Raw genomic sequence first — 72,089 nt, forward strand, 5'->3', positions numbered from 1 at the left:
TCTAGCATAGGTATTATTAACTGAACCAACAGATATATATGGCAAGAATACGAAACATGCATGCATATATATACCATATCAGCATGCTTCAATATATCGCAAAATTTGCTAATCAACCAACATGCATCTATCACAAGATAATGCATATACATATATACATCACAACAACAGTATAACGGGTAGAAAACTTGCCTGAGCGACTTGGGGTGATAAAAGGCTCGGGACGAGTCTGGTAACCTATAAACAACAAGTAAGTTGGAATTAAACCAAAGTCACTTGTAAATCTATACTTTAACTAACTTAGACTCTAACGCTTGTTTTGCGCTTACTGATTCGCTTAAGTCACCCGGGTACCCTCGGCTCCACCATTTTTAATAATTTAACCTTTACGAGTTTTAAGGCGATTCCTTCGCGAGTGTCTTACTAACTGCCTAGCACACTTACCATAAATGTTTCATACAATAATTAACCCTTTTTGGTCTTTAACCTATGTTTCAAAGTAAGGCGAGGGGAAAAGTTTCGTTCGCGAAACGTCGTTACTTGAAACGGTCGTTTCTCCTAAACCGTGCATCGGAATCAAACGAACTACATATCAAAACGAAGCTCGTAACATGAGTTATCTAGACATGGTAATGGTCATAATCTAGCAGTGGGTTCTCGGGTCCTAATGTTATGCACAAAAACAGTCTAAAGAAAATTGGACGTTACGACGGCTATGTTTACGCGATTTCCAATATTTTAAACCATTCAAAACCCTCCCAATTCAACCTCAAATCCAACATACAACCAACATCCATCCTTATCACATCATAACAACCCCAACCAATTCAATTTTAACATTCATACTTATGCCTAAGCTTAACTTTAACCATTCTTAAGTTCTTTTAATCAAAACAACAACATTTACCATTCCAATTCAATACCATTTCAAATCCCAAACTCTAAATCACAACATCAAGCTACAATATCATCCTACTAATCAAAATCATCTTATAATACATAGGAATCTAGGGTTTGGAGATGGTATACCTTCCTTGAAGTGGTGGGAGGAGCTAGGAAGCCTTAAGAAGCTTTGAGAAGTCTTAGGAATGCTTGGATCTTCAAGGAAAACAAGAAAAACTTCAAGTTAAAAACTTGAAAACACTATTCATAGTCTTCTTATTTGATTAAATGAAGAAGATGGAGAAGGAATTGATGGCTTAAACTCATGATATAGCCCTAACTAAGCATGAAGATGATTAGGGAATTAACTCACCAATTTAGGAAGCTTGGATCTTTGATTTTGAATTTCTTGCTCTTTTGAATAGTAAAAAGCCGAGAGCTTCTTCAAGAACAAGCCTTGGTTCTTTTTGATTTTGATGAAAATGATTTTACTTGGCTTGGTTGCTTTGTTTTTGTGTTTGATTTAGTCAATTACCTTGTTGCCCTTGAATTTGTGTGGTTCTCATTCAACCACACCTCCTTCCTTCCCATGTCATGCTTGTGTCATCCTCATGATGTCATCCTCCCCTCCTTGTCCTCTTTCTATTGGTTGGATGACATCATCCCCACTAATCCCCTTGATTAACTTCCTAATCGTTTGCCTAATGACCGCTGATCTGTTATACGGTTCGCTTAACTTTCGTTCTCGTTTATCGTTTGAAGGATCATACCCAGGATCTTATTACTTAGGTTCCCTTAACCTTTCCCAATACATTATATTTCTTTTTATGATCCTCTATCATAATCCTTTAATTTAAATCCTTTTTTTTTATCCTGTTACCTTATACTCAATTCTCTCCGTATCTAGTGGATTTTCGGGAAAAATCCAAGTGTTCGGGAATTGGATTCTGACGATTTTACATACACTTATATCCCATATAAAGTACTAATAAAATCTCAGAATATCCATATCAGAACCCCTACATAGTGTGGCATGAAAAGTTTTCTCATTCAGCAAAAACACTATTCATAAGGGTTTCAAAATTTCCCAAAAATTGGGGTTATTACAAAGTGCTTGACATGCCAGAGAGTGAAGGCTCAGCATCAGTGACCTAGTAGACTATTAGAGCCCCTGGAAATTCCGGAATGGAAATGGGAGCATATAGCCATGGATTTTGTGACAGGCCTACAAAGGACAAAGACCAATCACGATGCCATATGGGTTATCATAGATAGATTGACCAAGTCCGCACACTTCCTACTAATCACCGAAAGGTACACTGTAGACAAGCTGGTGGATATTTACTTGAAAGAAATTGTAGTGAGACACGGCGTTCCTGTAGCCATAGTGTCAGATAGAGACCCAAGGTTTAATTCCTGATTTTGGAGAAGCTTCCAGGAATGTGTAGGCACCAGACTAAACATGAGTACCGCTTACCACCCCCAGACTGATGGACAAAGCAAAAGGACTATACAGACCCTAGAAGATATGCTACGAGTATGTGCCATTAATTTTAAAGGAAATTGGAATGACCACTTACCCCTGATCGAATTTGCTTACGATAACAGCTATCATGCTAACATAGGAATGCCTCCATATGAAGCTCTTTATGGAAGGAGATGTCGCTCTCCCCTATGTTGGGATGAAGTTGGGGAACACAAGATAATAGGACCAGAGCTAGTCCAATATACCAGGGAAATGGTAGGACTCATCAGGAAGAGACTGGTAGCAGCTCAGGACAAACAAAAGAAGTATGCCGACCAGACCAGAAAGGATAGAGAATATGAAGTAGGAGATTTAGTGCTATTGAAGGTATCTCCGTGGAAAGGAGTGATGAGATTTGGAAAGAAAGGGAAGCTGAGTCCCTGATTCATAGGACCCTTTGAAATTTTGAGGAGAATAGGACCTCTAGCTTACGAGCTCGCCTTGCCTCCTAATCTGTAACAAGTGCACAACGTGTTCCATGTGTCCATGTTAAGGAAGTACCATGCAGATGCATGACACGTAATAGAATACGAGCAGGTAGAATTACAACCAGACCTGACCTACATCGAGCAGCCAGTAAGGATAATGGACCAAAAATAACAAGTGCTGAGGAACAAGACCGTGAAGCTGGTTAGAATCTTGTGGAGAAATCAAAATGTTGAAGAGTCAACTTGGGAACTTGAAGACGCAATGAGGAATAGATTACCCCACTTATTTTCTAATTGATTCCGGGACGGAATCCTTGTTAGAGGGGAAGACTATAATAACTCAAATTTTTGAGACCTTGTAAAATGTTTAATGAATAGTAACCCTGACGGACGGGGAAAACTTTTTAGCCCACACTATGTAGTGGATGAGAAAAGGAGTTTCGGAGTTGATATTATAATTATACATACCAAATGAGTGTATATGTAAATGCTATTAGTTTTCGAAGAAAACGAACTTTGAAAAACGACCATATTTACGAATTATCGAGGATTACGGGAATCACAATATAATTAAGAATTTAAAACCCTACGGATTTATATCCAAGTATGGTAATCCAAAAGATAAGAAATAAATACGAAAGGAATTACATCCTGAACCATTTACAAGGAAGTATTACGAAAATGTTTAAGCGACCGAGCGAATGCGTAAACAAGTAAATAAACGTAATGCACTAACTAACCATGGTAAGAAAGTAACCATGGTTACTTTATCAAATAGTGAGCTAAGGTATAGGATGATCAACCAAGGCTAAGAAAATAGTGAGCTAAAGGGGCTAAACAAGTGGCTTAGCTTGTAAACTAGGAAGCCTAGTTAGATTTGTCCCCAAGATTTGCAACAAGAATAAAATCCTAGGATCTAAACTAGAGAATAACAAATCAATATAAGATATCACAAGCTATCACTTGTATCATTCCAAGAAGCAACCAAGAAACAAACACAAAAACTCTCTCCCACTTCTTCATTAAGCTCCATTCGGCTTTTCTTCTTCAAGCCAAGAAATCAAAATCAAACCTTCAAGCTATATCCATGGATAAATCCTCCCATTAACTCTAAAGCTTCCTAAAAACCAAACTATCAAGGTTTGATAGGTGAAATAAAATCAAGAAAGTTCATAATGAATAGTGTGAATAGTAACTCTTCTTTGGTTTCTTGATTTTAATGGTTGTTTTAGGTTCCAAAAACCATACTAAGCACTCCCAAGACTTCACCATCATCAAGAACACATCTCAAGCTCTCAATAAAGGTAAAAATATTTGACCCAACTTTATTTAAGATTTAAGTTCAATATCCTTTTAGTATGTAGTTGTAAACCTAGTTTTAGTGGTGGTATTGTTAAAATCTTGATGTTTAGCTAAGTAGATTTAAGGTTGATTGTTGTTGCCTCAAGAACATGATGTTCTTGAGAGGAGTTAGTGTGTTGATGATGATATGTTGATTGTTGGTGGTAGTATAAAGATTTAAGGCATAAACAAAACTCTGATCGTAACCGTAATCTCATTAAAATGAACAAAACATAACTTTAAGTTTCTGCAGAAAGTAACGAGTATATAAACTGTAGTTTCTTGAAAAATAATCTTGATTATGATAGAAAATGTTATAAGGATCGTTTAGGCGCTTGAATTGCTTGACTCCGATTTACGTATCAAAAGTTATGGTCGTTTTACTAAAAGTGATTTATGTGACAAAAACTGCTACGAATTACGAACTTTGAAAATATAAAGGACCAACTTAAGAAAGTTCTTAAATCATGAAAATTTTACAGAGAGTAGTATATTGAGTTTTCTAACTGCTATAAAAATTTCAAGTGAAAATAATGATTTTTAAATTTTATAAAAATATCGGAGCCGAGATCGCGCGATTAGAAACGGCAGAATCCATAATCGGAGCCGACCATAATAAGGGTAATATAATGGACTTAAGATACATTGAAAAAGGAAGCGACCATAATGTGAATAAGGAAATAAAGAAATAATAAGGGTAATATAAGTTGAGAGGGTGCATAATAATTAGCGCATGAGTGCGGGTAACCGTAAATTAGAACGGGACCCAACGAGACGACGTGTGTTTATGATTATAGATTTCCGAGCGGAACCTAGAGCATCCTCCACCTTGAGATACCCAGGCAAGTTTACCAACCCAATTCCATTTACTGTTGTATTGTGAAAGGATTGTTTTATTTCATGGCATAAATACCATGCTTGCCATGACAGATAGTTATTGAATTTTTCGTATAATGTAGCAATGTTGTACGATAAGTATATATCGTGAAATGTTTAATTCCGCTATAAGCGTGACGTATTATAATCAGACCGAGAGTCGGTCGGGATATCAAGATAAAAACCCGGGAATCATTCTGGTGATATTATAGGACGCTTACAAGTCCATAGTACTATGTTTTAAAGGGACGCAACGTCCACTTATAAAATATTAAACACCTCGAACTTTTATTAAAACGATTTCCAAAATCGTATTCCCTCAACTATAATTTATCATTTGGACAAGAAACATTTAATTACTATTCATTTATTAGGGAGAAGTATTCTCCAGTAAATATTTACTTCAGTCTCGATTAAATATTAAAGTTTATTAAATTATTAAACATAAATTAGTTGAGGAATAATATTTTTATTCTTTTAAAAGTAAACTCCTTCGAGGTTTAATTATTTATCGATTATCATTTAAATATTTATTATTTATTAAAGGGTTTATTTATGAATTAAAAATCATAGAACCGGATTTAAAATACGTTCTATTTTCAAAAATCATTGGAATAATTTCAGATCGTTGGAGAATTTTATCCCAACTTATTTTAATATTTTGAATATAGTTTTAAGGAGAAACTTTTCCCCCTTATTTAATTATCTGTTGACAACGGTCAAATCACATCCTTAGTACTTCCTCCGAAAATTTCGGAAGTACGTATATATATATATATATATATCCTAGTAAGATAAGTTATTTCTATCAACAAGCAAAACGCTTAGGGAACTTCGATGTGGTTCGAGTTCTCGAGATATGATAGAATTTTTTTAAAAGGACAAGGGATGGCTACACTCTGGTACTATGTGTGCTAGATGGACTACCAAAGGTACCGCAGGCGAAGGTACTCTGTGTACTCAGGAACTTGTGAAGTATGTGTATACCCAAAAATGGGACACGTAGCCCGAATGCGGCAAGGGTGATAACCGGGATATGAAGGTGTCATCCTTCTACTAGTAGAAAAGGTTACTATTATCGTATTACGACTGATCATCATATGCGGTGGCTCCAACGAGTGTCTTATTCTTCCAATTGGAATTGTGATGCAATACTGTCACCGAAGCCTAGGTGCTGGGTTTACTATTAAGGTATTTACAGGGTAAAAAAATCCACTAAAGGATTGTTTTCATAAAAGGTGTGTATCACCAAGGAAAACTATTTTTGAATAAAATATAATTATCATATATGATGTTTTACGTAAGTTTATGATACAGTCTTTTCATACTGCACATTATTATGCTGGGTATTATAGCTCACACTTCTTTGTTTTTAATTGACATAACAGAACAGTGAATCAAGATGCCTACCATGAGAACCACTACCAGGAAACGGGTAGGAAATGGCCAGCTGTTCCGTAGGTTGTTTGGCGCTGTACCGCAGGTAGTCCGAATAAGTTGGATTGGTTTTTAGTTGTTTTTAGTTCGCCTTATTTATAAGTATGACTTATGTAAGGTAATAAACAAGAAACGTATATTTGGCCGACGGACTATCCTTACTTTAAGGTTACTCCCCGGTAAGACTTAATTACTTTTGGGTTGTAATAATTATCACTTTGTGGTTTGAATTACTCTAGTTATGAATGGTTCATTTCCCAGACAATAACCTGTAAGTTGTGTGTGTGATAAGTGTGGGGTCATAAAGTATGAGTACTTATATATTGTGGTGTGAGGTAGGTGGTTTGTAGTGGTTTAGATGGCGTGGACTCCGAGATTCCTGACCCCGGATTTTGGGGCGCCACATACATATTCCACACTTCTTGCTAGGAATGTCGGCAACATAGTTCAGATTGTTGCTTTTGTTTTTCCCAATTCTTCCACTTCTATTTTTCTTCTTCTTACTTGCATCTTCAATCTTGGTTTCTTTGACAGGAGTCTTGGCACATTGGTTGTCCATGAGATTTTCTTCAACCTTGGAAGATTGAATTGAATCTGCATTCTTCTTTTCATTGTCCTCATCTCCAATTTCTTGCTCGATAATCAATTCTTCTTTACTGAATTTTACCTCACTTGTCTTAAATACGGGTGACCCAACATTTTTCAGCATTGCGGGAACATTTTCACTCTTTGTTGTTTTTTTCTATCACCAGTATTTTTCTTCTTGCTTTTTAAGGTGTTATAATCAAGATCAATGACAATGTTTGTACATGGTTTGTTTTTCTCAAGGTACTGACCAACCAATTCAGATGCATCCTTGAAGGACTTCAACTTTACTTCACTTTTCTCCAATTTTTCTCTTAGCACACTCTCAATCTCATTTGCACACTTGAGCTTGTTTTTCAGATAGCCATTTTCTTGTTTCAAGGCTTCAAGGTCCACTATCAACAATTCAGTTTCTTGTTTTTCACTTTCAAGCTTCTCATTTAACTTTGTTAATCTGCTAACTTCTTCATTAGCACCAACCATGCTTGTATGAATGTGAAACATTTCTGTGCTCATTTTTTCAACAGTTTCCTTATATTGATTTTCATTTAAATCAGTGGAGGTAATGTTAGAGAATTTTCTAGCCAGATAAGCCATTGACTGATCTAGCTCATCCAGTTCTTCAAGAGTGTAGAACTCATCCTTTTCCAATTCTAGTATGACTTGCTCCTGTGAATAAATTGTTCTCTGCTCATTTGTTGAGATAACTGACGTATGAGATCTGAGTTCATCATTGGATGTTTGGCCTTCATTTACTATTAAAGCACTTGAACCATCTATAACATGTCCTTGGCCAGATCTCAATGATTGCTTTTGAATCATCTCTAGTTCATAGGTTTTGAGAATTCCATATAGAACGTCCAGAGTTATCCTGCCCAAGTCTCTCCCTTCCCTTATTGCTGAGATTTTCTGTTCCAAATGACTAGGAAGAGTAAGCAAAAACGTTAGATTCACCTCTTTAGCTTCTTAGTACTTGTCATGAAGCTGCAAGTCATTTATCAGCTTATTAAATCTTTCACACACTTCAGTAATGCTTTTCTTGGGCTTAGCCATAAAACCCTCATACTGTGAAATCAGTATTCTTCTTTGATTAAATCTAACTTCCTCAGTTCTTTCACAGAGTATTTCAATTTTCTCCCACATTTGCTTAGCAGTGTCATAATTGACAATGTTGTTGTACATCATATTGTCAAGTGACTCAATCAATATCAATTGTAAGATGTTGTCCAAGAAAACTTTCTCCTTTTCAGGGTCAGAATACTCAGATGGATCTTTAAGAGCATAATGAGCTGGTATGACCATGTCTCCATCTGTAGATTCCTCAACTCTTACCATATGAATGAAGGGTCCATTCTTGAGAATCTGAACAAAGAGTGGATTGGCCATCTTGATAAACAACATCATTTTCTTTTTCAAAAGAGTGTAGTTAGCTTTGTCAAAGGTATGGATTTTGATGCTACTGATTTTCTGTGTATTCATTCTTCCAAAATCTTGAATATGTTTTCTTTCAGATTTTGCTCTCATACCACTTATTAGGTAATGAATCACACACAGAGGGGGGGTTGAATGTGTTTTTCTGATTTTAGGCTTTTCTTGAAAGATAACGGTTGAACAAAGTAAATTAAATCTTGTATAGAAAGGTGTTCATGCATAAATTAAACTTGCATAAAATAAAGAACATAGATCTTCAAAACTCACTTAATTTTTGTATTAAAAATTAAGATGCTTTGCTACAAAATTTCTAAGCTCTTCGAAGTTAAAGAGCTCAGCTTCTTCTCGAGAGTTTTACAAGAATTTTGATCTAAATTGTTACTTCTAACTAGAGGACCAGTGTTAACTTTATAGCTCAGTTAACTGTTGGTTTACACAGTGGATAATAAACATGTTATTAGCTTTTCTAAACTGTCACTTGTCATTTTTATTTATAGAAAACCAAATCTTCCATTTCCAGCTTAGCATATCTTTAGCATCTTGTGTTCACTTTAATCCTCCTCTGTCAGTTAATCTTTTCCATTGATCTTGCACACACTTCAAGCTGCTTTTTGTAGACTTGTCAATCCAGCTATTGGATTGTTTGTTGATTGTTTATCTTGAATATTAAACTGATCTGCAATCCTGTACTTTGACACTGTACTTCGAGATCTCCAGTTTGATTCATTTGAACACTTGATATCTCGATAAGTACAAAGGATTATCGAGATCTCTAGTACTCCATGATGAGTTTGGCTTGTAGAGATCTTCAGCTCATCGAGATCTCTAGTCTTCATAACTTCACTTCACTTATAGATATCTCTGAGTTCTCGAATGGATATAGACTTGTCGATAACTCTGAGTTCTTTAGTGAAGGAATGACTTGTAGATATCTTTTTGAGTTCTCGAGTAGCTTTTCTGACTTCTCTACTCCCGGTGGATATTGCTTATCCGTTGAGTAGATATTGCTTATCATTTGAGTAGATGTATAGCTTATCCGTCGAGTAGATATTGCTCATCCATCGAGTAGATGTTATTCATCCATCGAGTGGATATATAGCTCATCCGTCAAGTAGATATTGCTTATCCGTCGAGTAAATGTTATTCATCCATCGAGTGGATATATAGCTCATCCGTCAAGTAGATATTGCTTATCTGTCGGTACTCTCTGGAGTTTGAATGACTTCCCGATAAGTCATTCTGGAGTTCTTGAATGACTTCTCTATAACATTAAATCTGTGACTTGTAGAGATCTTGACTTAGAACATTTTTCTCCAAACAGATTTATTCAACTCCAAGCTTCTTCAAAATTCTTCTGAGGCATGATCTTCTTGATCTTCTTTCAGATAGAATCCTTAGGCTTGATACTATTTTAGGAAAAAGACTCCAGTCTGCTCCTTTGCATTTTTACAGACTATAAGTGTTATAAGTACAGATTACAAATTTAGATAACAATACAACTTACTTAGGGTTGACTCCAAGCTTAACTGATTGCTAATGACATTGTCAGCTTCAGTAATTTTTGACATCATCTATTATATATTACAATAATCTTAATCAGTATTCCTACTCTCATTACCAACTTATATTTCTAATAAGTTCAATACTTCATAACTTTCATTATTCGACCGACTCGAAATAAGTATCACTCCTTGGTCGAAATGGACGGTCAAAGTGGTCTTCTAGAAATTGACTTTACCGAATATTACTATTACGTGACTCGCACTCTATCATTTTTAATAAATCATAAAATTAATATTTTAAAACGAAACCACCTCGAGGAGCTTCTTGAGTTCTTGCAATATTTATCCTAAAAGTTTAATTTTGATAAAATGAATTTAATTAGGTGAAACGCATTTCAAAAGTTCGGTCAACTATGGAGTTTTACTATTCAAACCGCTTTCACTAAAACGTTGATATCTCTCAAACCGTTAACTCAATTGATGCATCATTTTCGTGTGCGTGATCTAGACAAAATTTAGAACACATATTTTGAAAATGGTTTTCTGGTAACAGGGGTGAAAATCCCGAAGTGGCAGTTTCCTTATAGGGGATTGTTTTTGACATTCGTACTCCGCACGACCTCGACTCTGACATTTTTATAAAATTGAAAAATCAACATTTTTATTTGAAATTTTTGTGGCTCCTAAAAAACTCTATTTATTACTCTCTGTAAAAATTTCATGATTTATAAATATTTTTAAGTCGATCATTTATATTTACAAAGTTCGTATTTTATAGCAGTTTTGTCGCGTAAATCCCTTTTACTAAAACGGTCATAACTTTTGATCCGTAAATTGGAATCAAGCGATTCAAGCGCCTAAACGATCCTCATAAAATTTTGTATCAACCTTAAAACTAATTAACTAAACATCAAGATAATATGAAATTAATCATCAAAACCATACTTATATCCAAGATCCTTACTTTTCTTGAAACTTAAAACTTAAAAAAAGTTTGGATGACTGTTTATACCTTCCTTGAAGATTTTTAATACTTAATAATGTCCTAAGATCCTTGATGAAGCCTTGGTCTAGCTTTGGGAGCATTAAACTTTCATGAAAAATCAAGAAAACCAGTTAGTGATTTTCGGAGTTACTATTCACCCTCAACTTCAAACATTTTTATAAAATTGAGAAATTCATGGATGGGTATTAAATTTGGTGCATAACTTACCCATGATATGAGAGAGGTTTGGTAAAATATTGGTGATTTTTGAAAGAGTAGATCATGAGATATGAATTTTTCTTTTCATGGTGTTCTTGAAAATCAGCATTGAGTTTTTGGGGGGAGAGAGAGATTTTGTTGCTTCTTAAATGCTTCTCTTGGAATATTGTATTATATGACTTGTATATATTATAGTATATATCCTAGAAATAGATAATGTTGGCATATATTAAGACTATTCTTGCAAGCTTCCTAGGTTACAAGCTAATCTATTTAGTCTGAGGTTTTAGCTTTACTATTCCTAACTTTAGGTTATCATATTTCCTAGTTTAGGTTACTATTTGGTAACCTAGACATGGTTAGTTTCTAACCATGGTTAGTTAGTTTAGTTATTTTAGTTCGATACGTTTATTTATTTATTTACGCGTTTGCTCGGTCACTTAATCGTTTTCGTAATAATTTCTCATAAACGGTTCATAGTGTAAATCTTTTCACATACATTCTTTATGTTTTGAAGTATTGTTCTTGGATATAAATCCGTAGAATTTTAAATTAGTAATTATGTTGTGATTCCTGTAATCCTTGATGGTTCGTAGATACGATCATCTTTCAAAGTTCATTTTCTTCGAAAACTAATAGCGTTCACAAACACTTATTTGGTACTTATAATCATGTTATCAACTCTGAACTCAATTTATCATGCAGAACATAGTATGGGCAAAAACATTTTTCCCCTCTATCAGGGTTACTACCCATTAAGCATTTTACAAGGTCTCAAAAATTCGAGTTATTATATTACTATTTATAAAGGTCTTTTACTGGTGTCAAAAATTTGGGTTCTTACAGTCTTCCCCCTTAAAAGGCAGGGATACGCTTCTCACATGACAACCTCGAGTTCTCACGTTGGCTTTGCAGTATTTGATCTCTTCATAAAAGTTTTACTCCTCCGTCAAATATATTTCAGAGTACTTGTTATTGTAGATCTATGATCTCTACACGTTGTTCCATATACGCTAAGAGAGAATGATTCTTTCTTCTGTACAAAGCTTTGTAACCGTTCCAATGCATGCATGATAACTCGTTATTATCGGTAATTCGATTAACGTCAACTGGTCGCTTCATTTCCCTTAAAAATCTATAATATGGACGATTAGTGCATCTTCTAGTATTTAGAATCATCCTTCAACTTATTCGTTTCCCCCTCCATCGCTCCTACTAGTGCTAGAGTGTCGTTCCTTAACGTTTTCCCATTTTGGCGCATCATCTCTGTCGATTATTTTATGTAAAAAGTTCTCGTCACATTTCTACACGCTCGTCTCATGTTACATGCTTAGCGTCATATTTAACATTTCATCCCGTAGTAACGTAAGGCACGTCGGGTCCTGTTGCCATCTTGAAGGAAGCACCATATCATACGCAATTGATTGATACACCTTTAGAGTCGTGGAACGCTCAGCTTCCGTTATTGATCGGACTTCTTTAGTCATTCCCCGTATAATATCTATAGTACTATGATACCTTTTGGGTCGTACTTGTTATTCTCGCTAGCGCCTTAGACGTATTCGCATTTATTGGTACCAGCTACCAGTGGTCTTTATAGGACGTGTACGATCTTTCTTGCCTTCAGTCAGTTCTAACCATAACATTCTTCATTTTTCCACATTGTCCTTCGTGAGGGATATCGGCGTCTATTTTCCGTATGCTCGCATGGTAAGTATATCTATACGAATTTTCTGTCAATGATAGGCGATTCTCCTAACCTTTCCAAATAAAAAGGTAAGCCGCTAGACGTATCTTCAATGGTCAGGATAGTCCTCTCATTCTACTTGTCGATTTGAGAACTCTAAGTCGTGCTTCTGTCCGTCCTTTTTCACAAAATATCTTAGGAAATTGTCCCGTTGTGAAATTAAATCTTGGGTCCTTGTGCGGCGCAGTCGTCACGGGGTCTCTCTATCCCAATTATCTCATCTACGTTCATAACAATGTTGTAGAGTGGACATCTATCGTTTGCATAATAAATAAGTGGTCTTATTTAATCTATCCTTCAAAATCCTCAAATAGCACGACGACTAAATTGGCTCTTGATAATCCTCTTTCAAAATTTATTATAATTAACTTTTACTCCCATTCGGGTCATTTACAGGCTGCAATCGCCAAAATTTTAAACCTCGCCTTTCCGTTTTCACTTTCAACCATGTCCAGTACTTACTTTCCTAATCAATGACATCCCTTTCATATTCGGTCATGACTAATATCCTTTTAAGTTTCTAGGCATCATCAAGTCTTCCGGTTACCTAATAAAGGGTTCAATTCACCTTGTCTCAACTTCAAAATTCATTCATGCGATCGTTTTCATCAGTTTTCCTGAAATTTATTAATCTCAATCTGTCTTTTACTACTCAAAGTGTCGGCCACCATATTGGCCTTTCCTTGATGATAATAGATTTCTCAATCACAACTCTTGATCAATTTGACTATAGCCCCTACCTCGTGTTCAATGTAAAAGAAAAATTCAAAATTTTCTCATAAGTTAAACTCTTTGTCCCTACCAGTGCGAACCTTATCACGATTATTCTAGATTATTATTAGAACACTTATGTACTGGTCATTAAGCCGCATAGATATATCATGATACTTCACATATCCTCTTCTTATCATCAAGTATTACTAACACGGGGTTGTTACTAATCTTACCTTCACTTTTTGAAAATCCAAAACATCAAATTCATACATGCTTGGTCTTTCCCGAATTCATTAGTATCTATCGATAATATTCCATAGAGGTGTATGTCACTAATCACGTTGGTATCTCTATTATCTTTCTTTGTTCGGAAGGCAATTAGCCTTGGAAAATGATTTCCATGATATCGATGAAATTTAGACAATCTTAACAAGATTTCAAAATCTAAATATGAACAAATAATGAGCTCTGAATAAAAGAGTCGCAACACTCAGAAGATTTATAACTTGGAAGGAAGAATACAACAAGGATTATTCTTCCATGTCCTTAAAATTTTATATTGTGATATTATTGAGAATATCCATTGAACGCAATGATTGCTGAATAATAACATCATATGAATGATACTTGTAAGATTTTCCCATTGAAAGAATATTTTTCTTTTCGAATAATAGAAGAAATATCGAATAACATCCTCAATCAAAGGTTAACCATTGAGGTTTTAAAGAGATGCTTTTTTGAAAGAAGGAATTTCATTAAATGATTAACAAATAAGGAAGTATATTGTTATTCAATCACTTTATAATGTTAATTGGATATTCGTTATATAAACAAAAGAATGGAACATTTCATGAACAAAATATTTCATAAAACTGAGTATGAATTCTCGTATCAGTGGGTGACCTAGTTAGGTCTCAATTAAATCATTCTTTGAAAATTTCATCAACAATTAAATTTTTCATATATAATGCACTATGGAAAATAAAAATTTGATTGGAAGTGGAACTAGAAAAATAATAACTAGTCCATATCATGCAATATTATCAACCGGCTAAGAAAATGGCCAACTCAATTGGTTTGGCCCATAGCAACTAGCTAGGACGATTAGCTAGGCTTTCATCGTATTAATTAAACTTTTGACTAGTTAGGACAATTAACTAGTCAACATATGCAACTAGGCATATTTCAGTTTGTTTGAAAAAAAGCTCCACGTCGTAACCACTAAAGAAATTTGTGGCTACCCGGATGACGATTTTGAAATAAAGAGTTTTCAAATATAGGCCGAGAAAGACAATAATAACTCTGAATTGAGTGGTCTTGGCATCAGAACAATCGATAGCCTCTTATCAAATAGTTTCTTTCCAAATACAAGGGTACACTCAGAGGTGTCCTCATTCATATACTTTATCAGACTCTCAAATAGAATTGAATTCGGAATACCAATATCAAATTGATACCCGTACTATGATTTCAAAGTTCAATATACAATTTCATCCCGATTAGAAGAAAAGGATTCCCGAAGAATATATGGATATTAGATCATCCATTTTTTTAACAAATTGTTAGATATTTACAATCTCGACTGAGAAGAGTAAGTAAGAAAGAAGAATCAATTGAAGATATTCATTATGAATATTCGTCAATGAATTGAGGAGAGAAAAAAAAATTCCTTAGATAATTGAAATAAAGTATAAATAGATCTGAGCCGAACAAGAAGATCATAATCTATGAATGAAAGTTCGTTGATCAACTAAAAGAATTGAACAAGTCCTGATGTGGAGAAAGACTATTCAAGATGGTCACATCAGAAGTTCAAAGTAGGGAACGAAAAGGATTGCCTGATATGACTTATCAAGGCAATACGAATGATCAACAGTTTGGAGGGAGTAATGTGACAGTGAGTAGGTGCCAAAATATTTCACTGATTATCCTACCCTCATCATTATCCATCCAAGGATGATCCCATCTCTTTATTTCTTTAATTACATTTTTTAACTAATGTCTCCCTCAATCATCAATTTAAAATCGCTTACTATCTTGACTTTCGCACGTATATCTGTTATTCGGGTGTTTTACCTCGAAGACCTTAGTCAGAAATATTCCAAAAGCATCTGTAGGGGCCGATAGAGGCCTGCTACACGCATCCATTACTAATTACAAGTGGCCAGTTCCCCCTAGAAACAGATCAAAGAGATATCTCAGGAACCTCAATGCAGTCCATATGTTCGGTGGCATGTGCGTGTAATTGAACATAGGTTACCGAATATATTAGAGGTCCACGAGTATATATACGAAGCCTCTGATATCATATCTACTAAAGAATTCCGCTCTAGACTAACTGGTCTATCCTTTTTAAAAGGTTCTAAGATCGAACCATCGCTCGTTGTAATCTTACGCCATTTAATTGTAGTCATGCCATCGATTCTCGATGCTCTTAATTTTTAAGCTAAACCATCATAACCTTACATGTTAAGCGCACTAATAATATCATGTAGTGTACTGTTCTTCTTTTTTATAATAACATTCGTATATTATATTCAAATCCTCCTTAATGGAATTAAAAATCCTCAAGGGTATATCAGACACGATCTCTGCTGAATTCGTTATTAATACGATATTCACATCCTCATTGGTAAAATGACACATTCAACTAGTTTGGGTCAATAACCTCAACTGTATATTAATAATTAGACTTTATGGTTCTCACATATGACGCCCCTTCATGGGCAACCTATAAAGACCTACGAGTAACAAGGCTCGTGTTATCAAAATATACATATGGTGTTGGTAATACCATCTTTACCCCAATTGTCCTGGAGACTCAGCTCCGAGTTCTACATCCACATCCTTGACAAATCAAATATGATTCAAATTTTTCTTCTTATCATTCTGATAATCTCCAATGGTTCTATTAGTCATACTTTAATAACTCAAATATACACTTATCCTAACCTACACATTAGGACTACATCCGGTAGTCCAATGATGAACTCTATATGAGCTCTTACGAAATCTCGCATCTAGACAAAATCCTAACACTCTCGACTCTAAGTACTATAACTTAATGCTTTGATACCATTTCTATAACTCCCCCAAATTCGGGGTCAGGAATCTGGGTCGTCATGCAATCCTTCAATCATGTGTAACCTGTATTAACTCAATAATCCAAAAATTCCATATCACAGACCACCAATCTCACACACTCACAAGTTATAGCCTTAGAAATGACGTACAACAAGTATCATCTGTTATTAAAACTCAAATGTACTTTACAGGATCTCAAACAGTTATTCATAACCTCTACATGAAGTTACAATAATTACGACTGATATCTTATACTTATCTGATACTCTGGCCCACCTGAGACAAAGCTGCCAGGGATTCTCCCCATGACTCATACTGGTTATCTGTTGTGTTGTGTCATTTAAAAGAAAGCAAGAGTGAGCTATAATGCCCAACATAATAATGTACAATATGAAATGATTGTGTGATAAACTCAAGTAAAACGTTATATATGATAAATACGTTTTATTCAAAAATAGTTTTCCTTGGTGATACTCACCTTCTTCTGAAAACAATTCTTTGGTGGATTTATTATCCTGCGAATATCTTAATGGTAAACCCAGCATCTAAGATTGGGTTACGGTATTGCATCACAATTCCAGTTGGAAGAATAAGATGTTTATTGGAGCCGCCGCTTACGATGATAAGTCGTAATACGGGAAATAATAACCTTTTCTACTAGTAGAAGGACGAGACCTTCGTATCCCGGTTATCACCCTTGCCGCATTCGGGCTACTTGTCCCATTTTGGGTATACACATACTTCACAAGTTCCCGAGTACACAGAGTACCTTCGCCTGCGGTACCTTTGGTAGTCTCCCTAGTACACATAGTACTAGAGTCTACCCCTCCCTTGTCCTTTAAAAGAATTCTATCATATCTCGAGAACTCGAACCATGTCGAAGTTCCCCCAAGCGTTTTGCTTGTTGATAAAAACAGCTTATCTTATTAGGGTATATATATATGTATACGTACTTCCAAAATTTTCGGAGGAAATACTAAGGATGTGAGTTGACTGTTGTCAACAGATAATTACATAAGGGGAGTTTCTTTTGAAACTGTTTTCAAAATATTTAAAATATGTCGAGATAGTATTCTTTGACGATCTGAAAATATTAATATGAATTTATGAAACTCAGAAAATATTTTAAATTAGGTTTTATGATTTTTAAATGATATTAAATCATTTAATAAATATTGAATAATTAGATAATAATTATTAAATAATTAAACCTCGAATAGTTCTTCTTTAAAAGAATATTTGAAATAATATCCTCAACTAATTTAAGTTTAAGTAATTATATTAATCTTTAATATATATAAAATAATTGGTTTTAAAATAAAATAAACGTTGGAGAATACTTCTCCCTTTTTAAATGAATACCTGAAATAATACTCATTGCTCAGGTAATTAAATAGGGTTGAGGGAATACGATCTTTAGAAATCATTTTTAAATAAAATTCGAGGTACTTTAATATTTCGCAAGAGGACATCGAGTCCCTTGGAATAAAATAGCTATGGATTTTTAATCATCCCAAAATATCTCCAGGATAATTCCAGGGTTTATACCTTATAAAAACTGACCGACTCTCAGTCTTAAAACTTATACATCACGCTCCACTGTAGCGTTAATATTCTTAAATAAAACACCTCCGGAATACTTCTGGATTTTCATCAAATTATACTGACCGATCATCGGTATAAAATATACTCCCCATATATACAACGCTACTCTCTAGCGTTATCGATTGAAATTCGGTAATATTCATATAACAAAATCATTATTATATCGTATGATATTAGATAACATAATTCGTAAAACATCATAAATATAGCATCATGTATATATCGACATTATTTAAAAAAAACACAACACAACAGTTTCAAAAAGGTATGGTTTGAAAACTTGCCTGGAGTCCAAGACATGTTTCCCGACTTCCTCTCGTTCCGGGTTTTCTAATCAACAAACATCATAATCTTAATCAGTATTCATACTCTCATCACCAACTTATATTTCTAATAAGTTCAATACTTCATAAATTTCATTATTTGACCGACTCGAAATAAGTATCACTCCTTGGTCGAAACGGACGGTCAAAGTGGTCTTCTAGAACTGACTTTACCGAATATTACTATTACTCGACTCGCACTCTATCATTTTTAATAAATCATAAAATTAATATTTTCATACGACACAACCTGCAGGAGCTTCTTGAGTGCTTTTAATATTTATCCTAGACGTTTCATTTTGATAAAATGAATTTAATTAGGTGAAACGCATTTCAAAAATTTGGTCAACTATGGAGTTTTACTATTCAAACCGCTTTCACTAAAACGTTGATATCTCTCAAACCGTTAACTCAATTGACGCGCCATTTTCACGTGCACGATCTAGAAAAAATTTAGAACACAAATTTTGAAAATGGTTTTCTAGTAACAGGGGTGAATTTCCCGAAGTGGCAGTTTCCTAACAGGGGGTTGTTTTTGACATGTGTACTCCGCGCGACCTCGGCTCCGACATTTTTATAAAATTGAAAACTCAACATTTTTACTTGAATTTTTTATGGAAGTTATATTTATTACTCTCTTTAAAAATTTCATGATTTTAAATATTTTTAAGTCGATCATTTATATTTACAAAGTTCGTAATTTGTAGCAGTTTTGTTGCGTAAATCCCTTTTACTAAAACGGTCATAACTTTTGATCCGTAAATCGGAATCAAGCGATTGAAGCGCCTAAACGATTCTCATAACATTGTCTATCATAATCAAGATATGTAATAGTTAAGTCATCAAACCCTAATTGCTATGTGCTACGTGTTGTTTGTTTGAACAGAATGTGATTTAAATATTTATTGAGTGTTTTATTATAATTTATATGTTTTATATCAAAACCGGTACAGCTCAAACAGTGTTTTAAAAGCCCATATTTTAAACAAAATTATTAGTCTTATTTTGCCAAGAATGGCTTATACCAAATCGCTATTCTGAACCCTTAGACGTTTTACAAATTTACCTTTTTCGCGAAAAAATGACTTTTCCGGACCCCCTCGGGAGTCAAAAACCCCACAAAAATCACATTTTTATTTTTATATGATCATGAAATTATCAAACATAATTTTTCTTTGCATTTTTTTAATAATCATAATTTTTGGGAATTTTTGACATTTATTTTTTATTTATTGGATATTTAAAAATTCATAATTAATACCCAAAAATTATAAAAATTGGGACCAAATATTTTTAATAGATGTGTAATTAGCCACTTAATTTTATTTAGGGGTATTATTTTCAGTAATATAAATACCTGATTATTTATTAATTAATTAGTTAATTATATTTAAAAATCAGAAAATCAAGAAATAGCTTGTGTTGGTAAAGAACAATCAGAGAATTAAACCTTTGATTTGGAAGTGATTATGTTATCCGATTCGATCATGTGAGTAACCAAAATGATCCTCTTGATCTCTACTTTCTATCCATGTCATCAATTTCATATTTCAGTTACTCGATTTTCAATTTGTTTTTCTACGGTTTATGCTAGAATTAGGGGTTTATGATTTTGGAATTGTTTGATGATTTTGATGATTTGTATAGTTTATTCATAGTTCTAGGAATGATTTTGCATAGTTAATTAGTTCGCATAACCCCGGGAAGATGATTCCCGAGTTCTTGTTTTTTTTGAAATTTTTGAATTCATTTTAGTTAATTTAAGGGTATTGTTGATTGTTGTTGATTCCTGGGAATGATTCTAGAAAAGTGTGGCTTTGTTTTGGCATAAGAATCACGAAGTTTGGTATACGAAAGGGGACGATGGCGTTTTGGCCGGATAAACGCCGGCGGCGAGACCTCAGGTGACCGTAGAAGACGGGGAGGGTCGGCCATGCGTGGTTATTGCAGCTACGGGGAAGGAAGGATGGAAACTGGTGGAAATCGATGATGAAAGGGATCGAAACGGAGTGGGATGGAGGCGAAAATGACTCGCCGAAGTCTCGCCGGAACAAGCACCGCCGACGCCGGATTCTGGGCAGCCGCGGGCTGTTCATCGTGACCAGGGTTCGACCCGGTTCCAACCCGGAAATCGAGCCGGGTTTGATCTTCAAAATACTGATTAAAAACCCTGAATTGTGTTTCTGATTTATTTAATTAATTATTTATATTTTAGAAAATCAGAATCAATTTTTATTAATTCTAAAAATCAAATAAAAATTTGTTTTAAATTCTGAAAATTATTATAATTAATTTCTAAATTATTTTATTGATTTAGAAATTCGAAAATTATTATTTATTTAATCATTTAATTATTTATTTAATAATTTATTTATTTATTTATTATTTAATAATTAAGTAATTAATTAATAAATAGGATTAATAATAATCGAATAATAAGATTAATAATTCGATAATTAGTCGAATAATACGAGTAACTCGTATCTATACGAGTAGTTGATCGTGAAGTTGGATTATTATTCGAGCGATAGTGTATTTATTCGACGAGTGTCGTAATAATTTGTAATTAATCCTAACAATTAAGGATTAATTATTTTAAATTTAATAAATACTAAATAATTATTTAAAATATAATTAAGTTTATTTAATTATGAATAATTATTTATAATTGATTTATAATTAATTAAATCTTGTTTTTGCGTAGTAGTTATACCGTTAGTCCGATTTAAGTGAAACGAAGACCCTTAGACTCAGAAAAATGAAACGATTCCATTAAAAATAATTATAAATCATAATTTCTTCTGAAAGTGAGTCGTTTTTTGGTAGTTAATTGTTTGTAGACCCTTTTAGGGATCGAATCGAGCCTAATATATCTCGAAAAATTATAAATCGAACCAGATAGTGTTTGCTAGTGTAAGTATAAGTCTAGTATCGATTCTAAAAATAACTAAGAATCGAAAATCAATTATGTGCCTTATGTGCTATGTGCTTTACGTGGTTATGTGAACCTTATGTGCTATATAATTATATGTTTATATATGCGAGTCTGATAAGATCGTATGGGTAGACGATTAAGGGTACGTGGTATCAATTCGAGCTACGCGTATAAAGTAAGTTATCTAAACGAATATCTTTCCATGATAGATTCAATATCAACAAGGCGGATCAAGCAGAAGACGGAAGACGGTGAGTCATACGAGGTTAAGTACGCGTTAGACAAGTTTTTCCCCTATTCTAAGTTCAGAATAGTGAAATATATCAAACTTTCCATATCAATTACACCTTGATAATTCTTGTTCATATACACTGATATACAATTATTGATCTTTGTTCTACTTCATTTCGATTCTTGATTTCTCCCAATTTATTGAATCCTTTATTCATATTCCAATATTGATACCCTTATTTACATATACTATGATATATCCTGATGTTGAGATACATCAAGAGCATACGGATTATTCCGGATGCTAAGCTATGGACTGGATGGTTATGATGGGGGCTGGGTATTAACCGGACCTTTGATTATTAGGCCATAGTTGCCTGAGTACTCCTTATGTTGGTTGAGTCTATGTAGTTGGGTATAGATCTGCACTGTATCCTGACTGATCGGCAGGTTATATTGCATATGTTGGTTTTTGTTTCCAGTCTTATTCATTTGGCACTCGCTAGTAATGTCAAATTATTATTCTATACAGATACAAATGGTTGTTCAAACCAGCAGATTACCAGTTCATTTATTCTTCTCTCTTTATACTATATATATTGTTGCAGGCTTGTTGAGCAATTTTGGCTCACCCCCTTTTATTGTTATTCCCTTTGTTTTTCAGTCAAGGTAGAGAATGAAACCCATCGAAACCCGCATAGTCAAGAAGCGAGTCAAGCAGCGGAACCCTCTTATACCAATGGTGTTTGACCCGATCCCAGAAGAGAGCTTTGAGTTACCAGATCAGGTGTAGCAGGATAAGTAGTAGTAATAGTTTGAATAAAAGTTGTTTAGTGTGAAATGTAAATAGAATACAGTTTTGTAACAAAGAGAGTTCTTGAGACAGATTGTTTAAAACTGGTTTGTAATAAAGTTGGTTTGTCGTTCTTGTTTTCAATCCTTAACCTTGAAAAGATCCCGAGTAGTAGTAGTTCGGGGTAGTTATTTTATTTATATTATGGTTGTACAGGTTTAGTGAGTAGTTAGTGTTAATAATGCCCCAAATCTATACCCCGAATTTGGAGGGGAAGCCCACGACCCGATTTTTAACCCGAAAAGCAACCCAGGTTTGATCCCCCAAAACCCAAAACTGGTTCCTCTTTTCTATTTGTATAATTTTAATTATTTATTTATATTTTATAAAAGTAAATTTTAGTTTTGTAAATTCTAAAAAATCAAATAAAAATTAGTTTTAAATTCTGAAAAACAATTCAGAAATTTGAAAATCATTAATTATTCAATTATTTATTTAATAATTTATTTATTTACATATTATTTAATAATTAAGTAATTACTTTACAAATAAGGTTAAAAATTTATCGAATAATATGATAATAATTCGTTAATTAATCGAATAAAGCGAGTAACTCGTATCTATACGAGTAGTTGATCGATAAGTTGGATTATTATTCGAGCGATAGTTTATTTATTTGAAGAGTGTCATAATAGTTATTCGTATCAAATAATTATTTGTAAATAATCGATTTTGTCGAATAATTGATAATAATTTGCGAGTGATTGTAATAAATTATAAGTAATCTAATAATTAAGGATTAATTATTTTAAAATACAGTAAATATTAAATAATTATTTAAAAATATAATTAAGAATTATTTAATTATAATTAATTATTTATAATTGATTATTAATTAATTAAATCTTGTTTAATTCATAGTAATTAAACCGTTAGTCCGATTTGAGTGAAACGAAGACCCTTAGACTTAGAAAAATGAAATGAATCCATTAAAAATAATTCTAAGTCATAATTTCTTCCGAAAGCGAGTCTCCTTGTGATAGTTAACTATTTATAGGCCCTATTAGGGATCGAATCGAGACTAATAAATTCCGAAAAATGATAAGTCGAACCAGATAGGATTGGTTAATGCAAGTATAAGTCTAGTATCAATTCTAGAAATAATTATGAGTCTAAAGTCAATTATATGCGTTATGTGCTATGTGCTTTATGTGATTATGTGAACCTTATGTGTTATATAATTTTATATATTTATATATGCGAGTCTGATAAGATCGTATGGGTAGGCGATTAGGGCAACGTGGTATCAATTCGAGATACGCGTATGAGATAAGTTATCTAAACAAATATCTTTCCATGATAGATTCAGTATCAACAAATCAAATCAAGCAGGAGACGGAAGGCGGTGAGTCGTGCAAGGTGAAGTGCACACCAGACAAGTTTTTCCCCTATTATAAATTCAGAATAGTGAAATATACCCCACTTTTCCATATCAATTACACTTTGATAATTCTTGTTCATATATACTGATACACAATTATTAGTTCTTGTTCTATTTCATTTCGATTCTTGATTTCTCCCAATTTAATGTATCCTCTATTTATATTCCAATATTGATACCCTTATGTACATATACTCTGATATATTTCGATGTTGGGATACATCGAAATATTCCGATTGTTCCGGATGCTAAGCTATGGACTGGATGGTTATGATACGGGTCGTGTATTAAATAGACCTTTAATTATTAGGCCATAGTTGTCTGAGTACTCCTTATATTGGTTGGATATATGCAGTTGGGTATAGATCTGCACTATATCCTGACTGATCAGCAGGTTATAGTGCATATGTTGGTTTTTGTTTCCAGTCTCGTTCATTTGGCACTCGCTAGTAATGGCAAATTATTATTCTATACAGATACAAATGGTTGATCAAACAAGAAGATTACCGGTTCAGTTATTCTTTTCTCTTTATACTATACATATTATTGCAAGCTTGTTGAGCAATTTTTGCCTCACCCCATTTTATTGTTATTCCCATTATTTTTTAGTCAAGGTAGAGAATGTAACCCATCAGAACCCGCATAGTCAAGAAGCGAGTCAAGCAGCGGGACCCTCTTATACCAAAGGTGTTTGTCCCTATCCCAGAAGAGAGCTTTCAGTTACCAGATCAGGTGTAGCAGGATAAGTAATAGTGATGGTTTGAATAAAAGTTGTTTAGTTTAGAATGTAAATAGAATATTATTTTGTAGCAAAGAGAGTTCTTGAGATAGTTGATCCAGTTTGGTTTGTAATAAAATTTGTTTGTGGTTCTTATTTTCAATCCTTAACCTTGAAAAGATCCTGAGTATTAGTAGTTCATTTTTCAGGAAACTACAGTTTATACATTCAGGAACTTTTGCAGAAACTTAAGTTGAGTTTTGTTCATTTTAACGAGGTTATGATTACGATCCGAGTTTCGTTTACGTCTTAAATCATTATACCACCATCAACAACCATCAAATCATCATCTCAACACTAACTCCTCTCAAGAACATCATGTTTTTGAGGCAACAGCCATCAACCTTAAAATTAATTAACTAAACATCAAGATAATATGGAATTAATCATCAAAACCATACTTATATCCAAGATCCTTACTTTTCTTGAAACATAAAACTTAAAAAAAGTTTGGATGAATGTTTATACCTTCCTTGAAGCTTGTTAATACTTAATAATGTCCTAACATCCTTGATGAAGCGTTGGTCTAGCTTTCGGAGCCTTAAAATTTCATGAAAAATCAAGAAAACTAGTTAGTAATTTTCGGAGTTACTATTCACCCTCAACTTCAAACATTTTTATAAAATTGAGAACTTCATGGATGGGCATGAAATTTGGTGCGTGACTTACCCAAGATATGAGAGAGGTTTGGTAAAAATTTGGTGATTTTTGAATGAGTAGATCATGAGATATGAATTTTTCTTTCCATGGTGTTCTTGAAAATCAGGATTTAGTTTTTGGAGAGAGAGAGATTTTGTTGCTTCTTGAATGCTTCTCTTGGAAGATTGTATTATATGACTTGTATATCTTCTATTATATATCCTAGGAATAGATAATGTTGGCATATCTTATGACATATCTTGCTAGCTTCCTAGGTTACAAGCTAATCTATTTAGTCTTAGGTTTTAGCTTTACTATTCCTAGCTTTAGGTTATCATGCTTCCTAGTTTAGGTTACTATTTGGTAACCTAGCCATGGTTAGTTTCTTACCATGGTTAGCTAGTTTAGTTAGTTTGGTTCGATACATTTATTTATTCATTTACACGTTTGCTCGGTCGCTTAATCGTTTTCGTAATAATTTCTCGTAAACGGTTCGCGGTGTAAATCCTTTCACATACATTCTTTATCTTTTGAAGTATCGTTCTGGGATATAAATCCGTAGCATTTTAAATTAGTAATTATGTTTTGATTCTCGTAATCCTTGATGGTTCGTGGATACGGTCATTTTTCAAATTTTCTTTTTCTTCGAAAACTAATTGCGTTTACATACACTTATTTGGTACGTATAATCATGTTATCAACTCTGAAACTCAATTTCTCATGCACAACATATTGTGGGCTAAAAAGTTTTTCCAGTCTATCAGGGTTATTATTCATTAAGCGTTTTACAAGGTCTCAAAAATTCGAGTTATTATATTACTATTCATAAAGGTCTTTTACTGGTGTCAAAAATTTGGGTTCTTACATTTAGTTTATTATAACACTGCTTATATCTTGAGGACTTGTTGAGCAACTTACGGCTCATCCCCTTTTTGTTGTTATTCACCTTATTATTTTCAGTTAAGAAGGAAAATGAAACCTATCGGGACTTGAGTGGTAAAGAAACGAGTCAAGATGTGGGACCCTCTCATACCAAAGGTATTGATCCCGATCCAGGAAGAAAGCTTTGAGTTGCCTGAGTAGGTGTAGTGTAGATAGTTAATAAGTGTGTTTGAATAAAGAAAAGATGTAGTTAAAACTTGTTAGACAATGGCTTGTAATAAAGAGAGTTTTGTGTGAGAATTTAAATTGGAATGTAATAAAAGTAGAATGTGGTTCTTGCTTTCATACTTCAACCTAAAAAGATCCTGCATAGTGATAAAGAGGTTAAATATAAATATATATATATATATCTGATTAATTATTATACAAGTTGTACGGATTTGGTGATTAGCTAGTAACCCTCAGACTTATACCCTGGGTTTGGAGGGCGTTACAGGTTTGGCATTAGAGCTGTAGGTTTGGTCCCTGAAAACAAGAACATTAGGATTAAGATAAGATAGGAAGATCACATAAGATGGGAATAAGAGTGTTAGGTTTTAGATAATTCTAGATTAGGAAGGTATAAGTTCTAGGAATGTTAAGTGACCCTTTTCTTTCCTTGTTGTATTATCAGATGGCATCATTAGCGTCATCCGAGAGGACTGTGACTGAGCCAGCTGCACCAGCTATACCACTAGTATCAACACAGATGTTTCCATCACTTCCACCATCACCACCACTACCCAGGAGCCGGCACCACCAGCTCCTGAGAAGATACCAGATCCCATTGAGATGTTTGATCCTTTAGAGTTCTTTGAGCCGATGCTTCCACCTCCACTTCTGATAGAGTATCAGTTTATACCAGAGATTGAGCCAGAGATTCCATCAGTAATATTACCTCCTTTGCCTGTATATGCTCCATAGCCAGAGGTGTTTCAGATGGCCCCGATTGAGGGGATGGATGAGCACGACGGGGGATTACAGTTGGGTTTACCATAGCAGGGTGTTGTAGGGATACCTAGGGTTCCATCACAAGTGTCTATGGGAAAGGTTGCAGAGCCACATATGGTACCGAATCATGAGTACAGTGTTGTGAGAGAGGATGTTGAGTATTAGAGATCACATTATAGAAAGATTATTGGTTTGTTTGACTAGAGAGATAGAGGACCGTTAGCTGCACTCCAGCCAGATTACATGATGAGGCAGAGACTTCAGTCGACAGTGTATAGTGCTACCCTTGAGCTAGATGCTTTGATACATGATGGGCCACATTCTTATGCAGAGTATCACAGAGTTACCCATCTGGCACAGTCGGTTATCGAGATTCTACGTGACGAGTTGAGGCGCATTCCGCCAGGGTTTTGATGATTGACAACAGAAGACTAGTTGTTGTATTATATGTGACATATGTAGATAAATGCAGCATAGTATAGTGTGATTATATATGTATGTGTGTAGTATCTAGTTTTGACATGTATCAGCAATAGCCATGACATATCTAACTTAGACCTTTTGTACCAAGCACTTGCACCTGAGGCTGGTGTCATATATATAAAATAAACTTTTTCAACTTTTTCTTTTTATTTATTTAAATTTCAGTCTTTACACCATTTACATTTATTTTATTGTTTTACAGTTTTCCATATTTTAAATTTTGTTTAATTTAAAAGTGTATCATCATTATCATTCCAAACTTTAAAAATCATTTCAACTGATTTTTTAAATTTTAATCATTTAAACTTCTTGTTTTAATGTTAGTCAAATTTTTTTCTTTTCATCATCTATTATTTAAATTTCTTGTCTTAGTACTTTACAAATTGTTTCTTTATCTATTATCAACTGTGTAATAAATAATTAAAAAGAATTATTTGTTTTATTATCAGAAAAATGGCACAAAAAAGAAAGACCAGAACTGAAACCTCCAACAACAACTCTGATGAATAGACTAATGATACCATGAACCAAATGTTCCATCTCATGCAACAACAAATGGTAATGATGCAGCAGCAGATGCAGCAATGACAACAACAAATTCAGGAACAGATGTTACAACAACCACCTCGTCCTGAACCTCAAATACCACTAGTTGTGCATGTTGTCACTTTTAAGCAGTTTCAGTCGGTTAAGCCTCCAGAATTTGAAGGTACAGCGGATCCTACTAAAGCTAGGGCTTGGTTGAAAGAAATGGAAAAAGCGTTTGCTCTTTTGAAAATTGGAGAGGACCAGAAGAGTGATTTTGCTAGCTATTTCCTGAAAGGTGAAGCAAATTATTGGTGGGAATCAAACAAAGAAAACTTTAGAGGGTGAAGACATTGTGACTTGGGATCGATGTACGGACTTATTTCTGGAGAAGTATTTTCCTCGCTATCTGAAGAACCAGATGGAAATCAAGTTCTTGGAACTAAAGCAAGGAAATATGTCAATAACTGAATACGAAGCCAATTTTACTGAATTGGCTAGGTTTGTTCCAGAGGAAGTTGATACTGAAGAGAAACGAGGTAAGAGATTCCAACAGGGATTACAACCATGGATTCGCAGCCGAGTGGCAGTTTTTAAATTGATGACTTATGCCGCCGTGGTTCAGAAAGCCATGATTATTGAAGGGAAAGTATAATGTCCCAAAAGGAAAAAGGGCAAGGAATTTTTCAGAACCGTTCTAACAGGAAGTCGGGATTTCAAGCCCGGATAAATATAAATTTTAATAGGACAGGACAAGGCAATTAGAGAGCATGTAATCATTTATGAGCTCCCAACCAGCATGGAATCATCAGACCCCCATTGTCATACTGCAAAACATATGGTCAGAAACATATTGGGCATCTGCAACAAGGTAAATGTGACATGCTTCAAGTGCAAGCAGAAAAGGCATTACTCCAATGAATGTCTAGCGGGAAGAACATAAGTTACCTATTTCCAATGTGGAAGGAAATGGCATGTTGCTAGGGATTGCAGAGGACCATCTATGGCCGCTAATGTTTCAAAAATATTGACATTACCTCTACCACCACAGCACAGTCAACCAAGAGCAATAACTTTTAATATGATAATGAAGGAAGCTGTGCAGAGTCCTAATGTGATTGTAGGTATGCTTTCTTTGAATTCAGTAGATGCAAAAGTATTGATTAATTCTAGAGCTACAAGATCTTTTATTTCTAAAGAATTCATTGATAAAATATGTTACGAAGTCCAACGGCTGGGAAAGACATTAATTATAATATTAGCGAATGACGACCAAGTTCCTGTAGATCAAGTATGTCCTGAGTGCGATATCAATATAGCCGGACATCATTTCTCTTTGGACTTGATTTCTTTCAATTTAGGAGAGTTTGATGTTGTTAGGCCTCAATGATACTATAGAAGGGGGTTGAATATAGTATCTACAATCAATTCGATTATAGACACAAGTATGTAACAGAAAACAAGTTTATTCAAAATATCAAACTCTGTTACAGTAGGTTTAATCTACTCTCTCAGTGATGTATGATATCACTAAGAGCTGCTAGGGTTATAATGAATAATATTCTCGTGAATGATAACACATATAGTGTAAACCCTAATCTGTGTTTATATACTACACAGTTACAAGATATCTCCTAATTGATATGATATGTTATGTTTCCTAAAATACATCAATCAGAGATTATCTACTCTAGTCCTCTAGCTGTATAACTCTCCAAGCATATCTTCGTTTGTTTAATCCAGATCCTCTCCTCTAAATCAGCCACTTTTCATCCCTGAAGTGTATCCGCACTTAAGTTCTGATGTAAGTCATGATGGCTTAAGTTCTGATAACTTCCTGTCTTTAGTAAGTTCTGATTTTCAGTTAAGTTCGGATAGTAAGTTCTGAAACTAAACAAATCAGATTAGACATGACATCAAAAATATATCTAACAGATGTTATCTTAGGGATGGGTTGGTTAGCTTGTTATAATGCTCAAATCTATTGTGCGAATAAGAAAGTGAAACTCCAAACTGTGGAAAATGCAACAATAAATGTATAGGGGCGAGAAATAATGAAAAAAATATCTGACAATAATGCAGACTAAACGATTGTTACGACATGGATGTAAAGTTTATCTAACTTATGTATTGGATCCTGAGAAATAAATTCCAAGGATAGAAGACATTCCAGTTGTATGTGAATTTCTTGACATTTTTCCAGATGAACTTCCAGGATTACCGCCGGACCGAGAAATTGAGTTTACTATCGATTTAGTACGAGGTACGGAACCAGTTTCGAAAGCTCTGTATCGGATGACACCAGTTGAAATGAAGGAATTATCAACGCAATTACAAGATCTTCTGGATAAAGGAATTATAAGACCCAGTGTGTCCCCATGGGGTGCACCAATATTGTTTGTGAAAAAGAAAGACGGCAGCATGTGACTACGTATCGATTATCGGGAGCTAAATAAGCTGACTATTAAGAATAAATATCTTTTGCCATGGATCGACGATTTGTTTGATCAACTGAAAGGAACCACATGGTTTTCCAAGATAGACTTGAGGTCGGGATACCATCAATTGAAGATCAAGGTTGAAGATATTCCCAAAACTGCTTTTCGTACCAGATATGAACATTATGAATTTCTCGTAATGGCATTTGGTCAGACTAACGCATCAGCAGCGTTCATGGATTTGATGAACAGGGTATTCAAGAGGTACTTGGATAAATTTGTGATTGTATTTATTGATGACATCTTGATTTACTCGAAGACTGAAGAAGTATATGCCAAGCATTTGAGAATTGCTTTGGAAATCCTAAGAAAGGAACAGCTTTATGCAAAGTTCTTGAATGCGAATTCTGGTTAAAAGAAGTACAATTTATGGGCCATATCATTAGCATGGAAGGAATTAAAGTTGATCCAACAAAGATTGAAGCGGTATTGAATTGGGAAAGACCAAAGGCATCGATAGACGTCAGAAGTTTCTTGGGATTGGCAAGTCATTACAGAAGATTCGTCAAAGATTTTGCGAAACTAGCTACGCCACTAACCAAGTTAACTCGAAAGAATAAAAAGTTTGTATGGGATGAAAATTTTCAAGAACCGAAGAATTGTTTGTTAACTACACCGGTACTTATGCTACCAGATGACCAAGGAAATTTTTTCATCTACAGCGATGCTTCATATCGAGGACTAGGATGCGTGTTGATGCATCACAGTAATGTAATTGCATATGGTTCTAGACAACTAAAACCTCATGAACAGAAATATCCTACGCATGATCTGGAACTAGCAGCAATCGTGAAACTTTGGAGACATTATCTGTATGGCGAGAAATGTGAAATTTACACAGATCATAAGAGTTTAAAGTATATCTTTACGTAGAAGGAACTTAACATGAGACAACGGCCATGACTACAATTAATCAAGGACTATGGTGTTACAATCAGCTATCATCCAGGAAAAGCAAATGTTGTGGCAGATGTATTAAGCCGAAAAGAGAAATTATATATATATTGACTTCTTCAGAAGAATTAGTCAGAGAATTCGAGAAGTTGGAAATTGAGGTTCGTATTCCAGATGAATCCACTGAAGTTATATATGCAATGACTTTCCAACCAGAACTGTTGGAAAAGATTCAACGATGCCAAGAAGAGGTGATGAGTCAAGAAGACGACAACTTAACTGGAGAAGAAATCACAAGTCAGAAAGATGATAAAGGAATTCTCCGATTTTTATTAAGAATCTGGATACCTAATGTACTAGAATTGAAGGAAGAAATCCTATGAGACGCTCATAACTCAAGATATTCCATACATCGTGGAAGTACAAAAATGTATCGAGATCTGAAAGAAAACTTTTGGTGGCCAAATATGAAGAAAGAAATAGCATAATGGGTAAGCAAATGCTACACATGTCAACGAGTCAAAAAAGAACACCAATGTCCAAGAAGATTACTACAACCACTAGATATCCCAAAATGGAAATTGGAAAATTTAGAAATGGATTTTGTGGTAGGACTTCCAAGGACCAAAGCAAATCATGACGTATTTTGGGTGATTTTCAAAAGACTAACGAAGTCAGAACATTTTCTTCCAATCAATGAAAGATTTTCACTCGACAAGTTAGTACATCTATATCTCAAAGAAATTGTAATACGACATGGAGTTCCTGTATCGATTGTGTCTGATCGAGATCCATATTTTAATTCAAGATTCTGGCGATAATTTCAAGAATGTCTTGGTATGAAGCTAAAGATGAGTACCGCTTATCATCCGCAAACAGACGGACAGAGCGAAAGAACTATCCAAACAATTGAAGATATGTTACGCGTCTGCGCAATTGATTTTGAAGGCAGTTGGGATGAACCGCTAGTAGAATTTTTGTACAATAACAACTATCACGCACATATTGGAATTCCACCTTATGAAGTTTTATACGGAAGAAAATGCAGATCACCTGTATATTGGGATGAAGTTGGTGAACGCAAAATTTTAGGTCCAGAATTGATTCAGCGAACCAAGGAAAAGATTGAACTTATCCGGAAGCAACTCGAAGCAGCGCATAATCGGCAACGCAAATATGCAGATCAAGCCAGAAATGATATGGACTACAAAGAAGGAGAGCATGTATTACTCAAGATATCTCCATGGAAAGGATTGACCTGATTTGGAAATAAGGGTAAACTGAAGCCACGATACATTGGTCCATTTAAAATTCTGAAGAAAGTCGGGAAAGTTACGAACGAATTGGCCTTATCACCTCACATGCAGCATATCCATAATGTGTTCCATGTGAAGATGCTTAAGAGATATAATCCTGATTCTAGACATGTAATAGAATATGAGCCAATAGATATTCAACCTGACTTGTCTTATGTAGAGCAGCCAATAAGAATTCTAGATCGGCAAGAAAGAGTATTGAGGAATAAGTCTGTACCGTTAGTACAAGTTTTGTGGAGAAATCCTATGGTCGAAGAGTCAACTTGGGAACTAGAGAGTGAAATATTAGAAAAGTATCCCCAATTATTTCCTTAGCGAGATTCTAAGGACCAAATCCTATTAAGGGGGGAAGGATGTAACGACTGGGAAATTATGCTTGTATTATATCGTGAATAAAGATAAATTATGTGATGTATTATGTGATTTATGTGTAATTAGCTATAAAACCCTAACTGCTACGTGTTATGTGTATTCCGTATTGTCAGGATATTTTCCAGATAATTATCAGATATTTTATTTTGTAATAAAAGCCTTCATATCAAAAGTTATATGACCCGAACTATGTTTTAATAGCTGATATTTCAAATAAAATAATTGGCCTTATTTTTCTTAGAACGGCTTGTACCATCATGATATTCTAAACATCTAGGTATTTTATAAATTTTCTAATTTCGCGAAAAATGACTTTTCCCTGCCCCATTGGGTGTTAAAACCCCCACAAAAATCATATTTTTATTTTTATAAAATTTTAGGACTTTCAACTATACCATTTCTTTGTATTTTTGAATTATTCACAATTTTTGGGAATTTTTGGCATATATATTGTATATATTAAAAATTTAAAAATTTAAAATTAATACTCAATAATTATAAAATTAGGGGCCAATAAATTTTAAAAGATGTATAATTAGGGCCTTTATCCTAATTAGGAGTATTATTTTACCTACTATAAATAGCCTAATTTTTATTTTATTTTTTATACTTAATAATTAAAAATCAGAAAAATTATCAAAATTCTCTAAAATTGGGGTTGGATATTTGGGTTCGGGTTGCACAATTAAACGTTGATTTTGATCTGATTTCTACACCAAATCAAGTGATTCGAGTACTCAAATCAAAGCTTTTGATATGTTCTTTCTATTTCTGCTATCAATTTCATGTTTTAATTCGTTATTTTTGATTTCGATTTCTCGGGTTTATGTTCGATTTGGGTCTTTTTGATTCTAGGGTTATTAGAATGATTTGATTATTGGTATAGCTTCATATGATGATTTCTGATCGATTCATGGTAGTTAATTGAACAAACGATTCTTGAATAAGTGTATTCATTTATTAGGGTTTATGTCGATTTTTAAATTATACGTTTTTGAGTTTGATGAATAATTGGTTCCTGAGATATTAGGGGTTTGATTATAGAGTTCATAAACTTTGATTTGAACTATAGAACGCGAAGTTTCATGTATAGAATCGTTAGATTGATGTTTGGTCGGAGTTTTGATCGATTTCACCGGAGATGGAGATTACAGGATGTTTGTGTTTCGTTTTGGCCGGAGATAGGTTGTTGTAGTTGATTAGAATAAAACCCTGTGAAAAACACACCAAACGGTGTTATTTTTGGCCTGAATCTGCTCCGGTAGACGGATTCTGGGCAAAATCCGGAGTGTTCTTCACGACCCGGATTTTGACCCGTTTGACCCGACTAATTGACCTGTGGTTGATCCATTTTTGTCAGATAATCTGTTCTGACAAATGTTTCTGAAAATTATTTTTACTTTTTAATTTTATTATTTATAAAATCAGTTTTTATTTATTTTATAAATTGATTAATTAATTATTTAATTAATTGATTTATAATATAAATAATTCTGAAATATTTTCTAAAAATCAGAATTAATTATTTCTTTAATTATTTATTATTTATTAATTATTTATTAATTATTTAAAAATGATTAATTATTTTTATAATAAATCAAATAATTTTCAATAAATTATAATAAATTCATTTTAATTTCAAAAATTATGGAAAAATCATTTTTAATTTTCATTTTTCCTAAATAATTATTTAAAATTATTTTTAGGGTTCAATAATTAGGAATAATTATTTATATTGAATAATAAATTGATTTATTCTTATTTATTAAATAATAATTGAACCATTTATCCAATTTAGGCGAAACGAAAGCCCTTCGACTCAGAAAAATGATTTATTTTCATTAAAAATAGTTTAAACTCCTAATTTCTTTCAGAAGCGAGTCTACTTTCGATATTTATTTACTTATAAGCCTTATTACATATAAAGACGAGTCCAATAAATCCTGAAAAATAGGAAACAAGCCAGATATTGTTCAGTTAAGCGAATAACAAGTCGATTTCGATTCTAAAAATTATTTTCAACCTAGAATGACTATGTGACTTATGTGTTATGTGAATTATGTGGTTAATCGAGTCTTAATTGCTAATAATTATTATACGAGACCATAATACGCGGATGTGTAAACGATAATGGCTATGTGAAGTCGATTTGAGACACGATTGAGATGTGAGATGACTAAATAAGTATATTTCTTTGATAGAAGCAAAGCGAACAAGGAAGATCGAGCTGGTATGTAATAACTCGAATTTTTGAGACTTTGTAAAAACGTAAATGAATAGTAACCCTGACAGACGGGGAAAACTTTTTAGCCCACACTATGTTGTGCATGGGAACATGAGTTTCGAAGTTGATATTATGATTATATGTACCAAATGAGTGTATGTAAACGCTATTAGTTTTTGAAGAAAACGAACTTCAAAAATGACCGTATTTACGAACCATCGAGGATTACGGGAATCACAATATAATTAAGAATTTAAAACCCTACGGATTTATATCCAAGAACGATACTTCAAAACATAAAGAATAAATATGAAATGATTTATGCCGCGAATCGTTTGCGAGAAATCATTACGAAAATGATTAAGCGACCTAACAAACGCGTAAACGAATAAATAAATATATCACGCTAACTAACCATGGTAGAAAAGTAACCATGGTAGAAAAGTAATCATGGTTACTTTATCAAATAGTAAGCTAAGGTTATAGGAATGATCATCTAAGGCTAGAGAATAGTAAGCTAAAGACTAAACTACTAGCTTAGCTTGTAATCTAGAAAGGCTAGCAAGATTTGTCCAAGGATTTGCCAACATAAATCTATTCTAGGTTATTTAATAGAGATATACAAACATATAACACAAGTCTTATTCAAGAAGCAAGCAAGAATCTCACAAAATCTCTCTCTCTCCAAAAACTCAATGCTAATTTTCAAGAACATCATGGAAAGAAAAATTCATATCTCATGATCTACTCATTCAAAAATCACCAAATTTTTCCCAAACCTCTTTCATATCATGGTTAAGTCACACACCAAATTTCATTCCCATACATGAAGTTCTAAATTTTATAAAAATGTTCGAAGTTGAGGGTGAATAGTAACTCCGAAAATCACTAACTTGTTTTCTTGAATTTTCAAGAAAGTTTAAGGCTCCTAAAGCTAGACCAAGGCTTCATCAAGGATCTTAGGACTTTATTAAGTATTAAAAAGCTTCAAGGAAGGTATAAATATTCATCCAAACTTTGTCTAAGTTTTAAGTTTCAAGAAAAGTAAGGATCTTGGATATAAGTATGGTTTTGATGATTGATTTGATATTATCTTGATGTTTAGTTAATTAGTTTTAAGTTTGATGATTGTTTCCTAAATAAAATGATGTTCTTGAGAGAAGTTGGTGTGGTGATGATGATTTAATGATTGTTGGTGGTATTATAGAGATTTAAGGTGTAAACAAAACTCGGATCGTAATCGTAATCTCGCTAAAATAAACAAAACATAACATTAAGTTTCTGCAGAACGTTCCGAAGACAAGAAACTGAAAAATATGGATAATTATAGACAATTTTATAAGGATCATTTAGGCGCTTGAATCGCTTGATTCCGATTTACGGATCAAAAGTTATGGCCGTTTTACTAAAAGTGATTTACGCGACAAAAACTGTTACGAATTACGAACTTTGGAAATATAAATGATCGACTTAAAAATATTTAAAATTCATGAAATTTTTACAGAGAGTAATAAATAGAGTTTTGTTAGATTTCATAAAACTTTCAAGTAAAAATGTTGATTTTTCAATTTTATAAAAATGTCGGAGCCGAGGTTGCGCGGAGTACGAATGTCAAAAACAACCTCCTGTTAGGAAACTGCCACTTCAGGATTTTCACCCCTATTAACAGAAAAATATTTTGAAATGATGTGTTCTAAATGTTTTCTAGATCACGCACGCGAAAACGGTGTGTCAATTGAGTTAACGGTTTGAGAGATATCAATGTTTTAGTCAAAGCGGTTTGAATAGTAAAACTCAGTAGTTTACCGGACTTTTGAAATGCTTTTCACCTAAATAAATTCATTTTATCAAAATAAAACTTTTGGGATAAATATTACAAGCACTCAAGAAGCTTCTCGAGGTGGTTTCGTATTAAAATATTAATTTTACGAATTATTAAAAATGATAGAGTGTGAGTCGCGTAATAGTAATATTCGGAAAAGTCAAATCTAGAAGACCACTTTGACCGTCCGTTTCGACCAAGGAGTGATACTTATTTCGAGTCGGTCGAATAATGAAAATTATGAAGTATTGAACTTATTATAATATAAGTTGGTGATGAGAGTAGGAATACTGATTAAGATTATGATGTTTGTTAATTAGAAACCCCGGAACGAGAGGAAGTCGGGAAACGTATCTTGGACTCTAGGCAAGTTTTCAAACCCTACATTTTAAAATTGTTGTGTTGTGTGTATTTTCAAATGAATGTTATATATACATGATGTGGTATTGCGATATATTACGAATTATGATATATAATATCGTACTATATGTTACTGATTTTGGTATATGATTATTATCGAATTTCAATCAATAACGCTAGAGAGTAGCGTTGTATATTTTAGACCGATGAGTCGTCTCGAACAATGAGTACGATTAAGGTTTATTAAAAGGTAGGATATTCGATCGAGGAAAATTAAATTCAAATAACTAATCCAAAATAATGATAATATTTTTAAAGTTCGAAAAAAATAAATCATTCTTAAATAAATAAATAAACTTAAAATAATCAACACTTGAGAAAAAATTAATTAAAAACATTTACGAAAATAAATATTTTTAAGGTGAGTGGAGAGATTGTAAACTTGCCTTGCTCGCCCGTATGCTAAGAATAATTATAATAATTTAAAACAATACGCGAGCTCAATATTGCTCCAATATTCCACGAAGTAAAAATAGAATTTCTATCAATTCATAAAATAAAGAATATTAAATAATATTCGATAAAGGAGCTCAAACACTCACTCTAAATATTCTTTCTTAAAATATTTTAATTCCATTTAAACTTTTAATGCATTATTTTAATAATGAATTAATCGAGTCATTTTATTTATTAAATTATACTAAGCTAATGATAATATCCCTAAAATTTGACTTTATTTGTAATCACCTTTACACTCTTCTATTTTTATTTCATAATTATTTTATTATTAAATAACTTGGTAACAATGCATTCACTCTAAGTATCTTGCATTATTTTTAATCACAACTTACACTATATTTCATAATTTAATAATCTAATTCTTGTTTAACCAAAATAATAATACGTTACTTTTATCTCATTTCTTTTTCCCATTAATCCAACTATTTCCTTTTTTAATGTCACTTTTATTTGTCCAATTCTTTTATTTCATTAATTACCCAATATTTATTATCCAATTAACAATACTTATTATTTATCAAATCATTTTAATTTCATTTTACCAATTTACAGATTTACCCCCATCTTCCCCAAACTTATCTTCAACCTTTCCTCCCCCACCACCTCATCACCTTCCATGGCTGCCGCCGGCTCGAGCCGCCGGCTACAGCCGTCGCCGCCGGCCGTTTTCCGGCTAACCCGAAACCTGAATTTCTTCGCATAATCTTGCTGCCCATAGCCCGATCTACAAGCTCCCATCAATCATTTTTTCCAAAAATCACTACCCACCCATTTTCCGGCCAAACTCTCTCTCCCTCTTCCTCCCCCTCTCTCTCTCTTTCTCTCCCTCCTTCTTTCCTCCCGGCCACCAGCAACGGTGTCACCCCGCCGCCTGCACCATCGCCACCACCAAATCGGTGGTGCTTCCGCCTTTATCCCACCCATACACACTGTAACAAATACACACAACCAAACACACAACACAGACCTTCCCTTCCTTTCCTGCAACCTCCGTTTTCCGCCACCTTGTCGGAAACCACCGCCGGCGACTCAACAGCCGCGGTGGCTCCACCCCTTCCTCTCCTCCTCCAACAGCCAAACAACTCCCACACAGATACTCTTCCTCCTATTTGTAATTGGGCTTAACCCACGTCGGTAATCAAAAGGACAACAAAACCCTAATTTTACTACTTCTTTCCCCTTACCCGTAACCCACTTTTTTGTTGTAAACAAAACAAATTAAATACAACCCAGGCCCCTTTATTTTGTTATATGTATAATTAAATTCAAATCTGAAATCTTGCACTACACTGCCAAAATTATTTCCCTAACAATAAAAGGAATACTAATCTAATCCCTAATTATTTTCTGGAAATAAATTAAGGATAATGACACCAATCTTAATAAATTTAAGAAAGATAAAATTTTGCAGTAGTTACCTTGAATGCAGATGAGTTGAATTACAAAATCTCCTAATTTCTCTCTTTCTCCTGATCTTTTACTTCTTCATCGACGTAGTGTATTCTAGAGTAAACTTTGTAACTCTTAATGACCATTAATTTATTTCTTGTATAAGTATCTTCATCTAGACACTTCTTAAAAAAATCTCACCTCTAGATGCTTCCCGGAAAAATATCTAACAAGCTTCACTTATAAGCCAAGCATTTTATTTTATTTATTATTTTTCTTTATGATGAAAAGATTATTACCAACTAAAAAAAACATAAGATAAAAAAAATTCCTAGGTGAGTTAAATTAAAATATCTTAAAACAATTATGGTACTAATTTTATTGAGTCTCAAATAAATCATTACTAGAGTTTAAATCTAAAATAATTTTACTAGATAAAATAAAATAGTATTCTAAATAAATTAATTAGCTGCTCCAAATTAAAAAAAAGTAAATTTATAAAATAAATGACTAATAATTATTATCAATAAAATTAGGGATCTCCGTACACGCAATAAAATATTTAAACGACTAATAAAATTTTTTAAGAATTAATTCTAGCCTCAAATTTTATTTTATTTATTTAATTATTTATTAATTTATTAATTTATCTATTTATTATTTTTATCCGGGTACAAAAGCAAAATTTTCTCTAGGGCCAAAATTTATAAATTTGACTTTATTTGTAATCACCTTTACACTCTTTTATTTTTATTTCATAATTATTTTACTATTAAATAACTTGGTAACAATGCATCCACTCTAAGTATCTTGTATTATTTTTGATAACAACTTACACTATATTCCATAATTTAATACTCTAATTCTTGTTTAACCAAAATAATAATACGTTACTTTTATCTCATTTCTTTTTCCCATTAATCCAACTATTTCCTTTTTTAATGTCACTTTTATTTGTCCAATTCTTTTATTTCATTTATTACCCAATATTTATTATTAAATTAATTTCATTTTACCAATTTACAGATTTACCCCCATCTTCCCCAAACTCATCTTCAACCTTTCCTCCACCACCACCTCATCACCTTCCATGGCCGCCGCCGGCCGGAGCCACCGCCGCCGGCCGGAGCCGCCGCCGCCGGCCGTTTTCCGGCTAACCCGAAACCTGAATTTCTTCGCATAATCTTGCTGCCCATAGCCCGATCTACAAGCTCCCATCAACCATTTTTTTCCAAAAATCACTACCCACCCATTTTTCAGCCAAACTCTCTCTCCCTCTTCCTCTCTCTCTCCCTCTCTCTCTCACTCTCTCTCTCTCTCTCCCCCTCGTTCTTTCCTCCCGGCCACCAGCAACGGCGTCAAGCCTCCGCCTGCACCATCGCCACCATCACATCGGTGGTGGTTCCGCCTTTATCCCACCCACACACACTGCAACAGATACACACAACCAAACACACAACACAGACCTTCCTTTCCTGCAACCTCCGTTTTCCGCCACCATGTCGGAAACCACCGCCGGTGACTCAATAGTCGTGGTGGCTCTGCCCCTTCCTCTCCTCCTCCAACAGCCAAACAAATCCCACACAGATACTCTTCCTCTTATTTGTAATTGGGCTCAACCCACGTCTGTAATCAAAAGGACAACAAAACCCTAATTTTACTACTTCTTTCCCCTTACCCGTAACCCCCTTTTTTGTTGTAAACAAAACAAATTAAATACAACCCAAGCCCCTTTATTTTGTTATATGTATAATTAAATTCAAATCTGAAATCTTGCACTACACTTCCAAAATTATTTCCCTAACAATAACAATAATACTAATCTAATCCCTAATTATTTTCTGAAAGTAAATTAAGGATAATGACACCAATCTTAATAAATTTAAGAAAGATAAAATTTTGCAGTAGTTATGAGTTGAATTACACAATCTCCTAATTTCTCTCTTTCTCCTGATCGTTTACTTCTTCACAGACGTAGTGTATTCTAGAGTAAACTTTGTAACTCTTAATGACCATTAATTAATTTATTTCTTGTAAAAGTATCTTCATCTAGACCCTTCTTAAAAAAATCTCACCTCTAGATGCTTCCCTGAAAAATATCTAACAAGCTTCACTTATAAGCCAAGCATTTTATTTTATTTATTATTTTTCTTTATGATGAAAAGAATATTACCAACTAAATGAAAAAACATAAAGATAAAAAAAAAATTCCTAGGTGAGTAATATTAAAATATCTTAAAACAATTATGGTACTAATTTTATTGAGTCTCAAATAAATCATTACTAGAGTTTAAATCTAAAATAATTTTACTAGATAAAATAAAATAGTATTCTAAATAAATTAATTAGCTGCTCCAAATTAAAAAAAAAGAAGTAAATTTAAAATAAATGACTAATAATTATTATCAATAAAATTAGGGATCTCCGCACACGCAATAAAATATTTAAACGACTAATAAAATTTTCTAAGAACTAATTCTAGCCTCAAATTTTATTTTATTAAATTATTTATTAATTAATTTATTTATCTATTTATTATTTTTATCCGGGTACAAAAGCAAAATTTTCTCTAGGGCCAAAATTTATAAATTTTTGAGGCGGTCTAAAAAAAATTAGAATATTACTTGTGTTTTGTCGGTCGTTATATTCTCCCCTCCTTATAGGATTTCATCCCCGGTATCACTCTCGTCGCTGAATAGAAATGGGTACTTGTTGCGCATCTCACTTTCCATTTCCCAAGTCGTTTCTTCAATTGCGTGATTTCGCCATAACACTTTGACCAAAGGTATATTCTTCTTTTTTAATTCTTGTACTTTCCGATCTATAATTTCCACCGGTTGCTCTTCATAAGTCAAATTAGATTTCATCTCAATCGGCTCATAATTAAGGACATGGCGGTTATCTTGATGATATTTCTTTAGTACAGATATATGAAATACGTCGTGAATATGTTGTAGATCTAGTGGTAATGCCAATTGATCAGAAACTGATCCGACCCTCTTTAAGATTTCAAAAGGTCCAATAAATCGAGGGCTCAATTTGCCTTTCTTACCAAATCTCATCACACCCTTCCAAGGGGAAATCTTTAATAAAACATTTTCTCCAATTTCAAATTCCTTATCTCTTCTTCCTTGATTCGCGTACTTTCTCTGTCGGTCTTGAGCAGCCACTAACCTTTTACGGATATTTTCAATGGATTGTTTAGTCTGCTGGATCATTTCTAGGCCTAATAACTTCCTTTCTGCAACTTCATCCCAACAAACCGGTGAGCGACACTTCCTTCCGTATAATGCCTCCTAAGGAGCCATACCTATACTGGAATGATAGCTATTATTATAGGAGAACTCAATGAAAGGTAAATGGTCATCCCAACTCCCTTTGAAGTGCAAAGCGCAAGCTCTTAACATATCCTCTAGTGTTTGAATAGGCCTTTCACTTTGTCCATCCGTCTGTGGATGATATACGGTGCTCATACTAAGTCTTGTACCAAGGCATTCCTGAAAGCTTTTCCAAAACTTTGATGTGAATCTGACATCTCTATCTAACACTATAGACACAGGGTCTCCATGTCGAGTCACTATTTCCTTTAAATATAGAGTCACCAATTTCTCAATTGTGTACCTTTCATTAATTGGTAGGAAATGTGCTGATTTAGTGAGTCGGTCCACTATAACCGATATGGCGTCATGATTGGTTGTAGTTCGAGGTAAACCTACCACAAAATCCATTATAATATGCTCTCACTTCCACTCGGGAATTTCTAGAGGTTGCAAAAGTCCACTTGGCCTTTGATGTTCAGCTTTTATCTGTTGACACGTCAAACACCTACTAAACCATTCTGCAATCTCTATTTTCATATTGGGCCACCAATAATTTTGCTTAATGTCCTGATATATTTTTGTGCTCCCTGGATGAATTGAATAACGTGAGTTATGGGCTTCATTCATGATCTCATGTTTCAACTCTTCAACATTCGGAATCCAGATTCGGGAGGCAAATCTCTTAATTCCTTTTTCATCTTTTGAACTTCGAAGTTCTTCTCCAGTCAACTCAGACCTTCTTTCTTTTAGAAACTTATCTTGATATCTGCGTATCTTCTCAATTAGCTCTTGTTGCACATGAATCTCAAATACGTGTTCTTTAGCTTGGACTGGAATCTTGACTTCTAATTCCATCTTCTTGAACTTCGTAATCAGCTCTTCCGAAGTAATCAACATCTTAAGTCTTTCTTTTCTACTCAAAGCATCTGCAACGACATTTGCCTTTCCAGGGTGATAGTTTATCGTGCAATCATAGTCCTTTATCAATTCCAACCAACATCTATATCTCATATTCACCTCTTTCTGGGTGAAAATGTACTTCAGACTTTTATGGTCTGTGTAGATCTCGCACTTTTCCCCTTATAAATAATGTCTCCAAATCTTAAGTGCAAACACTATGGCTGTTAATTCTAGATCGTGCATTGGGTACCTAGTCTCGTATTCCTTTAGTTGTCGAGAAGCGTAGGCAATTACTTTCCCATTTTGTATTAAAACGCAACCTAGGCCTTTATGCGACGCGTCACTGTAAATTACAAAGTTTCTTTTCTCATCGGGTAAGGTTAAAACTGGTGCACATATCAATCTCTTCTTGAGTTCTTGAAAACTCTCTTCATATTTTGGGGTATATTCAAACTTCTCGCTCTTTCTTGTGAGTTTGGTCAACGGAGTGGATATTTTGGAAAAATCTTTGACGAACCTTCGATAGTAGCCAGCTAATCCAAGAAAACTCCTAACTTCCATTGGTGTCTTTGGTCGTTCCCAATTTGCAACCGCTTCCACTTTTTCAGGGTCAACAGAAATTCCTTCATGATTTACTATATGACCTAAGAATTGCACTTTCTCCAACCAAAACTCGCATTTTGAAAATTTAGCATATAACTTTTCTTTCCTTAATATATCCAAAGTCAATCTAAGGTGTTCCGCATGCTCATAAGGTGTCTTGGAGTATATCAAGATGTCATCAATAAATACAATTACAAACTTGTCCAGGTACTTCTTGAATACTCTATTCATTAGATCTATAAAGGCAGCTGGAGCATTCGTCAATCCAAATGGCATGACTAAAAATTCGTCATGTCCGTATCGAGTCCTAAAAACGGTGTTTGGAATATCTTCAGGCTTGATTTTTAGTTGATGATATCCTGACCTTAAGTCAATCTTTGAAAAGTGAGCAGTTCTTTTTAGTTGAACGAACAAGTCATCAATCCTCGGTAGTGGATATTTGTTTTTTATTGTCATCTTATTTAATTCGCGATAATCGATACACAACCGCATGGATCCATCTTTCTTCTTTACAAATAGTATTGGTGCTCCCCAAGGAGACACACTAGGATGAATCACTCCCTTTTCTAGCAGCTCTTATAGTTGGGTCTCCAATTCCTTCATTTCAATGGGTGTCATCCTATAAGGTGCTTTAGAAATAAGTTGTGTTCCTGGAGCAAGGTCGATCGTAAATTCTATCTCCCTATCAGGGGGTGTTAGATATATTTGATAATGTCATGGCTAATATGTTTTATGTTTAGCTTTCAGATCTTACGTGAACAGGATAAATCAGTACTTAACTGTTGATCAGTACTTATACTGGAAGTCAGGACTTAAGGATATCAGTACTTATATTATCAGGAGATAATCATCAGAAGATAGATATCAGAACTTAAGTGCTGAAGGACAATCAGATAAGGACAGTAGCTGATTAAAGGAAAGAAGATCGAGATAAACATAAGAAGAGATATGCATGAAGAAGGAATTCCGTGAAGAATGGAATACTTGGAAGAAAATATATCTGATTGATATATTTTAGGAAGCAGAATTATATTCCATATCAATTAGTGATTATCTTGTAACTGTGTAGTATATAAACACAGGCATAGGGTTTACACTATAAGTGTTATCATTATCGAAGTTATTATTCTTTGTAACCCTAGCAGCTCTCGTGATATTTGTTCATCAGTGAGAGGTAACAGTTCCATACTGTAACAGAGTTTATTGTTTCAATAAAGTTTGTTTTCTGTTACTTAAGTTCTTAAAGTTCGATTTAAGTGTACTATACACTGTATTCACCCCCTCTACAGTGTGTGTGACCTAACAATTGGTATCAGAGCCTATCTGTTAACTTACATACAGTTAAAGATCCAAACACAATCATGTCGGACACAGAAACTCCAACTAAGCCTACCACAACTGAGGAACCACCAAAGACACTAATTCAGAGTCGGTATGAGACCATCAGAGTCCCCATACTGAGGCCATCTGATTATCCCATATGGAAGGTAAGGATGACCATGTTCCTGGAAGTAACAGATCCAGAATACCTGGATAGAATCAAGGAAGGTCCTCACAAACCAACCAAACTCGCTGTTGCAGTTACAGGTGAAGCAGCAATGACCGTACCAAAGGAGAAGAGTGATTATACTGCTGAAGACATAGCATCAATTGCTAAGGATGCTAAGGTACGACACTTACTGCATAGTGCCATTGATAATGTAATGTCAAACAGGGTAATCAACTGCAAGACTGCTAAGGAGATATGGGATGCTCTGGAAATAAGGTGTCAGGGAACTGACACAATTAAGAAGAACAGGAAGACAATACTCACTCAAGAGTATGAACACTTTGACTCAAAGACTAATGAGTCATTGAATGATTTATATGAAAGATTTGTCAAACTTTTGAATGATTTGTCATTGGTTGATAAAGAGTATGATCTTGAAGATTCAAACCTTAAGTTCCTGTTAGCTCTTCCTGAATGCTGGGATTTGAAGGCAACGACAATAAGAGACAACTACAATCTTGATGAAACAACTCTTGACGAAATCTATGAAATGCTCAAGACTCATGAGCTGGAGATGGAACAAAGAAGCAAGAGGAAAGGAGGAAAGTCAAGGACAATCGCTCTTAAGGCTGAAGAAGAATTCCCCAAGGCAGCTTCCTCAAAGAAAGACAAGGGTAAAGCTCTTTTCATAAAGTCTGATACTGAGTCATCAAGTTCTGAGAGTGATGATGACTCAGATTCTGAAAGCTTGCCTGAGACCGATGCTGATGAGGAGATGATGAAGCTGTGTGCTCTTATGGTGAAAGGAATCACCAAGATTGCATACAGGAAGTTCAGGAAGGGAAAGAAGTTTTCCAGAAAAAGCATAAGTTCTGATAAGAAGAATTTCAGAAGATCTGAAGGCAGAGGAGGAAAGTCTGACAGAGGAGATTACACCAATGTTAAATGCTATAACTGTGGTGAGAAAGGCCACATATCTCCTGACTGCAAGAAGGTAAAGGGTGACAGAGGCAAGGCTCTTGTCACAAAGCAGAAAAGCTGGACAGACACTTCAGACTCTGAAAGTGAGGAGAACTATGCATTGATGGCAAATGTTGATAAAGAAAGTGCTGAGAGCAGTTTTGAAGCTGCTGAAACAAAGGTACCTCAGACTACTTATGCTTTTCATACTGATGATATTAATGAGTTGAGAAGATATCTTAAAACCATGTTTGTTAGTTATAGAGATCAAACCTTAACATGTGAAAGATTAACTTCTGAAAATCTTGCTTTTAAGAAAAGAAATGATTTCTTAGAAAAAGAGTTAGTTATATTCCATCAAACTCAGAAGGATAGAGATGATGCTTTTTATGTTAGGGATGAAGTGCTAAAAATGAATGAATCTCTAAAAACTGAGTTAGAAAAGGAAAGAGAGATAATCAGGACTTGGACTAACTCTGGTAGAACAACTCAAAATTTGCTAAGTAGTGAAAATTGGAAAGAGGGCTTAGGTTATGGAGAGAATAAGAATGATAAATGAACTGAAGAAATTAAGCCTGTTGTTAAGCAAAAGCCAAAGTTAAAACCTGTTAAGTTTGTAACTGTAAAGTCTGATAATGAGAAATCAAAAGTTAAAGAGGAATTAACTTCTGACAAACTAAAACAGGAAAAGACAGCTAAAGTAAACATAGGCTTAATGACAAAGAAGCAGCTTAAGCATAAGCTGAAAGATGTCAAGAATGCAAACAAGGTAAAATCACCTAGGAAAAATAGGAATGGAAAGGAAGGTGTGACTAAAAGCAATAATTATAAACCTGTTCCTGATGCTCCTAGGAAAACATGTCATAACTATGGAAGTTCTAACCATCTGGCTTCTTTTTGCAGGAAAAATAAGAATATTAACTCCTTACCTTCAAAATCAGGAGTTAAGAGTCAGTCAGTTAGATACAAACCACAAATTCCTTGTTTTCATTGTGGTAGTTTATGGCATTCCATTTATACTTGTAAGGAATATCATAGTTTGTACTATGATTATTATCAAATAAAACCTTCCTTGAAGAAAGTTTCCATTGTTCCTTCTAGTGTAAATTCTGATTCAAAGTCTGATAATGTAAATTCTGATAAGAAAAATGTTAACATAAACTCTGATGCTAAATCCGCTGCAAATGTTAACAAACTTAATAAGGCCAAAGGATCCAAGCAAGTCTGGGTCCTTAAAACTAATAATTAGTGGTCTTTGTGATTGCAGGGAAACAGGAAAAATATTCTAGTTCTGGACAGTGGATGTTCAGGACATATGACTGGAAATAAGGCCCTGCTATCAGACTTTATGGAGAAAGCTGGCCCAAGTGTTTCTTATGGAGATGGCAACATTGGAAAAACATTGGGATATGGCAATATCAATCTTGGGAATGTCATCATTAAAGAAGTAGCTCTGGTCTCAGGACTTAAACACAACCTACTGAGTATAAGTCAAATCTGTGACAGAGGTTATCATGTTGATTTCTTTGAAGAACACTGTGAAGTTGTGAGTAAATCTAAAGGCAAAGTTGTTCTGAAAGGATACAGACGTGGTAACATTTATGAAGCTAAGCTTTCAACAAGTACTGATGGCTCTGCAATCTGTCTGTTAAGTAGAGCATCAATTGAAAAAAGCTGGAATTGGCATAAGAAACTCTCTCATTTAAATTTCAACAATATAAATGAACTGGTCAAGAAAGATCTTGTGAGAGGATTGCCAAACACAGTATTTGCTCCTGATGGTCTTTGTGATTCATGTCAGAAAGCCAAACAAAGAAAATCTTCATTCAAGAGCAAGACTGAATCATCAATTCTTGAGCCTTATCATCTTATACATGTTGATCTATTTGGTCCAGTAACTGTCATGTCTATTGCAAAGAAGAAGTATGCGTTAGTCATAGTGGATGAGTTCACCAGATACACATGGGTGTATTTCTTGCACACAAAAAGTGAAACTGCATCTATCTTGATTGATCATGTCAAACAGCTGGATAAAATGGTCAAAGATTCTGTGAAAATTTTAAGGAGTGATAATGGCACTGAGTTCAAGAATTTGATAATGGAAGAGTTCTACAAAAGCCATGGAATAAAGCAGGAATTTTCTGCTCCTGGAACTCCACAGCAAAATGGAGTTGTTGAAAGGAAGAATAGAACTCTCGTTGAAGCTGCACGTACAATGCTTGAAGAAGCAAAGCTTCCAACCTATTTCTGGGCTGAAGCTGTGCAAACTGCTTGTTTTACTCAAAATGCAACACTCATTAACAAGCATGGAAAAACACCATATGAGATGGTGAAGAAAAAGAAGCCAAATCTGAAATATTTTCATGTATTTGGATGTAAGTGTTTTGTTCTCAAGACTCATCCTGAACAGCTATCAAAGTTTGATCTAAAAGCTGATGAAGGAATCTTTGTTGGATATCCACTTTCCACAAAAGCCTTCAGAGTCTATAATTTGAGAACAAAAGTGGTCATAGAATCTATCAATGTCTCTTTTGATGACAAGAAGATCACTGGTCTTAAAGATTTCGTTGACCATGATCAGCTGAGATTTGAAAATGAAGACTCATATTCTGATACTGAAAATCTTGACAGTCTAAGTCCTGATACTACAAACTCTGATGGATTAAACTCTGATGTTATTGAAACTGTGGTGACTACGTTAAATAAAGATGCCCCTATGCAGGGGGAGCATACTCAAAATCCTACCACATCTCAAGAAACATTCGAACATGCATCTGGCTCTTCAAGTTCTGATTCGTCAAGTTCTGATAAGCCAAGTTCTGATAGTACTGAAAATCTAAATACTGAAGAATCCAACTCAGAAAGCATAGTTTCAGGGGGAGCATCAGAAAATGAAAATGAAGATAGCATGGATCATGGGGGAGCATCCAGTTCTAGAGAAAACCTTCCATCTGCAAGGAAGTGGACAAAATCACATACACCTGATTTGATAATTGGAAATCCTGATGCAGGTGTCAGAACTAGAACAGGTACTTCAAATGAGTGTCTTTACAATTCTTTTCTCTCTCAGACTGAGCCAAAGAAAGTGGAAGAAGCTCTTCAAAATGCTGATTGGGTGCAAGTAATGCAGGAAGAGTTGAATGAATTTGAAAGAAACAAAGTCTGGACCCTAGTACCAAGACCAAAGAATAGATCTGTTGTTGGTACAAGGTGGGTATTCAGAAACAAAACTGACAGTGATGGCATAATTACAAGGAATAAGGCAAGGCTGGTTGCAAAAGGATATTCTCAACAGGAGGGAATTGATTATGATGAAACATTTGCACCAGTTGCTAGGTTAGAAGCCATAAGGATATTTTTGGCTTATGCTGCTCACAAAAAGTTTACTGTCTTTCAAATGGATGTGAAAAGTGCTTTTCTCAATGGAGAATTGGAGGAAGAGGTATATGTTGAACAACCTCCAGGTTTTGTAGATACCAAACATCCAGATTATGTCTACAGACTTGACAAAGCACTTTATGGACTTAAGCAAGCTCCTAGAGCATGGTATGAGACTTTAGCTCAGTTTCTTCTGGAAAGTGGATTCAACAGAGGGACAATAGACAAAACACTGTTCTACCTCAACCATGGAAAGGACTTACTTCTGATCCAGATTTATGTTGATGATATCATTTTTGGATCTACAAATGACAAACTTTGCAAGAAGTTTGCCAAACTTATGCAGTCAAGATATCAGATGAGTATGATGGGGGAACTTAGCTATTTTCTGGGCCTTCAAGTCAAGCAGAATGAGGAAGGCACTTTTATTTGTCAAACCAAGTACACCAGAAACTTGCTAAAGAAATTTAGAATGCAAGATTGTTCAAGTGCATCCACTCCAATGGCCACTGCAACAAAACTGGATAAGGATACCGGTAAATCAGTAGATATTACTGACTACAGAGGTATGATTGGCTCTCTACTCTATCTAACTGCTAGTAGACCTGATATCATGTATGCTACCTGTCTTTGTGCAAGATTTCAAGCAGATCCAAGAGAACCTCACTTAACAGCTGTAAAAAGAATCTTTAAGTATCTTAAAGGAACAGCTGCTCTGGGATTATGGTATCCTAGAGAATCAGATTTTAAACTAATAGGTTACTGAGATGCAGATTTTGCAGGTTGCAAAATTGACAGGAAAAGCACAAGTGGAAGCTGCCAATTTCTTGGAGGCAGATTGGTTTCTTGGTACAGCAAGAAACAAAAGTCAATTTCCACATCAACTGCAGAAGCAGAGTATATTGCTGCAGGAAGCTGTTGTGCACAGATTCTTTGGATGAAGAATCAGTTACTGGATTATGGGTTAACATATTTCAAAATCCCTATTTACTGTGATAATCAAAGTGCTATTGCTATGACAGGTAATCCAGTTCAACACTCAATGACAAAGCACATCAGCATCAGGTACCACTTCATCAGGGAACATGTGGATGAAGGTATAGTGGAATTGCATTTTGTTCCCACAGATCAACAGTTGGCAGATATCTTCACAAAACCATTATGTGAAGCTACTTTTACAAGATTGGTAAATGAACTTGGAATGGTTTCAGGTTCCTTCTCTAAATCTGCTTAGACTTGTTCTGTGTTATCAGACTTTATGCTCAGTATTTACAGAATTAATCTCATTGTGTATTCCGTGCTTAATTGATAAATGTCTTTAAGTACTGACTGTTGTCTGATATATGTTTCTAAACTTTGATAAGTGATATGTCTGTTCTAGTACCTATTCAATCCTATGAGGATAACTGTGCTAGATACTGACCTAGTAGTCTTCAATAAATAAATGATTCCATGGAAGAAGTAATTATTTCAGTGGAAATCTTATGACACTAGCAAATTCTGATAACTGAGCTTAGTTAAGTTCACTTTGTATATCTTTTTACTAAGTCACAAATTAGAATAATGCTACTCATCTGTTAAGTTCTGATACTAGTAAAACTGCTGAATGTACTAAGTGCTGATAGACCTCTCTTATCAAAAGCAAAAGCAAAAAGATCAAAGATTAAAATCAGGTACTCCTTTGAGATCTAGAGTAAAAATATGGAAGGGACGACCCAAGTGCATTGCTGGTATTAAGTAAATATGCATCAGAAAAGCAAAATATTTTCTTGGTGACTTTTCACACTCTATGATTACTGGAGAAATACTCTGAAAATAGCATAAATTCTGATAAACAGTCGTGACTCACTTACACTGAGAAGCCACTGTAAAATAGAATTTCAAAAGATGCATAAAATTAGCACAAAATAGTTGAGGTGGACTCAAGCATAAACTCATTCTTCAGTCGGTTTCAGGACAATGACAGATATTTAGCAAAATTTTAGTTATGTCTTATTTCTAAGATGTACTGCAGTGAATCAGACTTTACTCTTTGTCTGTTTTTAGCTTAATGCACACACTAATCACTCCATCTGAATGATGAAAATTTCTGTGGTGGTCTATGTTATTTTAGATAAAACAGTCAATGTGTCATTATTGCACAAATTCTGAGGACAAGTTCTAAGTTACACGTTCTGATGATTAAGTACTGACGTCCATAACTCAGAACTTGTATGAGTATTTACTAAGGTAGGCATTCCTTTTTCGAGTTAAGAAATTATGTTCTGATGACTGTTAAGTTCTGGTATAGGTCTAAGTTCTGATTTCTCAGTCTAATCCTTTACTTGGCTTATCTTTGAATAAAATTTGATAACAGTCTCAGTTTGTACTCGAATATGTTGAAGTGGAAGATTAATAGTCACTGTGATTAGGATTAATGGTATTTGTACTTGAACAGACCACTGTTTCTTGTGTTTTGTGCGGTCTAGACCATGCTTCCTCTTTCCAATGACTGTTATTCTTTTTCAAAGTCTAGGGAGACGAGGTAGAATTAATTCTACCTATCAGCATTAAATATCTTTGCATCTCTTGGCATTCTTTTGCCTATATAAGCAACCACTTCACATCAGTCTTTCCATCACATTCTTCTCACACACTTATCCTCCTTCTTCTATCAAAAACACAATGGTTCGATACAACATGTTTTTGAACAACCAAACCTTCACAATGGAGCTAAGTTGTGCCGATTGGCAGCAGGAGTGGCATGTAACAGCCATTCCTGAGTAGATCTGGGATTCTGTCCCACAGGAGGTGCTGACTCACCTTCTATTCTTCTATATGGATTACCATCGCCATCTGGAGCGATTGGAGGAGGAAAGGCGGGAAGCTATCCGTTAGCAAGAGCGAATCATACGACTCGCCATCTTGTTCGTCGAAGATAGGAAGAGGAAGATGACTTAATCTCGTCTTCTTCCTGTTCTTCTTCATCATCAGCTTTGTCAGGCTTCTTAGCTAGGACTAAAGCTGTTGACGTTAGGATTAGAAGCTTAGGGAAAATCTTGTATAAGTATTGATGTCATTTCCATTTCATAAATGTATTGACTTGATATATTAATGAAAATTGTTTTTACTTCAAGATTTTGTCTCTGAGTTATTTTATCTTGTGTTGATAAATCCTGATTGATATTCTGATGACCATTTAAATTGTGCTTTTATTTAAGTTCTGATTCTCTGTCAGCACTTATTCATCGAAATTATCTCGGTCATTTTTAACATGATTTATTTTCAGAATATTAATGTTGTAGTGAAAAATAATTCAATAAGTGCTAACGGTTTAAATTTTGAATTAAAACTGTTTCTCTTTATTAAAGGAACGGTTTTTCCTTGAAACAAGGCAACTGGGTAAGTAATCATTCCTGTTTTCTCGAGCCCAGTAACTATCCGTTATTACTGCATGTCTGACAGGTGTCCAACGGTAATATTTTTTTTGTATAAGTACAGCAGAGAGAAGATTTCTGTAATCTTTTTAATTTCTTCATCTTTTATCTCTCTTCTTACTTTTACTATCCTTCACTTTACTTTTTCCGTTGTTTTCCTACAGACATTATATCAAACAACTATCAGGCATTCTTAATTCTCAATTTTTTCATGGCACCAAAGGATTTAATCATTGATGGAGCAAAGTTTGTTCCAAACAACTATGCTGCAATTCTTGATCATGCTGAAGCTCCATCTGAATTGCACTTTGTGCAAGATCTTCTTGCACATAGTGAGGTTGGGTACGCCTTAACTCAGCCTGAATTATTTTCAAGTCAACAAGTTCTGAGGTTCTGGAGGACTGGCGTTTTTGATGATGGTGGTAACCGTGGAACTCCCAGTATTATCTTCCAAGTGGGTGATTCATCTTTTGTAGTCACTCCTGGTACAGTACGCAGGGCTTTACATCTTCCCGAGGATTGTACTTTCTCAGTTCCAGAGGACTCAGCCCTTCGGGAGTTAATGGCTGAATTGGGATATGAAAAGAGTCTGACGAAACTTGGACAGTTGAAACGGGTTAATATTAGAAGAGAATGGAGTTTCTTCTTTGACTGCATCACCAAAGCTTTTGGGAACAAATGTTCGAATTTTGATGCTATCCCAATTTTGAGTCAGCACATAGGGTATGCCATTATTCATCAAACTCATTTTGATTTTGCAACTAAAATAATTGGTGTTATTGGGGATAGGATGACAGAGGATCAAGATGTTGTTTATTTTGCTAGATTCTGTCAACTTATTTACACTTACTGTACTGATGAACCTCATTTAGTCAACACTCAAACCCCACCTTTTAAGGTTGCAAAAAGGTACTTTAATGACCTGGTAAATGCTGATACTAAGAAGAAAATGGTTAGACCATTACAGATTCCTAAATCTATAAAACAGATCCTGGTCAATGCTGATCCTGATACTTATAGATCTGTTTACTTTGATTTCCAACCAACCACAAACACCCAAAAACCATCTTCCTCAGCACCTACCACTCATTCTACTCAACCTACCCTCAGAACTTATCTCAAATCCTATCTCTCTACTTCACAGACTGCTCAACCTTCTTCTTCAGCACCTACTGTGAAGCCTACATCCTCTAAGCCAAAGAGAACAAAGACTGTTCCTCAAACACCTCAAAAGAGGAGGAGAATTACTTTGAGAGATGAATCAGATTCTGAGGAACAGATTCCTTCTTCAGAACCTGTGGTAATTGAAGCTGAGAACGCACCTTCTCCGAAGGATTCTGCAATTGAGGGTTCTAGGCTTCTCAAGAGGCTTAGACGCATGATAGTTCCTGAAACTCCCAAGGAATCCAAATCAACAAGGAAGTACAAGAAATAGAGGGCACAAAGGCCAGTTTCAGATGATGAGGAGGAAGCAGCTAAGGAAGAGGATCAGGAATCTCTGATCTCACAAGACAAGGAATTTGCTCCAGTCACTTCTTCTCCATCAACTACATCTCAGGAAGCTGTATCTGACAAGGCTAACTCACCATCTGTGTCTCTTGTTGATCCAGGCACAAGTGCTGAAATTGATATTCAGAACCTGGTTGTGCCTGAAATACTTTTCTTAGAAGCTCCAACAGTAAATAATACTTCTACAACACCTGTTATTGATGCTGTTCAAACTCCAGAGTTATCAACAACACCTTCTCTGCATCAAGATGCTGATGATCAGATTTTAGGTGAGCATCAGGATATGGCTGTTGATCAGAACTTAGTATCAGATCAGCAATTAGAGGATGCTGAAGCCTCCATTGCTACTCACACTGTTGTCTTATCAGAAGATACTGATTCTTTAAGTTCTGATGCTGCAAATGTTGGAGATACTGGTGAAGCTGCTACAACTGTAGATGCTGATGAAGCAGGTCCTTTAGGACATACTCCTCCACCGACTCTTCCTAAGTCTGAACTGGTAAAGGAGTTTGTTATCAGGGATGCACCAGTACCTTGGAGTGAAACTCCTGCAGGTCAGGAGTGGACTAAGGAATGGAACTCAGTTTCATGTGTTCCAAATGCCTTACATCTTGCTGAGCACTTGACTAAAGCTGATGAAATGTTAAATTCTGATGATTTTAAAACCCAGCTTAGAGTCACTGCATTGAGTACTAAACATCTACAAGGTCTTCATTCCAATACTCATGCAGAGCTACACAAGATTCAGGAGAACTTTATCAAACAGGAACAAGTTTGGAAAATTGATAAGAAAAAGTTCTTCCAACCTACCATTGACAGGGTTGCTTATATTGAGAAAACTCAAGAGAAATAACAAGCTCAGATTGATCAAATTCTGACAAATCAAGCTTCTCAGCAATCGCAACTTACTGAAATCCAGACCTCAGTGGAACTACTTATCTCTCTTTTATTACCTGCTGATGCCAAAAAGGGGGAGAAGGTAATTAAGTCCAAATGCAAAACCAACAAGACACTGCAAGGAAAGGATGATGGAAAAGATGACCAAGGAACCTCTGGAATGGGTAGTGGTCATAGTCAAGGTAGAAGGTTTACATCAAGACAAGCTAGTCACAGAACAAGTTCTGATACTGGGAAAAGAATAAGTTCTGCTGCTGGTAAAAGGATAAGTTCTGATGAACTTCTAGATCTTGATGAGGAAATGTCAAGACAGTTATTTCTTCAAGAAAATCCAGGGATGGACTTGGAAAGTTTAAAGGAAGAAGAAGCCAGACTTAAATCAGAGAAAGTCACATCTAAATCTGAAGCTTCTGGTAAAAAGTTACTTCCAAAACCTAAAGTCATTGTGATCAATGAAAGGAAACATACTGAAGCAACTTTGGCTAGATCACAACCACAGATAGATCCAAGATCCAAGGGTAAAGAAAAGGCTGGTGAACCTATCAAGCCTTATGTACCTCCTGAGGAAGAAGAAATTACTGACTACAAGAAAAGTTCTTAAAACAACCTCTGACATGGCTCAAGTTGTTCAGAGTCAAGAAATTGTAAGTTCTGATATTCAGAAGAAGCAAGTAACCTCTGACAGTGCTTAAGTTAACTTGATATCAGAAAATAGATCTAAAACACTCCTACCAGGATTCACTAAAGCAAAACAAACTCAATCTTTGAAGACTACTGCAAGTGGTTTTGAAGCAAGAGTAGTTACTGGAAAGGAAGCTAGAGATAAAACTGGATTGGGAAGTGCTGATGAAAGAAGAGTACACAACACTACCAATGATCCACCTTCCTTGAGTGAACCAGGTATTGGAGCAACTCCTGAGAGATTCAATCAACTGGAATCTGTACAGATGGTTTACCATACCTACTTGAAAGAATACATCATGTTATATTTCATGACAGATGGTAGGGTTTATCATATAAGACAAAATGCCATTTCTTTGAAGTATTTTGAAGAATTGGAGCATGTACTTTTCTTACTTCAAGTGGATGACAGAATAACAGAGACTGCTGCAAACTACTTAAAAGAACAGATTCAGAGACAGAAAAGGCTTTATTCTGTTAAGTCTGACAGCATATATGTTCCAAAGTACAGAGATCACAATGGTGATATTGTTGATATAAAGCCTAATACTGCACAGATCAGAACGTATCTTGGTATTAAGGGACTTGAATTCAATCTTGAATCTGACAAAGCTTATGTCATAAGACTAGATCAGGAGTTAAGAAAAGCAAAGATTAATGATCTCAGAGCTGCAATCTTTCAAACTGGTGAAGATACTGCAGAGCTTAAAGGTGTTAAAAGGAGAATGATTGATGAACTAAGATATGCTGAGAAATGTTTGTTGAAGAACTATCTCAGAACAACTCCTGACATCAGAGAGATCAGAAAATGAAGAAGCCAAGTCGAAGATCTACAACTGCTTAAATTATGATATTTATACAGATTGAAGTTGTTATCAGAAGTTGAAATTGGTAAAAACTTTAAGGACTGTAAGTTGTAGTTATCTAGTCTATTTCTCATACATTTGTACTTAATGTTTTTGACATCATCAAATATCTGTTAAACTTGTATATTTTGTTAATTTACAAGTTGGGGGAGATTGTTAGATATATTTGATAATGTCATGGCTAATATGTTTTATGTTTAGCTTTCAGATCTTACGTGAACAGGATAAATCAGTACTTAACTGTTGATCAGTACTTATACTGGAAGTCAGGACTTAAGGATATCAGTACTTATATTATCAGGAGATAATCATCAGAAGATAGATATCAGAACTTAAGTGCTGAAGGACAATCAGATAAGGACAGTAGCTGATTAAAGGAAAGAAGATCGAGATAAACATAAGAAGAGATATGCATGAAGAAGGAATTCCGTGAAGAATGGAATACTTGGAAGAAAAGATATCTGATTGATATATTTTAGGAAGCAGAATTATATTCCATATCAAATAGCGATTATCTTGTAACTGTGTAGTATATAAACACATGCATAGGGTTTACACTATAAGTGTTGTCATTATCAAAGTTATTATTCTTTGTAACCCTAGCAGCTCTCGTGATATTTGTTCATCACTGAGAGGTAACAGTTCCATACTGTAACAGAGTTTATTGTTTCAATAAAGTTTGTTTTCTGTTACTTAAGTTCTTAAAGTTCGATTTAAGTGTACTATACACTGTATTCACCCCCTCTACAGTGTGTGTGTGACCTAACAGGGGGCAATCCCGGTAATTCTTCCGGAAAGACATCTTCAAATTCATTAACCACTGGAATTTCTTTGATCTTAAGGGTGTGCTTTTCTATGTCTATTACGTGAGCTAAATAAGCTTGACATCCTTGCTGAAGGAATCTCATTGCTTCCATCATGGTTAAGAACTTCTTCCTTTGTTTTCATCCATGCATCATTACTCGTTTACCCTCTGGCTTTTTCACACTTACTCGCTTTCGTCGACAATTGATTTGTGCGTCATATTTAACTAACCAATCCATTCCTAAAATCACGTCAAATCCTCCTAACTTAAAAGGAATGAGGTCAGCAATAAAATGTTGTCCACGTATTTCTATCACAATTTAAACATACTTGATCAACATTGACAACTTCCTGGTTTGCTACTTCTATGGCCATAACTTCTTCTAATGTAGCTGACTCGATGCCCAACTTACTCATAAAGTTCAAAGATATAAAAGATCTTGTAGCACCGAAATCAATTAAAACACATGCATCTTCAGAATTAACAAGAAGCGTACCTGCTATCACATCATTATCACCAATGTCATCTTTAACCGTCATGTTGAAAGTGCGTGCAGTAGGCTTGTTGCTTGGAGGTGCCATAAGTCTAAGTGTAGAGCTTTCCTTAGGTGCTTGCTTTCGGAAATCTTTAGCCATGTGACCCTTCTTCCCACAAGAGTAACAAATAGTAGCTTTTTCCTTGCAGCGAGATGCATAGTGTCCTTTTTGTCCGTAGTTGAAACAAGTGACATTTGCCTGATAACACTCCCCAGGATGCTTTCTTCCACATGTTTTGCACTCAGGTACAGGTGGTCTTCCCTGAAGCAAGTTAGAGTTTTGAGGGGTCCTGAATCTTGGATTATCCTTCCGAGCACCAACATTTTCAATCCTTCTATTTCCAACATTCATGTCCTCACGTTTCACAAAAGTTCGTTTCCCTGGCTGATTTTCAACCTTTTTCTCAAAGCTTCTTCCACTATGGTTTTGGAACTTTCTCTTCTTCACATTTGCGTCCTTAGCATACAGCTCGCTTCCACTTTCCACAATTGCATCTTTCTGAACTAGTGCGGTGTAGTTGGTGATTTCAAACACAACTATGCGGTTCTGAATATAAGGTTTTAGTCCTTGTTGAAATCTCTTGGCTTTCTTCTCATCAGTGTCAACATGGTATGGAACGAACCTAGAGAGCTCAGTGAACTTAGCTTCATATTCAGCTACTGATATGTTTCCTTGCTTAAGTTCTAAAAACTTAAGTTCCATCTGATTCTCCATGTATTTTGGAAAGTACTTTTTGAGGAACAGTTCCGTAAATCTAGTCCATGGTATAGGAAAAGTGGTTTCAAGTGTTTTCTTGGCTTCCCACCAATAATTAGCTTCTCCTTTTAGCATATAGGCAGCAAAGATAGTTTTCTTCTATTCTTCAACATCAACTATTTCAAATGTCTTTTCGATCTCACGAAGCCAAACTCGAGCCTCAACAGGGTCAGTGGTACCTTTGAACTCAAGAGGGTTCAAAGATTTAAAGGATTTGAAGGTAACAATAGATGAGGTTTGTTGATCTTGTGGTCCCCCTCCTCTAGTTGGAGGATTTTGAGTTTGTTGTCGCAGAAATGCCACTGGTAGTCGCATAGGGTCATCTTGATTCTGAGGTGGGGTCGGGTCCCTATGTTGCCTTCGGTCTTGGTTTTGTTGTAGGTGAGGTTGGGTATCATGGCTCTCTTCTTCTGGTGGAGGTGGAGGATTCTTCTTAGGTCGTCCTCTTGACATCTTCTTGCTATTTAGAATAAAACAATAGATTGATTAAAATATTCCAAAACAGTATAATAACAAATTAAAAAAATAACATGGTGTAAATAATAGTCTTTTCAAAAAATTCTTGTATATCATGACAAAAAGGTAAACCTCAAATTCGAGTCGAATATAATCATGAAATCCTTTTTCCGAAAATATGTCTCTTGAACTTGAGTAACATAACAATAATCAAACTATTTTCCCAAAATATAAATCATATCTCATTATGTGAACCTCGAGTTTTAATCGTCAATTTTTTTAAAGTTCTAAATTTTGAAAACTTAGTAGTTTCGGTGTAAATTGTGTTCATCTAAAGTATGTTGGGTTTAGAGAAAACGGTTTTCTATCTTTTGAAAAGTTTCGGTAGTTATCGTAACCATGTAAAATCTCTATCTACCAAGGCAACATAATAAAATGCTAACAAATATAAAATACGATAACATCCATAATGTAAAAGAGTTATCAACCATCTGATGATGATATCATAGTCGACCGACAGAGAGTGTATCATAATACATAACCAAAGTGATACCCCAACAGGCTGGGTCAAAATATCAGTACACCATAATGATCAAAGTACATCGTCATAACATCCTACTACATACTAGAGATCAAGTCAACTACTATGTCAATCTCGAGACTGCATCAAAACAAAAAGTCTGCAAGCCTCATCAGCATCAAATCTATAACCATCAGCAGTACAGTCAGCAGCTAGCATCATAAGTAAAAGTCACCAAAAGATAGGAATACACACTATATAGACATGTTATCCCCCAAAAAGTCAAAAGACTGCACAATATCCATAGTTATGATCGGCCAATGACCGAACAACGAGGTGATCCTCCCATGAAACTCTGTGATAGCTCTCTCCACAAGTGCGGCCACCGTGGCGCTATCAACCTGGCCAAAACTCGAAGATGGTATCCCAGCAATAGAACTCCTCAAACCAGTCAGAATAGTCTCATCAATCTGGTGAACAATCTCCATCTGAACATCCCTAGTCAAAGCACTACCACCAAGGCGAACACGAGTAGGGTTTGTAGCAGTAAGTAGCCTGATAAGAGACTCCCTAGTGTCAAAAAGCTCCTTATACCTATGCCATAACCACTGATGCTGCTGGAACAATGAGTAGTGAAGGTGAAATGGTACCATGCCAGTCTCGACCATATCAGGAGCAAGGGGTAACGGTGGCATAACAGCTGTAGCGCCTACAGGCCTAGTATCATGAGTATGAACAGATACTGGAGGTGCAGGAGGCGCAGTGTCACAAACAGGTGCCTCAGAAGTAACAGCAACTATGGGACTAAGAACAGTCGGCTCTATAGGAGCCTGCACATAAACAAGAGCTGGTGCGGAAAATAGAGCAGATAAAGAGATAAATAGTCCTGGAGGTGCAGAGCTCAACAATCTCTCAGTACGGACTGGTGAAAGCTGGCTCTCATCAACACGCTCGGTCCTAACAGGACTCGGTATCTCAAAACGATACCTATCAGCAGTGATCATATGGGTCTAGGGCTCGACCGAGGCAGGGTAGAAGTGACTAACCAACTCAGCAACCATGACATCCCCCTCTCTAGACTCGGGTGGTACATAAGCAGATGATAACGTCTGAGTGAGTGTAGATAGAGGTACAACAGGGGTGATCTCCACCAGTGAAGCATATGCAGAATCCTGTACCTCAGGATCAGAAATAGCTGTAGGTGTCACTACCGGTACAGAGTCAACCTCATCATCCAAATCAACGATCTCAGGGGGTTTAACTGGTGGTGGAGATATAACCGTAATGGATGAGTCATCGCTATCACTGTCGATAACCATAATCTCCTCTGAAGGATCACTGTCAGACTTAGATCCAGAGCTGAATGCGTCTCGAGGGTATGGCGTCGGGGGTCTATCACGAACAGATCGGGTACCTAACATCTATATACATATACACAATTGCACCGAGTCGTTATTAGATATTAGTCTCTAAAATCTACTCAATTCTCTAATATACTCCATAGTAAGTCTTATATCTTAATAGTTAGGTTTAGTTAAATACATATAGGTTTAAAGTTATACGTACTTAGTATAATCTTATTTCGCTCTCATATTACATTCCTAGGGGTTCGCGTCCTAAGAATATAACTATATCTCTGATGCCACCTCTGTAGCACCCCCAAACCCGCTCTTTCACGGATTTAGGTCGCCACATCATGCAGTGTATCAAATACCTGTTTATTATTACAATAGCATAAAAAGTACTTTATTACATTTATCTTATCACGTCCACAGATCCAAGGATCACTTACTAATACCATACATACTCCGCGAACTAAAGTATCAACCACTAGAACTTTATTACATAACTAAAATTTATTCCACTACTAGGCGACTTCCATAGCATATAGCTGGCACACAGACAATCTAACGATCCATGCTTGAACTTGGCATCTTTTCCTTGCCCTTCGCACGCGGATTTGGATGTTCATCACTTTCTGATTTGACTGCTAAAAGAAATGTAATGATAGCAAGTGTGAGCATTAATATGCTAGCAAATTCACTATTTATCCAATACCCAGAAATAGTAAATAACAGAATACAATTGAAATTTTAAGAATAAAAGATAACTGACGACTTAAATAATAAATCTCGAATCTGAGAATATTAACAAACTCCAACACATCTTTAAACAACATAACACAAGAGCATACTAGTCGTCCACCTTTCGATACCCCATGGCTCGATCAACTACCATGTCACAAGTATCGACTCCTGCAGAACTCGCGTGTAGCGTGATCAGTGCCTTCAGGAAAGTCCCACCTTACATTTAAAATTTTGCTAGCAATTTATCACAAATGGGTTATCACACAACCCTGGCTTCCACAGAGCCAAATGTCACTTTGAACATAACACATTATCACTAACCATGGTTAACCATCACGGACCAGATTGAATATTGTCAATGTTTCCGGACCATACAATCATGGTCAACGTTTCTGGACCATATTGACCAGTTTAGAATATGAATCCCCGAGTAGTTTTCTAATAACGAAGCTAGACACTAGAAAATTTATTTGATAAGTCTAGCACACAGCTAGCACTCTTCAAATAAATTACATTAATTCGAACAATGGATTAATCCAGAGAACAAGAAAATAATTTTAGACGACACGAACAAAGCATCGTCTAGAGAGAAAAGGAGGTAACCATCTCGAACAAAGAGAATGGTCAAGTTTAAAGAAAAATTATCTGGTTATCTCAAAGCAAAAGAATAACCAAACGACTAAATAACGTTCAGGATCATTGTGAGTATGACCAATCACTACGAGTAATAAATTTAACATATTTCCTATTAATTTCTGATTCGAACAATGAATCAGTTTTTTTTATTTCAATAAAATTGGATACACCCGGACAATAGATGTAACCGACAAGAAACGAATGTGGTTGACCCGAATTAAGGAATCTAACCTTAACTAAAAGAAATTAAAAGGAGTCGTCTCAAAGAATGAGTACGACTAAGGTTTATTAAAAGGTAGGATATTCGATCGAGAAAAATTAAATTCAAATAACTAATCTAAAATAATGATAATATTTTTAAAGTTCGAAAAAAATAAATCATTCTTAAATAAATAAATAAAATTAAAATAATCAACACTTGAGAGAAATTTAATTAAAAACATTTACGAAAATAAATATTTTTAAGGTGAGTGGAGAGATAGTAAATTTGCCTTGCTCGCCCGTATGCTAAGAATAATTATAATAATTTAAAATAATACGCGAGCTCAATATTGCTCCAATATTCCACGAAGTAAAAATAGAATTTCTATCAATTCATAAAAAAAAGAATATTAAATAATATTCGATAAAGGAGCTCAAATACTCACTCTAAATATTCTTTCTTAAAATATTTTAATTCCAATTAAACTTTTAATGCATTATTTTAATAATGAATTAATCGAGTCATTTTATTTATTAAATTATACTAAGCTAACGATAATATCCCTAAAATTTGACTTTATTTGTAATCACCTTTACACTCTTCTATTTTTATTTCATAATTATTTTACTATTAAATAACTTGGTAACAATGCATTCACTCTAAGTATCTTGCATTATTTTTAATCACAACTTACACTATATTCCATAATTTAATAATCTAATTCTTGTTTAACCAAAATAATAATACGTTACTTTTATCTCATTTCTTTTTCTCATTAATCCAACTATTTCCTTTTTTAATGTCACTTTTATTTGTCCAATTCTTTTATTTCATTTATTACCCAATATTTATTATCCAATTAACAATACATATTATTTATCAAATCATTTTAATTTCATTTTACCAATTTACAGATTTACCCCCATCTTCCCCAAACTTATCTTCAACCTTTCCTCCCCCACCACCTCATCACCTTCCATGGCTGCCGCCGGCTGGAGCCGTCGCCGCCGGCCGTTTTCCGGCTAACCCGAAACCTGAATTTCTTCGCATAATCTTGCTGCCCATAGCCCGATCTACAAGCTCCCATCAATCATTTTTTCCAAAAATCACTACCCACCCATTTTCCGGCCCAACTCTTCCTCCCTCTTCCTCTCTCTCTCTCTCTCTCTCTCTCTCTCTCTCTCTCTCTCTCTCTCTCTCTCCCTCGTTCTTTCCTCCCGGCCACCAGCAACGGCGTCACACCGCCGCCTGCACCATCGCCACCATCACATTGGTGGTGGTTCCGCCTTTATCCCACCCACACACACTGCAACAAATACACACAACCAAACACACAACACAGACCTTCCCTTCCTTTCCCGCAACCTCCGTTTTCCGCCACCTTGTCGGAAACCACCACCGGCGACTCAACAGCCGCGGTGGCTCTACCCCTTCCTCTCCTCCTCCAACAGCCAAACAACTCCCACACAGATACTCTTCCTCCTATTTGTAATTGGGCTCAACCCACGTCTGTAATCAAAAGGACATCAAAACCCTAATTTTACTACTTCTTTCCCCTTACCCGTAACCCACTTTTTTGTTGTAAACAAAACAAATTAAATACAACCCAAGCCCCTTTATTTTGTTATATGTATAATTAAATTCAAATATGAAATCTTGCACTACACTACCAAAATTATTTCCCTAACAATAAAAACAATACTAATCTAATCCCTAATTATTTTCTGAAAATAAATTAAGGATAATGACACCAATCTTAATTAATTTAAGAAAGATAAAATTTTGCAGTAGTTACCTTGAATGCAGATGAGTTGAATTACAAAATATCCTAATTTCTCTCTTTCTCCTGATCTTTTACTTCTTCATCGACGTAGTGTATTCTAGAGTAAACTTTGTAACTCTTAATGACCATTAATTTATTTCTTGTATAAGTATCCTCATCTAGACACTTCTTAAAAAAATCTCACCTCTAGATGCTTCCCTAAAAAATATCTAACAAGCTTCACTTATAAGCCAAGCATTTTATTTTATTTATTATTTTTCTTTATGATGAAAAGATTATTACCAACTAAATAAAAAAAACATAAAGATAAAAAAAATTACTAGGTGAGTTAAATTAAAATATCATAAAACAATTATGGTACTAATTTTATTGAGTCTCAAATAAATCATTACTAGAGTTTAAATCTAAAATAATTTTACTAGATAAAATAAAATAGTATTCTAAATAAATTAATTAGCTGCTACAAATTAAAAAAAAGTAAATTTATAAAATAAATGACCAATAATTATTATCAATAAAATTAGGGATCTCCGTACACGCAATAAAATATTTAAACGACTAATAAAATTTTCTAAGAATTAATTCTAGCCTCAAATTTTATTTTATTTATTTAATTATTTATTAATTTATTAATTTATCTATTTATTATTTTTATCCGGGTACAAAAGCAAAATTTTCTCTAGGGCCAAAATTTATAAATTTTTGAGGCAGTCTAAAAAAAATAGAATATTACTTGTGTTTTGTCGGTCGTTACAAGAGGGATGGACGCAAAACCGTGTCTTGAGAGGGATAGACACGAAGTGTGGACCTGAGAGGGATGGACACAGAAAAGGCCCGGATGCGGCCAGGGTGATAACCGTTAATAAAAAGGGAATCGTCCTTCTACTAGTAGAAAATGTTACTATTTTCGTAGTACGACTAATCATCGTATGCGGTGGCTTCAGTGAATGTCCTATTCTTCCAATTGGAATGGTGATGCAATACCGTAACCCAAGCCTAGGTGCTGGGTTTACCATTAAGGTATTCGCAGGATAATAAATCCACTAAAAAATTGTTTTCAAAAGAAGGTGTGTATCACCAAGGAAAACTAATTTTGAATAAAACGCATTTATCATATATGGTATTATACTTGAGTTTATCATACAGTCATTTTATACTGTACATTATTATGTTGGGCATTATAGCTCACTCTTCCTTTCTTTTAAATGATACAACACAACAGATGACCAGTATGCCGGTGTAGGACTTAGTCGCTTGCAGTCATGGGGAGAATCCCTGGCTACTTTGTCTCAGGTGGGCCAGAGTATCAGATAGGTATAAGATATCAGTCGTAATTATTGTAACTTCATGTAGAGGTTATGAATAATTGTTTGAGATCCTGTAAAATACATTTGAGTTTTAATAACATATGATACTTGTTGTTGAAGGGTTTTTAGTACATAAACGCAACGAAAACGTAAATTTAAATCTTAAAAAAAACTGAAACCCTCCGCAGGATCCATGCGAAAAATAATATTCAATTCGTAGTTCAGTATGTTTACCTTAAGAAGCTTTACGTTAATGGAAAGATGGAGGTCTCTAGCAGCTGCTCCTCAAGTGTGAAGCACTCCACCGGTATCCACTATTTCTACTTTAGGGTTTTTATTTGGGTTAAGGCAAATAGGGTTTATAATAGTATATTTATAGGCAAAATTTTCAGCTGAAAATTTTCCATAAAATATTATTATTATTAACCCTTTAATTGATTATTCTTATTAACCAATTTACTAATAATTAAAACACCTTTTAATCATTAATCCCTTTTCTAAACACTTTAGAAAAATAATTCTCTCACTTGATTTAATTTCCAAAATTAAATTCTTAATTTATAATATTAAGAATTTTTCTTAATTAATTTATAATTAATTAAATCTCATTTAATCAATTATTAAATTTTCTAATTAATTATTTATTTCACAAATAAATAATTATCAGCCATTATTAATTAATTCCTCCACCATTAAATCATTATCTTTTATGGTGTGACCCTGTAGGTTCAATTTTAAGCCGGTAGTAGAAATAAATAATAATAAAACTATTTTATCATTATTTATATAAATTCTCTAATTCATTAAATATGATTAATTAATTAATCATATTTATTCTACATCGTGAGGGATACTTCTCAGCATATCGCGACTATCCGGATAATACGAATTCACTGCTTAGAATACTAAGAACCCATTCAGTGAATAGTTACCGTACAATCAATTCCTTTTACCCTACAATGTCACAATTAAATACAAGACATGGAACTTGTGTCAAGCCTATCTTATTTAATAATATGCTTTCCCATTCACTATGCTTAGTTCTAATTAATGTAAATTAAAAACTCCTTTCTAATTTCATTCACTCTGGCCAGAGATTCCTGAACTAGCATAAGTGGATCAATATTGAACATTCTCTTCCTTCACTGGAAGGGGTAGATCCTTTTTTGATCATACACTATCTTCGTGTACAAATTCCTACACCCAGTGGAGCCATTATTATTGTCCCTAGAGACTAAGAACTAAACTAAAGTATAGTTTAGTGTACACAAGATGACTATTATGACCTCAAGTCTAAGGATACTTGTACAACTATCACTATGTGAACATCTGCTGACACGTGAATGAACTCCATCAGTTGCTCAGCTGTGTGAGTCGTGTTCAGTGAACTTATTCTATAATAAGCACCTACATACTAGCTATAGTGTCACCACACAAATATCTATGAGAACAGACATCCTTCATAATGAAGCAAGCATAGTATGTACCAATCTTTGCGGATTACTAATTACCAGTTAGCAATCCTACGACCAGGAAATATTTAAGTTCAGAGTTATCATCTTTTAGGTCTCATTATTATGATCTCATCATAATCCATAAAAAGCTTTACTCTAAACTATGGTATATCTTATTTAAACACTTAAATAGATAAAGCCCACAATAAAACCAAAACAAGTCTTTTATTAATATCAATGAAATCAAAACAGATTACATAAAAGTTATTCATAAATCATCATACATGATTGGACATAGGACACATTTCTTTCAATCTCCCACTTGTACTAAAGCCAATCACTCTGGTATCTAATACCCATCTTGTCTTTACGACGATCAAAGTGACTTTGAGAAAGTGGCTTTGGTAAAGGGTCTGCTATGTTGTTATGTGTGTCAACTCTCTTGACGTTGACATCTCCTCATTCAACAATCTCCCTAATCTGATGAAAGCGTCGCAAAACATTTCCTATAAGAAGTATGTCATCCACATACAATACAAGAAATGTTACCGCTCCCACTAACCTTCTTGTAGACACATGGTTCATCTATGTTTTTGATAAAACCAAATTCTTTGATTGTCTCATCAAAATGGATGTTCCATCTATGAGAAGTTTGCCTTAAACCATATATGGTTTGCAGCAGCTTACACACTAGGTGTTCATTTCCCTTGGAAAGAAAACCCTCTGGTTGTGTCATATACACTTCCTCTTCAAGTTCCCCATTGAGGAAGGCCGTTTTCACGTCCATTTGCCCGATCTCATATTCGTAGTAAGCAGAAATCGCAAGCAAAATCCGAATTAATGTTAACAGGGCTACAGGCAAAAAAGTTTCATTAAAGTCAATCCCTTGTCTTTGTTTGAATTCTTTTGCCACGAGCCTGGCCTTATAGATCTCCACCCGGCCATCTGCTTCAATCTTTCTTTTGTATACCCACTTGCACCCAATAGGCTTAACGCCTTCAGGCGCCTCAACCAGAGTCCATACTTGGTCGGTATACATAGATTCCATTTCAGATTTCATGGCACTATGCCATTTCTCCGAGTCAACACTACTCATAGCCTCATTATAGGTCACAGGGTCGTCATCATCAATGATTGATAACTCATTGTCATTCTCAATGACAAGGCCATAATACCTCTCAGGTTGGCGAGACACTCTCCCTGACCTACGAATGGTCTGTTCCACAGAAGGTTGTTCAGTCTGAACAGGTGTTTCCACTTGATCCGTAGTAGTTTGTGCTTCTTGAACTTCATGAAGTTCAATTTTGCTCCCACTGTTTCCTTCAAGGATAAACTGCTTTTCCAAGAAGGTAGCATGTCTGGAGACAAACACCCGATGATCGGTGTAAAAGTAATACCCTAAAGTCTTTTTAGGATAGCCCACAAGATTACATTTTACGGATCGAGATTCCAGCTTATTTGGGTTAACTTTCTTGACATAAGCTGGACATCCCCAAATCTTAACGTGTTTAAGACACGGTTTCCTTTCTTTCCATATCTCATATGGAGTTTGAGGAACATATTTGGAAGGCACCTTAATCAGTAAATATGCTGAGGTTTCCAATACATAACCCCATTGGAATACTAGAAGATTCGCATAGCTCATCATGGACCGAACCATGTCTAACAAAGTTCGATTTCTCCTTTCAGATACCCCATTCAACTGTGGAGTATATGGAGGAGTCCACTGGGAGACTATACCATTTTCTTTGAGATAAGGTAGAAACTCTCCATTCAAGTATTCACCACCTCGATCTGATCGAAGAGTTATAATACGTTTGGTTTGTTTCTCCACTTCATACTTATATTCTTTGAACTTTTTAAAGGCTACAGACTTGTGTTTTATCAAATACATATATCTGAATCTAGATCGATCATCTATGAAAGCAATGAAGTATAAAAATCCACCCATGGCTTGCGTAGACATTGGTCCACATACATCTGTGTGTACCAATCCTAGCATATCTACAGCCCTCTCTCCATGTCCACTAAATGGAGATTTGGTCATTTTACCCAATAGACAAGACTCGCATGTAGGATATGATTCAAAATCAAAGGGGTCAAGTAACCCTTCCTTATGCAATGTCCGCAGTCTATTTTCACTAATATGACCAAGTCCGCAGTGCCACAAGAAAGTGAGATTTTCATCATCCCTTTTTCTTTTATTAGTATGTTCAATTTGTAGTAAATTATGCTCTACGTCACATACAAACAGACCATTTTTTAAAATACCACTTCCATAAAGAACATTATCTCTAAGAATTGAACATTTATTATTCTGAATAATAAACGAAAATCTAACCAAGTCTAACATGGAATAGAAATAATATTCCTCACAATTGAGGGAACAAAATAACAATTATTTAGAACAATAGTCTTGCCCGTAGGCATATGTAAATGAAATGATCCTACAACTTCAGCAGCAACTCTTGCTCCATTTCCCATCTATAGAATCACCTCCTCTTCTTAAAGAGTCCTACTTCTCCTTAGTCCCTGCAACGAATTGCAAATATGAGAACCACAGGCGGTATCTAATACCCAAGTAGAAATTTGACTTAATGACATATTAACTTCGATCATGAACATACCTGAATCAGAAGCGGTAGTCTCACTACCCTTCTTCTTCTTCAATTCTGCAAGGTAAACCTTGCAGTTCCTCTTCCAGTGCCCCACCTTATTACAGTGAAAGCAAACAGCTTTGCTCTTGGGGTCTTCAGCTTTTGGTGGAACCGGCTTTTTCTCACCTACTTTCTTCTTCTTGGAAGGGTTCTTCTTCCTTTTATTTGGAACCTTCACCAATTAGAAGAACATAAATTTTCTTAGGGGGAAAATTTGATTCCGCAGTCTTCAACATGTTGTGGAGTTCAGGCAGGCTGACATCCAGCTTATTCATGTGAAAGTTCAAAAAACTGCGAGAACGAACTCGGAAGTGATTGCAAGACCAAGTCTTGGCTAAGCTCCCCATCCATGACAAAATCAAGTTGTCCAAGACGTTCAATCAAATTGATCATTTTAAGTACATGGTCATTCACAGATGATCCCTCAGACATCCTACAACCGAACAGCTCCTTCGATATATCATATCGAGCTGTCCTCCCTACCACATCATACAAATCTTGTAGATGCATAAGAATAGTGTGAGCATCCATATGCTCATGTTGCTTATGTATCTCAATGTTCATGGAAGCTAGCATGATGCATTGAGCAACATTTGCATCATCTATCCACTTACGATACACAACATGTTCATCATTACGTGCATCGCTAGCAGGTTCAGTAGGCTTAGGCGAATCAAGCACATATTCCAGCTTCTCAACCCTGAGAACAATTCTCAAGTTTCGAAGCCAGTCAGCAAAATTAGGACTAGTCAACTTGTGAGCATCTAGTATACTCCGGAGTGATAGTGCAGAAGACATAACGAATATAGTAAATCTATAAATGATGAACACATAACAACACTTAGCAAATATTCAATTTCATTTCAAAACACTATATGAATCGGGTCTTTATTCATAAGTGGCTCCCACTAGTTTATCTAATTTATACAACCCGTAAGTGAAAATTAAGCATTCATAATGCTAGTGGGAATAAGGATCCTACATTCCATCACACAACCTCGGCTGTAGCACGAAACGTCATGTGATGTTCAATACGCAGACAACTCTTGTCAATTACATCTTATGTTATTCCCTAATAAAACTTTAGCCTCTTGAA

Source organism: Apium graveolens, chromosome 5, assembly GCF_009905375.1.
Source record: "Apium graveolens cultivar Ventura chromosome 5, ASM990537v1, whole genome shotgun sequence".
Classification (NCBI taxonomy): Eukaryota; Viridiplantae; Streptophyta; class Magnoliopsida; order Apiales; family Apiaceae; genus Apium; species Apium graveolens.